This window comes from Tenrec ecaudatus, chromosome 15 (genome assembly GCF_050624435.1).
Source record: "Tenrec ecaudatus isolate mTenEca1 chromosome 15, mTenEca1.hap1, whole genome shotgun sequence".
In the NCBI taxonomy this organism is placed as follows: Eukaryota; Metazoa; Chordata; class Mammalia; order Afrosoricida; family Tenrecidae; genus Tenrec; species Tenrec ecaudatus.
The window spans coordinates 12,419,470-12,491,558 of record NC_134544.1 but is presented as its reverse complement, the minus strand read 5'-3'; positions in this window follow the sequence as shown (position 1 = coordinate 12,491,558).

Sequence of the window (72,089 nt, the reverse complement as noted above, 5' to 3'; positions counted from 1 at the left end):
TCCTAACACCCACCTAAACACTTAATATATTCTACATTATTATCATTGTTGTTGTTTTGGCCATACCTTGCACCATCCATGTGTCCATTAACCTGAAATTCTGATGTTTGTTCCCTCCGAGTGGAGTTATACAGTCATCCCTTGTAGCGCTCTGTTTCCTCTTGCCCCCTTTCCTCCATTCTCCTCCTGTTTCTTCAGCAAGCAAATACATGCAGTCAAGCTGACAGGAAGGAACATGGGCAAAGTAGAGACCCAAAGGCCACCTGTAGGATAATTGGACAGTTCCTCACTGCAGGGACCATCTATCCAGGGTGCAGTAGAGCACTGATGAAACACATAATTATTCTCTAGTTCTTTAAAATTTCCTCCTCTCACTACTGTGGCATTGACTCTGCCACACTAATCTTGCTAGACTTGCGTCCGTCCATTGGTACACAATCAATATGTTTTGATACATGAAATTCAAGGTAGATAAACCCCTTAGAAACCGTAAAGGTAATAATGACTCCCTGAGGATATGGGAAGATCTTTATTTTTAAATGTAATCCAATTTACCTTCTTTCTTTCCTTACCAATGAAGTGTGGAATAGATACCTTTATTTTAGCATAGCATTAATCACTTTCAGAATACATGCTAAATTATTGATGCAACTATAAACCATAAGCAGTAGTTTTATAAACATGCATTCATAACAATTTATTTATATAGATTCTGAATTTCTCTGAACTGAATTTGCCGAATGGTTGTGCAGGCATTGTGCCAGGTGTTCAAGAAGATACACACATACAGTCCTTGACCCCAAGAAATTCTTATTTCCAGACTTCCTCCGAACCTGGGATCTTAATGGAAAGAGTTCATGTGCTTATTAACATTGGAAATGTGACCCTGTGAAGGGAGATGAGAGTTATGCTAACTTGAGTGAATTAACTGAAATCCTAAAAATGGAATCTTTCTGAGAACACATCAATGTTTGTTGCTGTTCACTGTTACTAATTTGTACCCACCCTGACAATATTGAATTCCAGACAGAAGAGAGACTATTAGCTCAGGTAGACCTGAGCTAAATCTTGCTTTTCAATGTCAGTAATTGGGATAAAATGTGTCACATTTAATCCATCCTCATATTTTTGGTTGTAAATGTAATTCCAAAAGAAATGTAATTTAAAATGTGATATCTGCCTAACATTTTACTTTTAAGAAACTAGTGGCTTCTTGTTTGAAAATCCCACAACAAAGTAGTCTCATAATAGAAATTCACCCTATTCTACCCTGATTTAGAAGTGAAGTTGTTTCAAACTCTTCACAACTCATTGACATGTACTTGGAAATTTCTGTGCCAATACCAATTGCTGTAGGTGAGCAAACAATAGGCACCACAGCCTTTGCTTATATAAATTGTTTTTATCTTCAAAGACATGGCTATATATTTTTTACTTCTTATACTTCAGTAGGACTACATAAATGGACGTTGCCACTCAAAACTGTTTTGCTATTATTTTTAGTGAGTAGTTTATATAAGTCCCAATTAATATTGGTTAATATGATCTATTTCATTAGATTACATAAATGGCAATTAAATTATTCCATGAAAAGGGTGATCTCCTAAAAACAGAATTGGAAACAAGACAAGCTTTGTGAAGCCACAGGTGATTTCTGATTCACATGGAGACTGCTATTCAAACATACACATCCAGTTAAACTGCTTTTATCCAAAGTCAGGAAAATGCAAATCTATTCTCATATGCTTGAATCTGGCACAACAAAGATGGATAATGTATTTTTTCCAAAATACAGACTTCGTGTTTGGTGTTGAATGTGAAAATGGTTAATGTGTACTCTCAATGGTAATTAACTCTGCACCTTTTTTCCAAACAAAAGGCCTTGAAATACCCACTGCAATAATAAAGAACAAACAGCTTAATGAGTGCTCCTTAGCAAAACGGCCTGTCACTCCCTCAAGCAGAATGATGCTAAATGTTTAAGCATCAGGAACTGTTTTCTGGATGTTTTCAATACTGTCAGTCCCCTAATTGTGCCCAACATGAGTCTTTGATTGATTGGGTTGTTCTTCTTGGACATTTAAATGTGAAATTTTAGTGATATCGCTTCTTTTTCTCACTCATCCAGCTACTTTAATGAGGAATGTGACACTTTTGAGGAGATTGCATTTGTTCTATTTATTTTTACTGTATATGTGTTAAAATTAGGTTTATTTTAAATTCCATGAGAAATGCAATTTCTTTTGTTATACTGTTTTTCTTTATTTTAAGAAGCATCAAACACATTCACATCCACAATTCACCAAATAATATTGTATGCCAAAATTTCTAAACAAATAAATGAAATGTAATTTTTCCTAGTAATGTGGGCATATAATATCAATCTCAAGTCACCTGCCTGCAAATATAATTTCTTTAGAAAGAATTAAGATCAATAAGAAATTATTTTTCAAAATTGCAATTTCAAGGTTTGGAAAGTTATTTGGGTCATTTTTACTGTCTGTGTTAACTCAAAGTATGCAGTTAAAAATTGTGTTTCTAAAATAGAACTAATATCAAGTGATTTGACTGCACAAAGTGAGTAATATAAATAAAGCATGTGCTATGTCATTCATATGGAGTCATCAGATGCATACATATTAGAATATGTTAATGTAATCGCCAGAAATAAGACTTTCTATATTCCACATCAGATCTTCTTTAGGTTATGTATAATGATAAAACAGGGGACTGTTTTAAAATGAAACTTCAGGGAAGGTTATGCTAAGACTCAAATTCTTCTTATGTAGTTGCAGCCTATCTACAAATAATTTAAAGGTTAGTTTTCAAATATAATTTCAAATAAGTTCCACAGCTAAGAGGCTAAGGCCATCATAACACCATGGAATAGAAAAATATAGCCTCCTAAACTTGACAGGTAAGGGAAAAGAGAAAGAAAACAGGAAATTAGAATCCTATATAGGTATGAATTAAAATATACCAAGTAGTCTTCTTTCTGGTACATCACCAACAAGATTTGTTTTTGATGTCCCACCTGTGTAAAATATCAAAGGATAAAATATCTTAGGGAAAAAACATCAAGGTAAAAATGAGCTGTTGTCCTGAACCGAGGCCAGGAACCCAACCTCCTCGGCAATCTCAGGAACACGGCCTCCGTGTTTCATCTGCGCTGTGTTTTCCTGGGTACCTGACACAAGGCCTGTAAAATCTGGAATTTCATTCCCACGGGATGTTGCAGCCGCATCCATTATAAAAATCTTCTCATAATTAACTAACACAGGGGAAATTTAAAAAACACAAAACAAAAACTTCCGTCCCTTCCATATGATTAGGCACTTAGCTCCTCCTGTCTAGTTCCCTCCTGCATGTTAACCCTGCCACGGAGGGCCACCGCAGCATGCACCAACCACATGAAACCCAAGGTAATTAGTGGAATTCAGCCAGAGGCATCGTCACCTACAGCAGGAAGTTCTACTTCCACAATCAACCTGCAGCTCCAGGAAAACACAAAAAGGGCCTGGCTCAGACAAAATCGGTGGCGTGAACAAAGGGTGCACATCAAGCCAGTTAAGGGACCTGGGTGGCGATCAAAAGGAGGGTCCAAGGAAGGAGTGACTCCCTGGATGGAACAGGAATGGCAGTGTGTTGGAGATTCTTTTGTCCCGGCAGGAAAAGGACACTTGCGTGGACACAGTCAGGGCCCCAAGATGTGCTTCAGAGTCTACAGGCGAAGCCAAAGACCAGAGATGTCATTGGCATGTAAAGGCCACTGTTGTATTTTTTCAAGTAACTGTGTCTGTGTGTGTGTGTATGTGTGTGTGTGTGTGTGTGTGTGTGTGTGTGAAAGATTGGGAAGAAAACAAACTTACCTTTCATCCAGAGTTTAAAAATCTCCAATGTCCTGGGAACCCCACATTTGAAGTCATAGACTGTCTATCACAATGGCTCTTGACCTTCCTAATGCCATACCCCTTTCATACAGTTCCTCATGTTGTGTTGACCTCTCAACCATGACATTATTTTTGTTGCTGCTTCATCACTGTCATTTTACTGCTGTTGTGAATCGGGCAACCCCTGTGAATGGGTCATTTGCCTCCCCAAAGGGTCACGATCCACAGGTTGAGAAGCACTGGTCTATCACAAAACATATGTGGAAATTTATATCTGCCTCAAGAATGATTTCTGCTTTACTACCAATGGGGCTGCTGTATAAGTATTCTAAATAACCGTCTTTAGGAAACCTTCTTTTGCTGTGCATTTTCCTTTTTCTTTCTTCAGGACCCAGTGGGATGGAGGTACTTCTGCTTTATACGATAATGGCCGGATAGGGCTTCATTGGCTTCTTTCTATCTTGCCTGGATGATAGTAGAGTTTATTGCAAAAGCTGCTTCAACTCCACTTGGTCATAATTCCTAATAGCAACTATGCTCTGAAAGTACATGGATCTATTCAAGTCTGTTCTGTGATAGAAAAACATCATCGGAATAGGGAAAGCAGAGGACCGGCCGTAAGAGCTCTGTAAGGGTAAACATGGTGCTAGAGGGTTCCTGCCACAGAAGAGGTGGTTGACATGGGCCGGCCCTGCTCCACCGTTAGAAAACCAAAGACAACGACCCACCCCGGGGCAGCTTGTCAATAAGGGCCCCTTCTAGGCGAGTAAACAGCCTGTCATCCATGTCTCTCTCTGTGGCCTTCCTCTGAAAAACACATGTTTGGTACCGGTGCCCTACAGTACCATATTGGTATATTTCTGAATGGCAAACTGACTCAGGAAAAGAAAAATAAAGGTGAAATATAAACTAAAAATTGGTTAGATAACATCCCATTTCACAGGTTCTCTTTAGAGAGAGGCTATTTAACAGCTGGTGGCACAAGAGTGAAACACTCAACTGCCAGCAGAAAGGCCTTCTGTGTGAACCCAGTAGGGACAATGTAGAAGAAACAAACTCCTGGTGTGGTCCCAGCAAGATGAGAAAACCTTGTGAGGCAGCGCCGTGCTGCCGTATAGGATAGCTATGACTTAAAAAAAAAAGTCCACTCATCAGCACCTAACAACAACACATAGCTTCTATTAATCAATTCTGAATTCTCTCTTTCTTTTGATTTTAAAAACAGATATGGGCCTTCTTAGGTAGGCAAACAATCTACTTCTCTTTACTTTTTCAGTTTTCAATGAGAAACACATAAAAAGTTCACAATAAAAATGATGTATCCGTTTCTTAATCAAATGTAGATTATCTCTTTATTTCCACCTCCTTGCACTCGTGAGTCAAAGTATAAATAATTGGGAAATTATGGGCCCATAAATATAGTTGATGAAAATATGCATCATTATCAGTTTGACTAAATAGCTCGCATTGAAATGAATAACTATAAATTCATGAGCACTAATCTATAATAAAAAGAACAGAGAGGTATAGTAAACTATTTTGGCATAAGCAGGAGTCACTGGTGTCAAAGTGGCTTTGTTTGCGAATATCAGAATTCCCAAACTGCCAGGGCCACAGTGCAGGAGTAACCAATGTAATTAAGCTACGCATCATGTAGCAGTAAACTCTTTTAATAAAATAGTAACTACATGAAAACCTTGGTTGGAGGAAGATTTTCCTCCTGGTGTAGTGGCTCACATGTCTGGGCTGCTAGCTGAAGGAGGGAGATGGGGCTGTGAACCCTGTAAGATGTACAGTTTGAGAAACCCACAGGGGCAGGTTCTACTCTTCCTAAGGGGTCACTCTGAATTGGAATCTACTCAATGGCAATAAGTTGAGTGAGTGTCTTGCATAGATTTGTTTTTCTATTTTAGTCAAATTGTACTTCAATTGGTTGTTATTTCCCATTGAGATGTGTTTAGTATTGTGATTTCTCCCCAATACCCTGAAGCATTTCTGAATGAGTGGTGTAATAGTTATTTCATACAACTCTCATACAAATTCTGCAAGTGGGTGAATTTACAGAAACGGATATGGTCAACCATATCCTCATAGGAAACAAAAGGAAGACTGGTGTAGATCACTAGTGGTTCACTGTATTATAAAAATTAAGTACTTAATAGATATTTCAATATCCAGGAGGATGAAGCCTTTGAAAAAATGAGTGAAGCATGAATCGAAAAGCAGAATACAAAGTGTCTTTGGGGCAAACAGGCAGTGCTCAGGGTTGAATTTTACTGAGTGGGTCTGGAGCATTAAATATGTATCAGATGACTCATTTTAATGACCAGAAATTCACTAGAAGTTTTGAAATGACTAGTGGCCAAATGAAAATGGCAATGCTGATTTGTTCTGAGGGAAGAGATCAAAATGCATGAATGGTCCAGGAAAGAACTAGAAGCAGGGAGAGCATTCCAGTTGTAGAGTTACATGTGAAAAAAGGGTCATTAGATTTCTCTCTAACACTTTATGACATTTAATTTTGACCTGTTAAATTAATGTCTGATTTTGGGGGCTTGATGGAGAAATCTTCCCCAGTGAGTGTACAGATCCTCAAAGGAAGTTCTTTAAGGCCCGGGAGACTCCACGTGCAATAGAAGTCTTCAAATCCTTCTAGCTGCCTCCAAATTTGACCATATAGCGACTACTGCAAATGGCCAGGTTTGCAGACAGTTAATTGGACATTGGTGGGTTCTGGTAAGACAGGAGGAGTTGAGTGTTTGCGAAGCCCCCAAAGCTTTCAAGATATACTAAATCTATTTTCCCAGATTTTCAGTGGAAAGTGGCTACAGTGAGGGACTATAACCAAGCAGGGTTACAGAGCAGAGCCATAATGTAGAACTAGAAGGAAAGTTCCTTTCTGTTCACAAAATTCAACGGGACAAATGGCACTTCAAACCCACCCTGTGCTTGATGGGAGACAAACCTGGTACCTGCTTCCCTAAAGAACTGTAAGACCCAGGAAACTCGATTGGACAGTTCCAGGGTCACCTGGGGTTGCTGCAGGTACGGATTGACCCAGAAGATCTAAAAACAATGACCACACCACATATTGAGTGTACATATTATATTTATATGCATCCAGGTTGAATAAAGTTAGACACTCTAGGTTTTTAATTCATTCCTATTCTTCTTGCCTTATAACCTAATTTATATATATGTATATATATATATCATATATAAGAAGAGGAGTTTGGTTGCAAACATGAATAAAAGTAGCATACAGTAAACCACTCATTATGAGTACCAGTTTCCTATTTTGATACTTGAAATTTCAAGACATTTAGTCTACATGTCATTGCTACTATCAAGACTGGAAAGATGCCATGGTGGTGCAGTGTGTAAGCAACTTGTCACTTATTAAAAGGTCAATGGTTTGACCCTACCCTTTTCAGAGAGGGACAGAGACGTGACCAAATGCTTTTGTAAAGTTTACCGTCTCGGAAACACTATCAGGAACAGATTCAAGGGCCATGGGATCCATTCCCCCTCCCACTAATTTGGATGGAAATTTAAAGTATCATTATATTTTATAAATCATAATTTTTTATTACAGCAGTTTTTCTTCTCTGGCAGCCTCTCACAGCTTCCAACTTTTGCAAGTGGTTTTTCCCTGTAAATAATAGTTTTTTTGTTGTTTTTCAGGAGAGGGACGGGCTTTCTTGGCATCGACTTAATGGCAGTGACCTGGAATTTGAATAATTTTGCTTAACAGTACATGTACAGAGTGGCTATAGGGAAATGATGGCAGCGTGTTTTGAATGTTGGTCCGCTAACCACAAGGTCACTAGTTGGCACCCAGGCTGCTCTGCCTTCATAGACACTTACAGCCCAAGAAACCCAAAGAACTGCTTGACTCTGACTCAGCGGGTCATTGTGAATCAAAATCAACAGGAGGCAGTGCGTGTTGGTTTTGTTTTTTATGTGCTTATGTACTTAATTTTTAAGTGCTTTTTTTATATGTGCTTGTGTATTTAATTAGAAGGCTGGGTGACTTAGAGGTTATGCATAGGGTTGGTAACCTTAGGGTCAGCACTTTGAAATCACCAGTTACTCTGAGAGAAGGACGAGGCTTTCTATTCCTATAAGGATTCGCAGTCTCAGGAACCCCTAGGCGGCAGTCCCACCTTGCCCTTAAATGGTCACCGCTTGAAACTTTTAAAGAGAAGTATTAAATCTATGGCATATGCGATCCCTTAGCAGAATGTGTTGTTAGGAGGCTGCCAGAGAGGAAAAGATACACCTTAAATAACACTAAGAGAAGGAAGATGCCGAATAAAAGAGCCATTAGCTTTTCTGAAATAAAGATTAAAATGTGCAAATGTCAGTCCAAAAGTATTGCTAGGAAATAAACCTTTGCTAAGGAGGACAAAAACATCTATCAGCATGTGATGCTATTGTTTTCAACCTAGGCTGATGTACTTCTATAGATGGTCTTCTCTTCTCTTTAACCCTTCCCTTAAGAATCCTGTGCCCTTTGAATGATCCTTCATCACAATAGCCATTTAGGCACCCTTGAGAGCTTCTGATCGTTTTCCCTTGAACTGTTATTTGAGTTTGGGGAAAATTTTAAATGTCTGAAGGATCCACCGCAGGGCTGGAGGGCGGTGAGGGCAGGTTTCCCCACAGAACATCTGTAGCCACCGCTCACTCACTACCGTCAAAGCATGTGCAGCTCCGTTGTTGCAATGGGAAAACCTTTCTCAGTCCAACTTTCTTTTTCATTTTGGAAGCAAAGTCTTCAAATTTCTTACAACTTCTTCATGATAAGTCCAATGGATTGGTCTGTTCTTTTGAGGAGATCTCTAGATATGACCCTTCTGCAATCCTAGTAAATAATCTATAACCTTTTGAACGGATCTCTCTGCGTTAAACTTCACTGGCCCTGTCGACCACCTTGAAAGTCACTCTTGATTGGACTCTTCTTTTTGGAAGGCACTCTAATGAGCCTATGAGCTACATTACTGATAGAAATTGTCTGTAGCCATCTCCCGTTTGAAGACATGTTTAACACGTATGGTTTGGAGTAAACTCTTGCCTAGATGAATGTGAGTTCTAGTAGCAATACATTTTGACTTATCAACATACATTTATATGAAAATAAACATGTAAAGGAAAGGCAGACATCTTTGTGATGTATTTTCAGACCCTATTCAATTTCCTGCTGAAGAGATCCAAGTCTTTGGGGGGATAATTGATTGCAGGACTGAGTCATGGAGCAAGTGAGGCTGGAATTTCTTAGGCTAAAAAACCAAGAAGTCTTTTAAATTGATAGGACACAGTGAATGAGATGGCTTCCACAATCTAAATGATAAAAAACAAAATCAAGCACCAAGATTATTATTGACAGCTGTGGATGCAAAAATTTTTTTAATAATAAAATTTAAAAAAACACAATATCTTAAAATATAAGTAATTATGGAATGGAATCTTCCATTAACTTTCTTTGCAATTTGCACCTCTAATGACAATGATAACACCATACCACATTTACTTATAATACAGAGAATACAAATTGAAGCTCATTCTTTTAAATATGATAATATATATTTAATGTTATCTAGTCCAATTATGTAAAAACATTATTTCCCTTATAAGAAAAGGAAACAAGCATGGTCTGCATGTCTTGTGTTGGGGTTACCAGTGTGAGTGGAACTATAGCATCGCCACCTGGAGCACTGCATTTTCCTGGTAAGATACATTGGAACTAGCATGCAGGGAACATGAAGACAAAATGCTGAGTTATGTGAACATGCTCCCACCATGTGTTGGAAGAGAGGGGTAAGAAAACCGGGCATTTGGAAGAAAGCTGGGTTAAGGACTTGATATTGCCAATGTGAAACAGCACTTAGATCACAGAGAAGAGAAAGTAACTTCTCAACGTTTAATGTATTTCAAAGAGGAAGAAATGAGGAAGTAGAAAGAAATAATAAAGAAGAAAGAGCAACGTTTTCTTTTTTCCCCTTCACTAAAACTGGTATTTCAGTTGTTTAAGAACATACACACAAACACTGGCCAATTTTCTAAGTCAGTAGGCAGAGTTCAGAAGCACTGAAATGTGAGATATATGGTAAAAAAAAAAGATATGTGCTTTAGAGACAACAATCGTCTGAATTATTCCTGGAAATGGGGATGACCTTCTATTCATAAAACATAGTGAGAATTTTAAGTGAAATTATGGTAGATGAAGATGAATATATCTGACAATATACAATAGCTGAACCAAGTTTCAGAAAGAAAAACGTAAGGTGTGCTTGCCAAAAGGAAAATAGATCAATTTGGTTGAACTGTTTTTTCATTAGATGCCTACAACTTATTTCTGTCTCATGGTGACACAATGTCCAATAGAATAAGATACTATGCACGCTTTCCTAAGCATGCTATTCTTGTCCAGCAAATGGTTTCTTCTGATGACATGTCCAAAGTACCAAAGGGAAAATCTTGCCATTCTTGCTCCCAAGGAGCAGTCTGGATTTTTTTCCCCCAAATCAAATGCTTGTTCTTCATTCAAATAATCCACAATTCAAATGCATCCATTCTCCACTGGTCTTTCTTACTCATTGTCCAACTTCACTTGCATATGAGGCAACTGAAAAGGTTATGGCTTGGCTCAGGAGCACCTCAGTCCTCAAAGTGATTTCCTTGTTCCTCAGCATTTCAAACACCTCTGGGGCAGATATGCTTGCTGCAATACATTGCTTGATTTATTAGCTGTGGCTCCATGAGCATTGACAATGGACTTAAGACAAATTATATCTTTGGCAACCTCAATCTTTTCTCCACTTACATCGTGCTCTCTACTGGTCCAGTTGGGAGGACATTAATTTTATTTGCACTGAGTTCCAATCTGTTTTTAGGTTAAAACATATTTAGAATTTTAATGTTATTGAAATTGGTAAGGATTTTTAATCTATAAATATGTTTTAACCTAATGTGGTGTCATTTTAAGGAGTAAGAGTGTAGGGGTGGAGTCTAGGCTGTCAATCTAGAGATAGCCTATGAGACTTCTGTGTGGGCCTGGCCTTCTCCTGAGAATTCTAGGATATCTGGGACTTCCTTCTTGGAGGCAGAAGACACATCTCTCTCTCTCTGCCACTCCCTAGGAAACAGTACAGAAGGCAAGCCACATGGATGCAGCCAGACCTCTGAAGCTGGAGAAGCTGCAGAGAGACCCCTGCCAGTGCTGAGATGGCTACAATACCACTGGACCCAAAGACTTTCTACCCACTGGCTTTTGATTGTCCTGCATTTGGCTTCATTGCATGTGTTTCTTGAGTCTGAAGAGGAATGTATAGATTGGTATCAGACACATGGGCAAATATCAGCCTTGTGGTCTTGGACTAGACTGCATCGGGATGTTTTCTCAATGTCCAATTCCTCTTGTACATAAAACCCTTTCTTATACGCATATGTGTGTCTGCAGATTTGTTTCTATTGTCTACCCAGACTAACACACTAATGCAAATATTTTCTATTAAGAAATATTTTTATCTTCACTTATAAAATTTTGTGCTTTTCCAGATTCTCAGCTTTTCAGAGGCAACCCCCCCCCCACCATATGTGGTGGTGTTTTATGTAACTTTCTCCTTAAAAGCTCCAAAATAAAATACTTCATGTTTTCTGAAGGAAAATTGATTTCTAAATCATTTAACTGTATGATTTGGAAGCAAAGACACTCACATACATCCTCCTTTTAAAACAGAAAGTAGAAACAAAACAATAATCTGAGGCTTAGTAGATACTGCGCTCTATGCTTTGAAAGGTAGATTTAGTAATATTTCTACTTAATTTAGTTGTGGAGTTGTATTATGACTGACTACAAACAGACTGAATAGACGAGAAAATAAAATTTGCAATTTCTGCAACTGTGCTACTGGTAATCCACTTTGAGATTTAAAATTTTTTCTCCCAGTTGTGTTTGCATCTTGAAGTCACAATATCAGTATCATATTTTCACACATTTTGAGTGTGTTTACCATTAATGTATCACTTATTGCATGCAGATTAGGAGATCTGGGACCAAAATAGACCTTTTTCCAGAGGAGCAGTAGCACAGAGAAAATGGATTGGAAAGAAGTATGAAAGTCACTAAGCAATAGAGAAAAATAAGTATGCGCCACAAACTGTGAAACTTTATTTTTAGATGCCCATAAAACATATATATTTGATAACAATGGGTGTCAAACTAATATTGTATTCTGAGTGTTTTGCTTGATGCTATTTTCATGACGTACTTTGTATATCAAGTTGCCTTCAGTTAAACAATGAAAATGTCAGGATGCAATATTTTCTCTCAGAGATGAAGCACATTAAGCACCGTGAACCTTTCACTTCCTGAAGGTTCACAATGGGGAGGAGCATGTTTACAGTCAAGTCTCGGTGTGAGGGCATGTTGAGTAGAGAAATGAATCTAGTGGCAGTCATCTATGTAGAAGAAAGCACTTTAAATCAGGAAGGCAGCCAAGCCCAGTCGAACTCAACCAATAAGTCTGATTCTAGTCCATAAGTCCCTCTTTAGAGTTATATAGCCTTGTGTTCGTGACACAGATGCAGAAAGGTTGAACTGGGAAGCCGAAACTCCACAGGCAGGTGGGTGCAGAGTAATGTGGATCCCATGTCAGGGTAGAAACCACTCTCAGGGCTGAGATGGCCCCCATGGGGGCCACTCCTGGAGAGAGGCAGTGTTCCAGCAGGGAGGGAGACAGAGGGGCAGAGAGACAGGCATTTCCCAGAGTTTTTCACTGCCATACAAAAGACCACACCCCCAAGGAGGGGTCATCCCGCTACCACTTCATTGCCAGGTTTGACTCTAACCCTAGCCAGACATGCCTAATTGCTCTACCCCCTAAGTGCAGCAGCATCATAACCACTTCTCAATATTGAGTGGGGTTTTGCTCCTGGAATTTGCACTTCCCTTGCCAGTTCTCTGCTCCCCAGCAGCTCAGTGGGAGAAAGATCTGGAAAAAATGTTTCCATATAGGTCACAGTCATGAAAACCCAATGGGACACATCTATTCTGTAACACTCATGACATCATCAGGATTCAGAATCAACTGGAGCAGGGAGCCTTTGCATTCTGCTAATGGGAACTGTGGGGATCAATCACAAAGCAAAATAGTTGTGGATCACTCTCTAGACACCTCTGGCAACCGCTAAGGAAAGATGAGCATCTACTTTGGCAGCGCATTGTCAACATGGTGGACATGTGGCATTATCTGTACCTGAAACATGTCCTTAGGTGGCTGCCAGTCAGGCTTAAGCCCTGTTTGTCCTTTCCGGAGCCACAGAATGGTCTGGAGAGCTGCACGTGAGACCGTTGGGAAGAGTGGAGGTCGGGCTGGAACCCAGCCCTGCTACAACATGCACGTGACTTCAAAGTTCTTTTTCTTCCACAAAACTTAAAATTAATTCCATGGCATCTCCCTGTTGTCATTTCCCCGTGAGACCTTCTGTGAAGAGGTTAATAAGGGAAATTGTGTTTTCTGAGATGATTAGGTTAGCGGAATAGATAGAATAAAAATAAGTGCCCCCGCTGTTCCAAATATAGCAGCTTAACAAAGTTTCTGAAAATGTTAAGGACAATTTGCGCACATTCTGAGGACTCACACCAGAAAACAAATAGAAGTAGGAAAAGGTCACCAGGTAATTTCTAACCATCTTGATTCAATTGTGTCTATATTGGGCAGCTTAGTAAAGAAAACAATTACTGCGGGTGGGCCCCTGTGAAGTGTGGAGCCATGGATACTATCAAAAGAAAGGCATCCCGTATGTTATGAGAATTCTTCATCCTATCTGACAGACAACATCCACCTGACCATCCAGTTGTCTGCCCAGCATTAGCAGAACTGTTCAAGGTCCCTGGGTTTGCAGTTCAGACCTGGGAGAGGGGTCCCAGAACATAGGCTTTGGAGATCTGCTTCAGTAAAGTGTGAGCCTTAGACACCCCAAGGAGCAGCTGTGTTGACTCTGTGACCCAAGGGGTCACCATGAGGTGGAATAGACTCAATGGTAATGATCATGATCGACCACCATATAACAGTGCAGTTCAATCTTAGTCCAAGGACATTACCGCATGTTTGTTCTGCCGCGCTTTGTACAAGGGGAGGTGGTAAACACTCAAAACAGTTGGGTCTTGTGTTCTTTTGTGTTTGCATGCAGGTACTACTTTCCACCCTTCTTCCAAGAGCTCCATGCCCTTTCTCCCTTACTTGCCTTCTCCAAGGAAAGGTCACTATTTTTTTCCCTTTTGGTTCCGAATCCAACGGGGTAGTTTTCCTGGATACAAAGGACAGGCTTTTCTTGAGGGTTTTCTTTGGTTGGATACGCCATTTGATTCTATTCTAAGTCTCTCTTCCTCATGTGTTCTGAAGCAGGTCACTTCAGAGGGACAGAACTCCCCTAACCATTTGTCCCAAATGGAAAGGGACGTGAGAACATGGTTTCGGGTGTTGGGTAAAGCCTTGCTGTACGCCATTTTTCATGAGACTCACATCATTTTCTAGATTTTTCTTGGGCTCATAGAGGGTTAAACAACAAAAGGGAAGCTTTGGCCGTGGTCCTGAGAGGAAGAGACTGAGACATTGTGGTGCTGTGGGCTAAGTGCCATTTAGAATCTGCCACCACTGGGCAGGGGAGAAAAGGTGCTGATGACTTGTCCTGTAAAGAACCTTTCAGAAGCCTCACAGTTGCTCAGTTGTCCTACTGGGCAGCTGTGAGAATGGACCCTGAAGCAGGGAGGAGGGCATTCACCTAGTTTTCACACTCTTCCACTGTAGGGTTTTGGGACAAGCCCTTCGTATTTCCTTGCGTGGTCTTTTCAGGATATTTGTAGTTTTTCTCCTTGAGATTATCACACTTGTGGAGGTCAGGATGTAATCAGGTCCACTGTGAGACAAGACCCATCATCTGTTTTCCTTTATAAAAAAAATGATCTTTGTGTTCTTCCCTCCCACCCCTACCCCAGTTTTGTTAGCATATAATTCACAACACATACAAAGGAGCTCTGGTGGTGTAGTGGTTCTTCATTGGGTAGCTAATCTAGTGAGACTAGCAGTTCAAATCACTAGCCACTCTGTGGGAGAACGATGAGACTTTCCCATAACGATTTACAGTTTAGACACCTACAGGGGCTGTTCTGTCTTGTCCCATAGGATCACTATGAGCTGGGAGCATGTTGATAACAGGGAATTAGAGTTTGGGTTTTTGAAAGGCAAGAAGCATGAGTGTGAGCTAGCATCTAATTTTCTACCTCAAATTATTAAAAATTGGAAGTTACAATGCACATATCTTCGAACAGACGCCAGATTATACATTCATGGTGATGTAATCCCAAATCTGAAACAAAGAAGACCCTGCCCACGTTGACAGACCACTGAGAATACTCTCCACCTCATTGAATGCAGGCTAGCAAGGTAGGGCCATTCGAAGTGAAAAATGATTTGGGGAATTATTAAATGTAAAAGAATTCCACCACACAGTCCCATTGGTGGCTCCAGTTTGAACCTGATTGCATAGTCTCTTTATTTGGAAGACAAAAATTAAGCCAGCAGTTACAGTCAGCACAGAGATCCATTCATTTAATTCACATTGTGGTCCCATGCACACCATGCCAGAAAATAATGATACCATTTGAGAATCATCTCCCTCTCCTGCAACCCTGTAACGAAGTCTGCATTTTTTTTTCTTACTGGCTAGTCTCACTAACAACTCCAAAAGATAGCAAAGCCTGTCTCTCTATGAGAACACATCATCCCTGATCAATATCTCTGTTCTGAGAACCACACAGCAATGCATCTCAGAGCCTAGACTGAAACCTGCTGAGTCAAGCTGCTGCCATGCACAAGGTGGCCCGCAGCCAGCCAGCCACTTAGCCGCCCACCCTGTCTGCACTGCCAGGCTGGGAAGGCATTTTATCCATCTGAACATGGGGCGGCTTTTCTATTTCCCCTCCAGGAAATGTGGATGCCCCTCTAATATCATCACTAAAGAAAGTCACTTAACAACGTTTTCATTTTCCAGTCAGTCAATGAGACCTAGACGGTTATTCAGAATGACGTTTCAAGTCAATTATTATACTCGTAGAAACAGGGATAATTAAAAATCCCCTCTGAGGTAATCTTAAGAGGTCAACATAATCTCTAATGATCACGACGCAGTTCCCTGTCCTTGCTTTGTTCCGGATCGCATGCTGAACCAGGTCCTGTGCACCACATGCTCTGCAATGAAAGGTAAAGCTGAGGTTACAAGGATGAGCTATTGAAAATCGCATTCCCTACAGACCTGAAAGAAAAAATAAGATTGCTCTCAGAATCTCTGGACAGTATGTGGATGGGGAAGACACACTAGAAAGAGGGAAAGAGCATGATTTTGAAAACCAGTTCTGAATGATAAGCCTGCTTGCCTCTGCCCTTCTGACAGTAAGGCAAATGCTCTTACAGGACATTACTTATAACTGCTCAAAATATCACATCTACGTAACTAAACTCATGTATTAAAACAATGGAGGTAATTCACCCAACACCAAGTCTGCCTGAGAATATGAATGCAATTGGCTTTGTGTGTGTAGGCATGTGTGTGCAAAGAAAGATTTCCCTGACTTTTAATATCTAGTCAAAGTCCTAGTGGTATCATTGATTTGGTTAATAACTTCAAGGTCAGAAATTCAAAATCATCAGCTGCCCCAAGGATACAATATTTGAATTTCTACTTTTCTATAGATTTATCATCTCAGAAATCCACTAGGAGAGTTCTTCTCTGCCCTATAGGATCCTAATGGTGACTCAACATCGATGTGTTTTTCATTTGTTTGTTTTGGGGGGATGTTTATGTATGAGGTAATATTCTGACAATGCTTTAAAAGAGAAAATAAGGACACCTCATCATAAAGCATAATATAGTCCTCATTTTAAACGAAATGGAATGTTTTTAAAGTAGCCTCAGCAAATGTCCATCACCTATTGTTAGTGAGAATCATAGATTTTATTTTTATTTAAGATATTTTGACACTATTTAATACAGCGATAGGATTCTCCAAAGCAGGGCTGATGTGTGAATAAAGTCCCATTAGAATTTCAGAAACTATAAATGGGGATTATTTTTGTGGTCATTTGATGTCACTTTCAGTACCATGAACTTAATTTGAGAGAACATCTTATTGTCACAATGAAAGGTAATCTAACCTTAGGTTGAATTCCGTATACTCCAAGTGAACTGTCAACAATGTTTTATTTTCTAAATCTTCTGGAAAAATCCCCATGAAAGTTAGCAACAAGGCTTCCATAGGAACATGTGGGCAGAGTTTAGCCTGTCAATCAGATCATAACTTGATTGGAGAGTGACCGAGATGCATGGCTTTCAGTGTTTGGCCTCCCTCTCTCTTCTCTAGGCAGGACACAATCTTCCTGCTTTCACTTTTCTGTTGAAAAGTCACCTGGAGCCACACTGAGACCTGCGAGAGCCCTGGAGATACTTCCACCACCAATAGATCCCCAAGACTTTGTGCCCACTGGCTTGTGATCTTACCTGCAGTTTGCATCATTGTATTACTCTGTGAGTCTGAAGAGGAATTTATGGACTAGTATCAGGCTTTTGGGCTAATAACTGACTTTGGGGCTTGATTTGGACCAGACTGGGATGTTGACTTAACATACTCTTTGATATAAATCTCTTATACATATACAAGTGTTACTGAATGTGTTTCTCTAGTCAGCCTGGTCTAGCACGGTCTCTAACTGAGTGCTTTGCTGGCATTGGCAAAACCACACCCATTGCCTTCAAGTCCATGTTGACAAAATGTGCAGGTAGAGGCATTGGCAAAACCACACCCATTGCCTTCAAGTCCATGTTGACAAAATGTGCAGGTAGGAGAGTGTCAAGCAGTCCAAAAAGTTTGCAAAGCTGTCAATCTTTGCAGAAGAAGACCTCCACATCTTTATCCTATGGAGTGAGTGGTGGTGGGCTTCAACTGAAAATCCCTTGCTCCGCAGTGCAGAGTTTTAACATCTGTGTTACCAGGGTCCCTTATGCTTTCTTTTAGTTAAGACAAACACCTTTTAAAAACCACTTGGAAGGCACCTAATAACAAAAAAAGTAGACACAATTTTGCTCCTCAAAAATTGTGACAATCAGAAGAAAGAAAGAAAGAAAGAAAGAAAGAAAGAAAGAAAGAAAGAAAGAAAGAAAGAACCCACAGTGACTGGGTCGACTGTGATACATAGAGGGTTTGTCTACACAGGGTTCCCAAGACTGTGAATCTCATTGGAACAAACAGCTTCACCTTTCTCCCACAGAGGGGACTGATGGTATGAAATGCTCTCTTGTAGTTAGCAGCTCACCAAGTAACCACTGTGCCCGCAGACCTCCTAGCCACCACCACCGCCACCGCAGCAGCAGCAGAAGAAGAACTTCACTGCCAATTCCAACTGAGAGCGACCCTGTAGGGCAGAGTAGACCTGCCACTGTGGCCTTCTGAGACTGTAAATCTTTTTTTTAATAGTTTTATTCAGGGCTCATACAACTCTTATCATAATCCATTCATATATCAATTGTGTAAAGCACATTTATACATTCATTGTCCTTATCATTCTCAAAACATTTGCTGTCCACTTAAGCCCTTGGCATCAAGTCCTCATTTTCTGTCTCTTTCCCCGCTCCCCTCTACCACATGAATGCTTGATAATTTATAAATTATTATTTTATAATATCTTGTCCTCTCCGACGTCTCCCTTCACCCACTTTTTTGTTGTCCGTCCCCCAGGGAGGAGGTCACATGTAGGTCCTAGTAATTGGTTCCCCTTTCCAACCCATCTCTCTCCACCCTCCCACTATCGCCACTCACACCACTGGTCCTGAAGGGATCATCTTCCCTGCATTCCCTGTGTTTCCAGTTCTTATCTGTAACAATGTATATCCTCTGGTCTAGCCAGATTTGTAAGGTAGAATTTGGATTATGATAGTGGGGGAGGAAGAAGCATTTAGGAACTAGAGGAAAGTTGTAAGTTTCATCTTTGCTACATTGCACCCGGACTGGCTCATCTCCTCCCTGAGACCCTCCTGTAAGGGGATGTCCAGTGGCCTACAAATGATCTTTGAGTATCCACTCCACAATCCCCCCCCATTCAATATGATAAGATTTTTTGTTCTGATGATGTCTGATACCTGATTCCTTCAACACCTCATGATCACACAGGCAGGTGTGCTTTTTCCATGTGGGCTTTGTTGTTTCTGAGCAAGGTGGCCTCTTGTTTACCTTCAAGCCTTTAAGACCCCAGACGCTATATTTTTTTATAGCTGGGCACCACAGTTGCCTATGCACTCATTTGTCTTCAGCGATTGTATCATGGAGGTGAGCACACAATGGCATGATTGATTTTCTGTTCTTTGATGCCTGATAACGGATCCTTTCAGCACCTCGTGAGCACATAGGTTGGTGTGCTTCCATGTGGGCTTTTGTTGCTTCTGAGCTAGCTGGCCACTTGCTTACCTTCAAGCCTTTAAGATCCCAGACGCTATATCTCATGATAGCCGGTCACCATCAGCTTTCTTCACCACATTTGCTTATTCACCCACTTTGTCTTCAGTGGTTGTGTTGGGAAGGTGAGCATCATAGAATGCCAAATTTAATAGAAGAAAGTATTCTTGCATTAAGGAAGTACTTGAGTGGAAGCCCAATGTCCTTCTGCTACCTTAGTACTAAACCTCTAAATATATCCACATAAATCTATTTCCCCATCCATATATATGTGTTTGCATATGAACATGCTTTTATTTAGACCTTTATAAATACCCTTTGCCTCCTAGCTCTTTCCTCTATTTCCTTGGACTTTTCTCTTGTTCCACTATCATGCTCAGTTTTCATTTAGATTTTAGTAATTCCTCTTGGTTACATTACCCTTGATCAAATCCTACCAGGGCCTCCAACACTTTCCTCACCACCGATTTGGATCACTTGTTTTTCCCTTGTCCCTGGGTTTGTTAGAAACACTACCTTTTCCCCTTCCTTCCCTTCTCCCATTTCCCCCCAGAAGTGTTGGTCCCATTGTTTTCTCCTCCAGATTGTTCACCCAGCTTATCTTATTTACACAGACCTGAGGAAATAATAACATGCACAAAAACAAGACAGAGAAAAACCAAGCAACAATATACAACAAAACATCAACAACAACAAACCATGCATGTTGCATTCACATTTTGGAGCAGTGGATTGAAGTCTGGTCCCTCTTTCTCTGTGGAGCTATAAATAATACCCTCCCCTTGGGTGGATTAATGCCCTGTGCCCCCACTACCTATTATTATTTTTTTCCTTTCCCCAGCTCCTTTTTATTTGGCTATCATATGTATCCCTGTATTTGGTATTTTCCCTGCCATATTACCTGGCCCTCACACCGGAAATATTTGTATATGGTAGTAGCTTTTTCCCTATACCCCTTTTGCATTTAATTTTAAAAGCCTACCTCAGCGGACTCATGTTGTACTTGTCCTTTTGTGCTTTGCTTACTTCACTTAGAATGATTTCCTCCAGTTCTTCACATGCAGCGATGCGCTTTATACATTCATTACTGCTTTTTAGTGATGCTCAGTACTCCACTGTATGTATGTACCACAGCTTTTAATCCACTCATCAGTTGATGGAAATTTGGGTTGTTTCCTACTCTTTGCAATTGTGAACTGTGCAGCAATGAACATTGGAGCACAGATGTCTGGCCTTGGTTTGGTTCTTGCCTCTTCTGGGTATATGCCCAGTAGGGGGATTGCCGGGTGGCAGGGTAACTCGATTTCCATCTATCTTAGATTGATTTCCATAGTGACTGTACATATACAGGTCCACCAGCAAAGGATGAGAGTTCCTATCTCACCACAGCCCCTCCAACACTTGATGCTTTATGATATTTTGAATTGGACTGTTTCTCTGAATTTTCTGCTAATAATGGGTTTCTTCCCTCTCCATATGAAGTTGTTAATCATTTATTCCATTTCTTTGAAGGAAGATGAGGGTAATTGTATCACGATTGCATTAAACTTATATACTGCCTTTGGCAGAACTGTCATCTTGTCCATATTGAGTCTTCCAATCCATGAGCATGGGATATTCTTCCATTTGTTGAGGTCACTCTTGGTTTCTTGTAATAGTGTTCTATAATTTTGTTCTTTTAGTCAAGTATATCTCTAGATATTTTAATTTGTGTTTGTACCACATTTTAAAAATCAATGTCTAGTGCTTAATGAAAATTAAAATACTAATTTAAAAATGACTTTCATCCAGGTAGTGTTGAGGAGCTGGGCAGAGCTGGGTCATCTTTTTGAGGGAAATCACACATCTTAGACAGCTGCAGATACAAAAGGGAGACCGAATAGAGCCCGCTTAAGGACAAAAAACAGTCCCCTTTTCATGAAAGTTGTGGGCTGACAGAACCACTGTCTGGCGGTCGCAGCCAGCTCAGGATCTCCCCAGGCCAGTCCTGAGGGCCAAGGGCCAGTCTGTTGATGGGAAGCCAGACTTTGGTGCGGCAGCGCTGATCTCTGGTCATCCGATCTGGGGGCGGCTGGCAATGGCCCGCAGTGTTGGTCTGTCCAGTGTGTGGCAGGAGCCCTGCTGGCAGTTGGAGTGCAGGGAGGGCTGGACTGGGTCTGCCCAGAAGGTGGCAGCTGGGGTTCTGGGCACAGGCTTGGTGGTGGCAGTGGCGGGGACTGGGACGCTATTTCTGAAACAAAGGCAAGCACTACGCAGGAGGGGCAGCAGGCTGAGAGCGGGGCGGGCAGGTGGGGGCAGAAGGCGCCAGCGGAGGCGGTGGCAGCTCCAGCGGTGCAGGTGCGGGGTACGCAGGGGACCTTCCCCTGCGCCTCACCCTGTGCCCAGGGAGTCCTGACCTAGAAGTCCCAGTCCTCCTCCCAGCCAAAGACCCGCTTTATCTCGGCCAGGAAGTCCCAGTAGTCACAGAGGAGGGTGCTGCCCTTCTTAATGTAGGGGATCACCAACTGCAGGGCGGCCCCTTGAGGTGGGTGATGAGGAACGTCATCTTTGGGGTTGGAGAACATCTTCTCGTCCAGGAACATGTAGGAGCCCCTCTGCACGAGGAATTCCGGGAAACAGTCGGTGTAGCTGTCAAACAGCTCGGGAAAGGGGATCGGGTTTCTCCCCCGATGAGCCTGGGACCTTCGAGGCCAAGCCACAAGATTTTTCATGAATTATACCCCGCCGTCCATTGCACTGCTCTGGCTCTGCCTCGAGTACCACCTTTTTGATCTCCTCTTCTGTGGTCTTATCCAATGTGTATAAATGATCAATGGACTTCTGTCTATTGATCTCGTATTCTGCCACTCTGCCAAACTCCTGTATTGCTTCCAGTACTTCCCTTGTGGACTTTTTGGGTTTTCCATATATAAAATCATATCATCTGCAAATAACGATACTTTCACCTCTTCCTTTTCCAGACCATTAGCAGTGATGTCTTTTCTTTGCCTTATGCTCTTAGCTGAAGCCTCCAGCATGATATTAAATAAGAGTGGGGAGTAGGGGCATCCTTGTCTGGTCCCCTTTTTCAGTAGGAATGTGTTAGTCTTTTCTCCATTGACTACCACTTTGGCTGTTGGTTTTTCATATATAGCTTGTGTTGTCTTGAGGAACTTTCCTTCCATTCCTATCTTCTCAAATGTCTTAAACAGGAATTTGTGTTAGATATTGTCAAATACTTTTTCTGCATCTATCAATATTATAATGTGGTTCTTATAGTTTTTCATGTCAATGTGACGAATCATACTATTGGTCTTTTGTATGTTGAACCATCCCTGCATCCCTGGTATGAATCTCACTTGATCATGGTGAATTATTCATTTTATATACTTTTATATTCTGTTGGCCAGTATTTTGTTAAGGAGTTTTGCATCAATGTTCATTAAGGATATTGGTCTGTAGTTCTCGATTCTTGTGGGATTCTTGCCCAGTTTTGGTGTCAGAGTTATCCTAGCTTCATAGAAGGAGTTCGGGAGTTTTCTGTCTATTTCTATGTTTGGAAGTGTTTGTGTAGGATTGGTGTTGGTTCTTCCCTAAATTCTTGGTAGAATTCTCCAGTGAAGCCATCTGATCTGGTCCAGGGGATTATTTTTTGTTGGTAATCCCTTGATAACCTTGCCTATTTCTTCTATTGCTATGGGTCTGTTGAGATTCTTGATATCCACCGAGGATAGTCTAGGGAGGGATTGTTTTTCCAAGAATCTGCCCGTCTTCTAAATTGTTGAATTCATTGGAGTACAATCCTTCGTAGTACTTTATAATTATCCTTTTGATTTCATTAAAGTTTGTTGTAATGTCCCCTCTTTCTTCCCTTATTCTTGCTATTGAAATTTATCCCCTCCTCTCTTTGGTTAGTTTTCTAGCTGTCTATCAATTCTGTTTATCCTTTCAAAGAACCAACTTTTAGCAGCATTAAGTTTTTCCATAGTTTTCTTATTTTTCCCTCTCCTGAATCTCAGCCCTGGTTTTATTATTTCATTTATTTTGCTATTATTTTGATTTTCCTGCTGACTGTTCTCTAGTTGTTATAAATTTTGTGCCAGCATATCAATCATGAGTCTCTCCTCCTTTCTTAGGTGTACACCTATTGCTATGAAACGTCCTCTGGTAATGGTCTTTGCTGTGTCACATAAGTTTTGGTACATTGTGTGCTCATTCTCATTGGTTTCTAGAAATTTCCTAATTTCATCTGTGGTTGGTGCCAGCCCGCACTCCTTTTGCAGTAAAGAATTATTCATCCTCTAATTCTTTGCTCTTGTTTTCTTCGTCTTCTTTTTCTTGGTTTCCAGTCTTATGTCACAGTGGTCAGAGAGGTATGTAATATATCAATGTGTTTAAATTTATGTAGATTTGCCTTATGCCCCAGCATGTGGTCTATCTTTGAATATGTGCCATGTGGGCTTGAGAAGAATGTGAATCTCTCTGTATTTTGATGAAAAGCTTTCTAAATATCTATCAGGTCAAACTGTCTAATTAGTGTTTAGATCTCTAGCTTCCTTGTTGAGTTTCATTTTCTGTGATATATCTTTCTCAGAGAATGGTGTATTAAAGTCACTCACTATAATTGTTGAGGCTTTGATTTCTTTTTCATCTTTTGGTCTGTTTGGTTTATGTATTCAGTGGGTCTCTCATTCAGAGAATATATGTTTAGTATGTTTGGTGTTTCTTTGCCTACCATACTCAAGCATTGTATAGTATCTCTCTTTATCTCTTTTTATGGTTTGCACTTTGAGATCAATTTTTTCTGAGATTAGGATTGCAATGTCTGCTGCTTTTGAATTATTGTTTGCTTGGTGTGCCTTTCTCCAGCCTTTGATTCTCAGCCTATTTTTGTCCGTAGCCTTGAGATATATCACCCACAGGCAACAGATTGATGGGTTGTGTTTTCTAAGCCAGTCTGCTTGTCTCAGACTTTTCTTGCCCGAGTTCAGGTTATTGATATTCAGGGTTATTATCTCTATCTCTGGACTCTGATGTCATCTTATATCTTTTGTGCTTGGTGTTTTCCTACTTTCCTTTCTCATTAGTGTGTTGTGCGTGTGTGTCTGTGTGTGTGTGTGTCATTCTTGACTTTTTACATCCTTTAGCCAATGCTATCTTGGGGTCTGTTTTCTCTTTGTTGGCCTCTGGATGAGGTTGTTCTATGTGTCAGTCTCATAATTACCACGTGCTAACTGATTGGAGTGGTAGTCTCTTATTTATGCTTTGTGAGTGTTGTTCTGCCAATATTGGGCTGTCAAGGATCTTTTGTCAGGCTAGATTTATTCTAACGTATTCTTTGAGTTTTTACTTTTCTTGGAAGACTCTTACTTCTCCATCTATCTTGATGAATAATTTGGCTGGGTAGAGTATTCATGAATTTGCATAGTTTTCCTTCAAATTTTTGAATATATTACTCCACTCTCTCCTCTTCTTAATAGTTTCTGCTGATAGGTCTGAGCGTATTCTTATTTGGGAACTTTTATGTTTTTGTTTGTTTTTCCCTGCCTGCTCTCATAATTTTCTCATTTCCTCAGTTGGATAGTTTAACAATTATGAACCTTGGTGATTTATTCTTGGGATTTAGACTAGCTGATAGTCTTTCAGCCTCCTGAATGGCTGCCTGGTTTTCATTCATTAAGCTGGGGAAGTTTTCCTCCAAGAATTCTCTCACTATTGTTGTAGATGACTGCTTTGTTGTGTCTTCCGCTGGTAAGCCAATAATTCTAATGTTCTACTTCATAGCATCAGATCTAGCTCTTAGGTTTTCTTCAGCTTCTCTGATCTTACTAGAGTTTTGTTCACAATTGTTAACGTGTGCTTGGCTGTCCTCCAAGTCATTGATGCGGTTCTCTGCTTCCTCCAGTCGATTCTTGAGGTCCGTGTTTCTGCCACTGGTTTTTGTTATCTCCTCCCTAAGTTCATGTATTTTCCTATGGTGCATGGTCTTTATCTCCTCTATTATTATCCTTTCTCTGTATTGTTTCCCTCATGTCCTGTATTATACCAAGCAGCATTCTGAAAATTTCTTTCTGTGGCAGCTCAATGTCTGCTTCTAGGCATGTTGTTATGTTAGGGACATTTTCCATTGCTTTTTGTTTCTCCTGTTTTTTTTCGTTGAGATCGTTGGAGCTGATGGCTTTTTGTGTTGTGTTGTTTTAAATGATCGAGGTGCCATTTTCCTATGGACTCAAAGAGCACTGGCTCTCTCTTGGAAACCTGTAGGAGTGCTTCTTCGAACTGCCTACAGCTAATTTCACTATGGAATTACCCCTCCACTTTATCTTTCTGTGGCTTCCGGAGTGCCCCACAAAGCTTGTGAATTGCCTGCTTTGGTGTTGCGGAGGTTGGGCAGAGGTTCCTGCAATAGCTTGGAATGTTGACGAGTGTTGGCTGAGCTGCCTTATGCCCCAGGTAACAGGCAGGCATTTCCCAGTGAGAAATTGGGCGGAGGTCCCCAGCCGTGGGTTAGCTACAGAGTGTGGAGCTCACCTAGCTGAGTGTGGTGCAGGTGTAAATGCCCTATGCTAAGGGGAGTGGTCTGGAGGTCAGCAGTCAAGTAGACAGAAGAGGAAAGAGACAAAGAGGAGGAAAAATTTTAAAAAGTATGTCCACTGAGAATGTGAGGGGATATAGAGAAGAGAGGGAAACAATGGTAACAACGTAGCTGAGCCCCAATATTTGCACATGGAGCTGCAAGGGTTTAGTCCTTGCCCCAAGAAGGCAGAGGCAAGCTGTGACTGTGTTGAGAAAAAGCCCTGAGCAGTACTTCAAGAGTGTAGAGGTATATAGAGAAGAGAGGAAAACAGAAATAACAATGTAGCTGTACCTTATTCCTGCCCATGGGCAGGCGGTGGCAAACTGTGGCTGTGTTGAGATTAAGCCCCCTTATGGGCTCAAAATTATACAGGCTTGGGTAGAGACAGTGGCGGGGCTAAATTTAAGCCCTAGCCGGCCTCTACTGTGGTAAGGCAAAGCCCCCAACTCCTCAAAACATTCATTGTGCTTACTTATCTTTGTGATGCTCCTCCCATGTTCCAGTCGTGTTGAATTTCCCTCTAAGCAACTCTCCTGGGCTGAATTATGCTTAGTCCCTCTGGTATGTGTTCAAGACTTTAAATCTCGACGGGAGGAGAAAACCTTATGATTTTCAGCCATCTTGTACCCCATTGTGCCACCAGGGTGGTAACATGAAAGGGGAGCCAAACGATAGAGGCTCTGGGGAGGGAACCCACAAAATACAATTGCTTTTGACCTGAGATGGATCCCTGGGGACATCAGCCATTAACTGTCATCAGTAGACACCAGAATTCCTGTAAACAGAGGCATTTCAGAGGGAAACAGAAGAAAGGTCTGTGTTATGGAAAATTAAAACGACTCTTCATACATTTCATCAATAAACCGGGCTTACAACAGCATCTTCCCTGATCTGATTGTTATTGTGCTTGACTGAGCTGTCACTGTTTCTTCCCCTTCTTCACCTAACCATTCACTGAATGTCATGGACATTAAGGCTAAGAGAACAGACTCCTTTTGTTGGTGCTCATATCTGCACATTCAGAAGAAATGAGATTTGCACATGAAGTTTTCACTGGGAGGGTGGGAATAAAAAGAAACATTCTTTTAATTTTCTGCCCACTAAAGTGCTGCCATGCCATTTTCACGTGCAGACCACCAGAGCATGGCAATGTTGTGATTTATCATGGCGGGGTAAATAAAGCAATAGGAGCAAATCTCATCTGAGCAAGCCTCACTGAGCGTGGTGATGCATGCTGCCTTGATAGCTACGCATAACAATGTAACAGAAAGTTAAAGTCCAGCTCTGATGGAAGGGGGAGACTGGCTGACAGGCCATGGAAAGCCTGCTGTGTATTTAGGGGTTTTGCAGCCTTCCTTAAATCCCTGAGACCAGGGGACGGATTATCCATGAGCTTCTCAAACCCCTTTGAAGCTGGGGCTCTTTGAATCGCTTCATTTAGCTGATTCTTCAATCTGATACGATGGATTTGGTATTTATCTCTGCCATTTACTAGCGGGGGGCCAATGGAATAGCTTCTGAATAAGGCTGCGTGTCTTATCCATTCCATCTTCTCTACCTATGGGAATACAGGGCCTGTCAGTCTGATTGAAATTTGTGAGTTTCAGAGAGAGATGAACACAAAGCATGCAGGGCAGTGCCAGGTGGGTACAAACGCTCCGTAAATACATGTGCCATCATTTTTATCTTGCTGTTATCGAATTGATGATAATGTTGTGTGCCTGTGAATTTCTCTGACTCACAGCACTTCTTTGGATGAGGGTAGGGTGTCTCATCGGGTTGCTAAGACTGTAATCTGACAAGAACAGGTTGTGAGGTAATTTCTTTCAAGGACGAGCAGGTACATTCAAACGGAAGACCTCTCCGTCGTTAGCTCGGTGCTTATTTTGTTGGGCCACCAGAGATCGTTGGAAAAATGAGGGCCAGTGTCAGATTAGCCTTAAATTAATCTACTTCCAACAAAATAAAACAATCCTCAAAGAAAGTGGAATGACTAATTTTACACCGAACTCTAAATGGGAGCCATATGTAAGAACACAAGTCCTCCTGGTTGTTCATTTGCTGCATTCCAGGGTGAATGTTTAACATGCAGTGTTCCTCCGAAGGTGCAACTGGGATGGAAACCACAGTTTCACTCTCCATAGGGGCCTTCTTTCTTTGGACAGCCCTGTGAGCTGACTCAAGTGACCAATCTATGATTTTTCTCTTTCATTCCTTCTCTCTTGTAGAATGGTTTTCTTTATAATCTCATGTTTTTTTATAAGCTTTCCTTTGTGACCTGATTTTCTATTCCTGTAAAGGTGGCATTTGACCTCTTCCAACATCTGAGGAGGAGAGGAACCAAGGTCATCAGCATCAGTCTCCCAAGGCTAGTCCTCTGAGCTGGAGTTCTGACATGCTTCCATCCTCCAACTTTTTTTTCCTGCTTATGACACATCTGTCCCTCCCACAGAGCTCTCCACCTGCTGCGGGGTTCAGTCATTCAGTGCAAAGGCCATGAGGAGCTCACAGACTGTCCTTCTGGTAGTGGGTATAGTTGAAACCAAACTCACTTCTATTGGGTCAATTCCTTCTCAGAGTGACCCAGTAGGACAGGTGGAACTCCCTCCCCATAGTGGTTTTCTGAGATTTCACTCTTTATGGAAGTCTCAAGCCTCCTCTTTCTCCCTTGGAGCTACTGGTAGTTTCCAACTGCCGACTTTTCCATCTCCAGCTCAGTGTGTAATCCATTAGGCGACCAAGGATCCTATTTGGGGTTTATGAGGGAAATTAGAAAACCCACCCTAAAAATCACTAACTGCAAACAATGGGCTCAAACATAACAACAATTGTGTGGATGGCATAGGATTGGGCAGCTTTTCATTCTTTTGTATATAGGTTCATGTGTTAGGCCAGGTTGTCTAGAGAAACAAATCCAGAGACACTCATGTGTATTAGGGATAGCTTTCTCCCCCCATTTTTTTTATCAAAGAGCAATTGTACATTAAGAAAACATCCTAGCCCAGTCCAAACCAAGTCCATAAGTCTGATATTAGCGTTCCTCTTGAGACTCGTGCAGCACTTGCAATGGTACCAAATGTAGGAAGATCAAAGGTCAGTAGGTGGAAAGTCTTGTGGAAACTTTGGCGGTGGAAGCATCTCCAGGTTTCTGGCTACCATTGGCATGGAATTATGTGGCTTGTGAACAGGAAGATGAAGCAGAGAGGAGGAAAAGAGGAAACTCCCAGTATTCTCATGGAAAGGCTATGCCCACAAGGAAACATTAATCAGGCTGTGACCTGATTGGCAGGTCCACCTCTAGAACCCATTTATCAAGTTGTCATGAAAGTATGCAACTAGCCCAGTTTACTACGAGTTGGAATTGATTTGACAGCACATAACAACATTCCAAACCCTCTGCCATTGAGTCAATTTTAACTCAGAAGTCCTAGATCTGGTTTCTGAGGGTATACCTCTTTATGGAAGCTTATAGCCCTAACTTTCTGCAGGGGATTGCTAGTGGGTCTAAACCACCAACCTTCCAGTTATCAGTAAAATGTTTATCTAGCAGTGGTTTAGGGCACTTGTATTAGAAAAGTCAAGAGACTACAATGTGGGTTCAGTAATACTCAGGGTACAGTTCTTTGATCAGAGCAACCTCTTTTCTGATTCTGGGCCTATTAGCCCTGTGGCCTCTTGGTCTCATCCCTGGTACCCAAATATAATAGAGCTCCTTTAGCTCTGAAAATTAAGTGACACCCAATTCTGCTAGTAAGCCTCTGACAGAAGGTATCCCCTAGGCCAGGAAGTCCACTGCTCTCTCTTCTGCCGGTGTTGTGGTTCTATTGCTTCTGTGGCTGTCATTTCTCTGCTGTGGCTTCTGGCTGTCTCTGATGCCACCACTTTCTGTCTAGTGGATAAAATTTCCCAGCACAGGGATCCTTGGGCTGTTCTGTTCCTGGTTGTTCTTTCTTCATGATTGTGAGATCCCTCCTTCTGTTTCCGGGATGACTCATGTTAAGCCAATAGTAGGCTGCCAATCCCTATGTTACAGTATCATATGCTTTACATGCAAGATCCTACCATGACAAAGTTGCCACGTCCCTTATTTAAAATGATTAGCCACACCCTTTACTTAAATTATTGGCCAGTTACCCTATCTCCTTAATGGATCACATTGTACCTGAATATTCCACCATGTTGTTGCAATGGGTTAAGCATAAAGAGACTGAGCCCACAAGCTACTCTGCACAAAACATTTAGGCGGATTGCTCTCATACTGATTTCCAGTTTCAGGAATCCTAGGGAGCATTCTTCTAGGGTATCTAGAAGTTTGAATCTATGGTAGCTAGAACCATGGATGGGACCCCGTGGTTTGGTGGCAATTACAAAAAACAAGCCTATAAGAACCCTAGAAAGCAACACTCTGCACCCTTAACTAAATCAGAATCAGACAAAAGGATCACATTTTCTAGCAATAAGTCTGCCTCATTTCTGGGACAATAGGTACACAATCCACATTTGTCTCCATCATGGAAGACTATTTTCTGCACACACGCACTTGTAAATACTAGAAATGCACTTCTCCGCATCAGATGGATGGTGTTGCTTTTGTAGTTATTGTGGGTAATGAGCATCTTAGCAGCAGATTTGGCCTTCTCACATTCTAGAAGTGATTAGTGAACGTGATGAATTTCTGCAGCCAGGGAAACCCATGGCAGGGTGCTACAGTGTGGAAAGTTAAACAGAGAAAGGCGAGATGAACAACAGCTGCCACCATTGATGGGCTCGCCGAGTGCCCAGCCCTGTCTGAGCAGTTTATAGGTTTTAGCAGCTCACTTTCTCTGCCCAGCAGCCCAGGGAGGAATGCTACCACCTGCAGTTTACACCACAGAAGCAGAACTCAAGGCACTGACCCCAGGTCACAGAGCCAGAGTTTGAATCCAGGCTTTGAACTCACATCAAAACAAAACAAAAACAACAAGAATGAGCCAAACCCATTGCTGTGAATCCATTGTAACATCAACCAAACCTTGTTGGACTGCGTAGAACTGCTCCCGGGGGACTCCAAAGCTAGAATCTTTACATACTCCGTTCACCTGTGGAGTCGGGTTTTCATTCTTGTCCTGCAACAGGTGGGTTTGAGCCACCAATCCTTCCACTAGCAGTCATATCCTTCATCACTGTGCTCCCATGGATCTTTGGACACATCTCCACAATGGCTATGTCTCATTATGTTAGTAATATTTCTGAAAAAACAATAATATATAAATATATTATGGTGGTGGGGCTTGCATTGAAAAGAAAACCACTTTTTTATTACTTCATGATTGAATTTTAAATTTTTAAAAATAATTTTATTGGGGGCTCATACAACTCTTATCACAATCCAGACATCCCTCCATTGTGTCAAGCACATTTGTATATTTGTTGGCCTCATCATTCTCAAAACAGTTGCTTTCTACTTGAGCCCTTGGTCTCAGCTCCTCATTCTTTTAAATAGCTTGTCAACTTGTGAGAAGTTTCAGCTCTGTTCAATACCATTCTAGAGATACATGTACACAGACGTTGCTCACAGAGGGTCGCCTCTGCTTCAGTGTTAGATCATCAAAGATTTTGGATACAGACACTTTTCTTGCATCAACATATATGCACTGCATTTGCTGAATTTGATATCAACCATTTAATACCTTGATTTGTAGGTTTCATCTTTAATGTGGCATATGGAGTAGATTAGTAAAAGAAGATTGATAACCAGCTGAAATGCCCAAGGGAAGATGGAGGGAAACACAACATACTGGATAACGTGGGAGGTGGTGATGCCGGCATGACTGTGCAGAAGGTTTTCCCCAAATGAATCTCCCAGCAAATAAAAGGACTGTGAACAACACCAGGCACAATTGTGTATTTGGCAGGATGTGGGTCATCAGACCCACCTCGATGTCAATGTTTTTGGTTGATGTTATTTATTGTGTACCTGCATTCTGCTTTGGTATTAGTACCATTCTATTGTAGGGGAATCCCCCCTATTGACTTATGAGACCTACGGCTGATTTCCTGGGACCATGAACTGAGGGGATGGGATTCAATTTTTCCTCAAAGAATGACCACACGGCTGGCCAAGAAGGGCCTTCCCTTCTGGGTGGGTTGACCAAGACTAGCTACATTTTCCTTAACTTTCTGCCTTTTTCAAAATAATCCTATCATGTCTGTGAGGACTTGGGGGCCAGAGAAAGGAGAGGGTCACTAAACAGGGTTTTTCACAATGACACACAGCCATTTAAATTCAATCAAAGCTGTGACAATTAGAAGTTCAATTAATGGTGTGATCATCTCATCTCATTACCATTCCATATTAGAGGTACCTTATTCCATGTTTTCCTCATGGAACCTTGAAATGGGACAGAGATCACAGGGCAAGCAGAGAGAGGGACATCACATCATCACGAGGAGAAGGAGCCACAGTTACACACCTTGATCCTTAGGAGGCAGATGTAAGCATAATTCTGAAAACATCTGAAAATGTGTATTTTAAGACTCTTCACTATTTGAGCCATTTGACTATGAGCATGAGGCTTGTTCTGTAATGTTTTTTTAAATTTTAAGATCATTATCAATAGCATGAGGTCATATACTAAGAAGCCCTTTTTGCATTTGTACGTTCCTGGGGAGTTTTCAATAGTGCTTTTCTTCTTGTCACCAAGCTTATCTTTCCTATAATTCAGGAATCACAAGGACAAATGCACCCCCAAGGCTTTTTAGGAAACATTCTTGTACTCCAGAAATTCAATAGGACCCAAAATATATAATTTTCTGTGTTTATGTTGTCAAACTGTGTGTATTTGAAAAAAAACATATAATATCTATTTGGATGTTCTGATTTTTAACTTTATATTTTTGTTGATAATATTGACAATTACGTTTTGAAATGTGTGTGAATAAGTGATTGAACAAATGAAAATTCTAAGTTCCTTGATGAAGAGAACATTGAATTTATATTCTTGGAAAAATTCTGGAATTTGAACATATCTCTGAGATTTGACTCTCTCTAAAGTTCTGCAAATTTAGATTCAGTATTTTGTCCAAGGTCACACATCTGGTAAGTATCTGAGTCACGTCTCCAACACAGGCAGTCTAGTTTAGCGCCAGTGTTCTCTCCCTTCTCTATGGTATATCTACCGTGCAGAGTTTCACTGTGTAAAGATGAAATGAGGAGCCCTAGTGGTGTAGTGACTCTCTGTTGGCTTGCTAACTATAAGGTCATCAGTTTGAAACCACCGGCCAACTCTGTGGGAGAGCTGCTTTCAATTCGTGAGAAGTTACAGTCTCAGAAATGTATAGAGGCAGTTCTACCCTCTCCTATGGGATCTCTATGAGTCAGAATTGGCCTGATGGCATTATGTTTGAGTTGTTGAAAGGTTAAATGAAATGATGTCTGAAAATGGTGACAATTTAAAAATTAAGCTAGTAATCATCAATTTTATATAATATAGCTCCTTTCAAAAATAAAACTTAACAAAGTAGAATGTAGTATTAATGGATGTAGTAAATATATTAGTTGGAGCAGGTAATAGGAGACACTGAAGAACACACTCATGGAAATACATTCAAGTTGAAATTAGAGCGGCACCAGATAATAGAGGTTGCTTAAAGTCGAGCTTAACAGTGTTGATTTGATATAGCAATTGATTGATTGAAGAGATAAAACCTGTTCATTTCTGTGCTTTAAGAAAATTTTGTGCTCATGTGTAAAAATGATCAGAGAAGCTAGGCAGAAAAAGGTGAGAGGATAACCAAAAAGATTCACAAAATCTGAACTAAGGAAAGAGATATGTTCATAAATTTTTGGCAATGGAAAAAAAAGGTGAATAACAGTGTCCAAATAGAGGGAAAAATTATAGTGACTCAAGATTTAGGAGCAGGGTTAAAATTCATTGAGGCCCCTTCCATTCAAAATCCTGCTTATGAAACTCTATATTCAATTAATTGTCCAGATTTTTAAGACGTTTATAAGATAAATCCTCCAAATTTTACAATTGAGATAACTAAAGTTCCAAAACGTTAAATAAGCTTAGATGATACAACGAATAAGAAGCAAAAAATAGGTTTAAAAGGTAGACACTTTCATCCAGAACTCAAGGTCTTTCTACTATCTTGATCTGCATGATCCACATTAAAAAATGAAAAATGGGTAGGAAATGTCAAACTTATTTAATGGAGAGGGTGGTGTCGTTGCTAACAGAAGTACGAGATATAGGATTTAGAGGAGCATATTTGGATGAGGCAGTGATAAATCTTTCCTTGAAATTTTGAATTTTAATTATAGAGATGAGTGAAGCACTTAGAAAATTCTGTTGCATAAGGCTTTTACTTACTATTTTTTCCATGTTACGCTGTGTAATATGCCATGATTAATGATTATCATCATAATTCTAGATCTAAGACATTGAAGATATGTCATATATCACTATGTGTAGTAGGCATGTGACAAAAAAGGCGACATGTGCTTCAATTTGGGTCCTAAAACAAAACCCTGCCTGAATCTTGTTTCCTTTGAAAAATGTAAGATTCGATGAACCGTTTTTCCTCCTTTGTGCCTTCTACCAATAGTTTTTGAGTGTGAATATCTGAATCATGCTAGCTTCCATCAAACCACATGATTGGTTGCTGAAACCTAAAAACACTGAATCATCTTTGAGAAGTGCAACAGTGTGGATAGAAGACAACACAAAGCGAGTTTTAAAGCAATTGTTTTGTTTTTGGAAAGGGAAGCATATCATTGCAATCTTTAAATTTCTATCATTTGTTCTAGTTCTTATGTGCCTCCTAATATGTCATAAGGTAAAAAAAATTAAGAAGCAGTTGAGAAGTGTTTGTTGGTTTTTGAATTTGTTTTTATTGAGGGCACTTGCTAAATTTATTTTGCTTGATTATATTATTTATTTTAGTATAAGAATAAAAGCAAGCTCAATGCAATCTTTAAAATGATAGAATTTAATTTAATCTCATGAAAATAACAAACTTAATTGAAAAATATGGCAGCAGTTGCATGGCATACAATATTATTAATATGTGGTGTCAATTGAACACTTTTTTTTTAATGTAAGGATTTCCAGAGACTGGAATGAAACTAAAAAAGAAATCGACCCATAGCAGATGTTAGCAAGATTTTTCCCCCTACTTAGAGCATAATAAACATATGGAATGTCCTATCAGGCACAATTGCTGAGGCAAAACACAAGGATCATTCAAGAAACAATTAGATTCTGTACTAAAGAAATGGAATACTTAAAAAGGATGGGTCCTGATGGGCCTATACTCCTGATGAGCAAAAAGCTCCAGCTAAATTCTTTATGAACCTATCTTCATTTGAATGTAAATATCATTACAATCAGGATGTGGGAGAACTGTGGAGATTTTTCTCCACTGCAGGAGAGGGAAGGATGCTGGTAATATTGCATGTCTCCATTTTAAAATACCCACACATGCTATTTTTGTGTTGAAAGAAAGGTAGATATTTCTTATTATCTAAATGGCTCCTCTTCTTCTTTCTTATTTTATGTGTAATAGAACGGAAAGGCTACAGTTTTAGAGTGAAGTAATCCAACAAACCCAAACTCACTGCCACGGAGTCAATACTGGCTCATCCAAACCAAACCAGACTGAACCCACTGCTAGCTATCCAGTTGATTCGGACTCTGAGCAACCCTAAAGGACAGCGAAGCACTGCCCCTGTGGCTTTCTGATGAAAATAAATTATAGGCATATCCAAATGCCCACAATCTGCAATATACGAGGAAGTAAGCTTAAACTATTATTAGGTAAGTAAAGAAACATTTATGAACAAACAAGCAGAAAGAAACATTACAACATATTTAAAAGTTGAAGGGTAAAAGAACGTTTTGATTATGATGCCACCATTAATGTGATTTCTTTCTGAACAGCTAACTTGGATGCAGCATGATTGAGCATGCCCCCACAAATTAATTTTATTTAATATTTTTGAAAAATAATGGTCTAAATACTACAATCACCCCCCTTTTACTACATTCTGTTTAGAAACATAATTTGACTCTATACTAGGATATAGAAAGTGTTCAACCTTTCTTGTATGAGTCTATTTTTGCATGACACCACCAGTCATGAAGACTCGGGTGAGTTATATTTTGAATACAGTATATATTATGAAAATGAATAGTTTTGTGGTTTTCTAAAATTAAAAGCTATTAATTTGAATTTAATTTTCAGACTGCATATGAAAATACTGTCTAAAGATTCTGCTCTACTTTGAAGGAACTATTAATTACTCCACACCCTTTAGAGTTAAGGAGACATTTTTCTAACTCTCAATAGTCACCATGAATCATTAACTACAGAGCAGACATATTATTGGGGCTGACGGAAAGGCAATATACAGTAAAGGGGAGATCCAAACAATATGATCAATGATGGTGAAAATCAGTAAGAGGAACTGCCCCGGTGGGTTTCCAAAGCTGTAACCCTTGGCTGGAGTAAAAGGCCTCGTCTTTCTCTCTTGTAGCAGCTGCTGGCTTCAAACTGCTGATCTTTTGGCTAGCAGCCCAACACACGACCACTAAGCCACCAGGGCTTCAATGGGTTCAAAAATATAACAATTATGATTATGGAACAGGACTGGCATCTTTTTGTTCTGTTGTACAGAATTGCTCTAAGTTGGAACTGGTTTGATGGCATCTAATGACTTTATCCAAAATTATATCACTTTTTTTCAGGTTCTTGCTTCTCCTGACGACATGTCCAAATCACATAAGATAAAGTCTAGCCATTCTTATTTCTAAGGAGCATTCTGGCTGTATTTTTCCAAGGCAAATTTGAAAGTTCCTCTGGCAGTCTAATTTACAATATTCTTCCTCAACATAATCATTAAAATATATCAATTATTTGGCAGTCTTTTTATTTGTTCTCTAAATTTCAAATTCATATGAGTCTTTGGAAAATGCCATTGCCTCAGACAGGTACACTAGTCCTTAAAAGGTATATTTTCTCTTAAAAACTGTACTGAGGTCTGATGCAGTTGATTTGTCCTGTGCATTATGACATTTGATATTTTGACTGCTGTTTCCCTGAGCAATGTTCACTAATTCAAGAAAGACTAATCCGTGGGAGTTTCAATCTTTTCTCGGTCTGCCGCGATGTTACCTATTGGCGCAGTTGTGAAGATTTTAGTTTTCTTTACATTGAATTTTAATCCATAGTGAAAGCTGAAATCCTGATCTTCATCAGCAAGTGCTAAAAGCAATGTTGTGTCCTCTTCAGATGGCAGGCTGTTAATAAACCTTTCTCCAATGCTGGTGCTACATTTCTTATCATATCTGCCGGCTTTGCTGATGATTTTCCTGGCACAGAGATTGAACCACCCAGATGCACACCTTTCCTGATTTTGAACCTACAGTATCCCCTTGTTCTTCTTGCACAACTACTTCTTGATCCCTGAACAAATTCCTCATGAGCACAATGAAATATTTCTGAATTTTTCCATTCTTCTCAAGGATAGCCATAGCATGTCATAATCCACACAATTAAATGCCTTTACCAAGTCCCTTCCTCAGGGATGTGTCTCAACTGACAACGTGTCCAAAATAGAGGGGCTCACGTCTTACTCATCTTTGCGTGTGAGGAGCATTCTGGCTTTACTTCTTTCAAGACAGATTTGATTGGCAGTCCGTAACACTTTTAATGTCTTTGCCATCACCACACACAAATGCATAGGTTATTCTTTAAAATTTCTTATTCAATGTCCAACGTTCCTATACACGTGAAAACATCATGGCTTGAGTCAGGTGCTCCTTAATCCTCATAGTAACATCCTTACTTTTCAGCACTTTCAAGGAGTATTGTGCAGTATATTGACCCAGCTCAATGCATCTTTTTATCTCTTGATGGCTGCTTCCGTGAGCCTTGATTGTGGATGCAAGTGAAATAAAATTTTTAACAGCATCAATCTTTCCTCTGTTTATTGTGATGTTGTATATTACTTTCAGTTTACTGTAATCTATACATAAGTCTGTAGTCTATGATTATCATCTTCAAGTTCTCCACGTTTTCCTCTCTCTCAGCAAGGAAATTTGTGTCGCCTGCATATCACAGCTTATTAATAAGCCTCCTTAGTTCCTGATGTGGCTTTCTGCTTCACATAGTCCAGCTTCTTTGCTCAGTGTGCATATTGAATAACTATGGAAAAAGAACACAATCCGTATGCACACCCTAGAAAGATGGAAACACTGCCATGAGAAGTTCATAGACCTACATGGAGAGTTGTTGTGGAATAACAGTTTCACATTTTATATTTCCCATTAATAAAAGTTTCTAGGATTTTGTAACTATATTATTTGCTTATGTTTGTGTGTGTGTTCTGGAAAAGAGAGAATACAAATGAGGCCACACTAAGAGAGACAAAACAGACAAGCAAACATTGAAGTTTAATGCTTCCTTAGAATAAAGAACTTCAATATTTTTAAACGTTACTTTGAAGGGTAATGATCACTGAATGGTTATACTTATCATATATATATATTATTGAATGCCAAGAAAATATTTTATTGAATTCTTCAAAATACTACAATATTTTTATTCAAATAATTTTATGTCTGACTTTTTGAAAATAACAAAATGGACAAAATTAGATGATTTTCAGAGTTCCTCTTGCGAAATTAAAACATTTTCAACCTAATGAAACCAAACAGAAATAAAATTTGCTGCTGACAGCCAAAAGATTTTCAGAAGGTATGACCACCATTTTTATGGTTTTCTGTGTGGGTAATTAACATTTAGTTTGCATAATTTAAGTGTAATACTACCCTCAACATGGTGTATAATGTGACTTTATAGGTTATAATTTTTCATGATAAGAAACTCAAAATTTTTATTCAGTATTTTTGTTATAATGAACATTTTTAGAGCACTGCATTTTTCATAGCATTAATGAACTCAATATTAGGTACATATTTCATATAGCACCATATGTGTTTAATATTAAAACACCTTAAGAAGAATTGACTCCTATTGCACTTTCATCTTTATTAACCTTTCCTTCTGAGTAGTTTCATACTGATTAGTAGGGTATATAAAGTTGCTCATAAATATTTTTAGTCATCTGTGATGATATATCCACAGATAACAAGCAACATGACATCGTGGATGCAAATCACACAAGAAAGTATAACAAAGGATGTTGTGACAAATTACAGCTGTGACTTTCAAAAATAAAAGGTAAAGGAGAAGTAAGAAATGTGTCCTTGAAAACTGGTATCATAACTTTTTATTGTATAACCGCTTTATGTTTAATGAGAATAAGGCATATTTTCTTCTAGGTTAGGGGAAAATAATAGCTTTAGACATTGTCTTTGACCCTCAAACTGCAGAGAGGGGATGAATAATGATGAACCAAGTGGTCGAGAGCATTTAAAAATAGTCTACTGTGCCTCAAGTGGAAGCATTCCACTATTAGTGCTAAGAATATCTTCCTGTAACTTTGAAATGTCTAGTAAAGGTCATTTCAAAAAATAACAGAATGCTTTCTACTCACAAAATATGTTTTAAAGTTTAATATTAAACTTTAAATGAACCTTGGAGCAAGCAAGCCCAAGCACGTTTTGGAGAGAAGGCACGCAGGTCTAGAAATATGACATGCCGCTTCCCAGTTCTCAGAATACAGACAGATCCACATGGAAGACCTCAGACTTCCTCCTACTGGGTCCCCACCTTTCCACTTCACTGAATCCTCTTCTCATCTCTCTCTGAATGAAGCCGCCAGGGTAGAACATTTTGTTTTATATCTGCTCATTCATCTATACAACCATGGGAAGGAAAATTTTGTACAACTGAAAAGCCATAGTCCTGCAGTCCTTTGAACAGAGGTCACCTAATCGATACTGAGTCGCGTTCTTGGCGGTTTGAGTGAGGGTTGCCCTACTGAATTACAGCATCGGATCTATCACCCAAAGCAAATGTTTAGCCTCGAAACACACTCAGCTTTAAGTGAATAAACCAACCCCTCAAGGGAGTCCGAGGTTAAACTGGAAGCAGTCTTCTGAAGTTCAGATGATGGATGACTTCGGGGACTCAACTGCTTCTGTTCATGCAGCTCCTGAGTGCAGGCTGCTCACTGTTTTAAGGCAACGATTAATATAAATTACCGTGGACTGTTTTCATACAGAATATTTTATTAAGATGCATGAAATTTGGCACACAGTTTTCCCTTAAAAAAATAAAGCTCAGAATTCCCTTGTCAAACATTTATGCAAAAATTAAGTCGAAGGTGGTGGCGCTATTATGAAGGCAACTGGAAAATGTCCTGTCAAGTTTCTGGTTGGATCAGTTATCACGTGGTTATTGAGCGAGCAGCATGACTGACTGTGACCACTCATGGTGGGTCTATAAAATTCAGCTCTACTTCTGTTTTCATTCGTTCACCCTGTTTTTTAATTCATATCTGGGAAGTTCATCTGTAGTATCTGAATTCTAATGCAACCTGTGGGTTAGTTTAAGTCGTTTATATCATTTCCATTTGGCATGTTGGGAAACTAAACATGTACTGAAAATTCGCCTAACGATTTCACAAGGGAATTTCACACCGAATGCTTTCTTGCTGCATTCTCTTGCGACTCACAATTCCTTCCATGGATGAAAATGACGAGTGTTTGCTGATGACTTACATTTAGCTACGACTCTAAATGGAAACGTAATTGCAGCGTGAATTTTTAAATAACACCACAATAATCAACTAAATGCCGTATTATCTTTCTATCTAAAAGTAAAAGTGAATGTGTAAGAACAAAATAAATGTATGTATATTTACTATAAAATTAAAGAAAAAAAATTAAAGAAAACAAATGATGAATCCCAATCTATTGCTATGCTCTAGGCAAACAATTGTAGTTATCAGTTTAATTTTGAATATTCTTTATTTTCCTTTAAATTGCCTGTGACTGCTTCCAGAATAAGAAAGCCAAACCAAACCCACAAACTCATTGGGATGCCACAAGCAGAGTAGGGTTTCTAAGGTCATCCATCTTTATAGAAGCACATTGCTTCATGTGGAGCCATGTGTGGGCTTTAACTCCGACCGTCCAGGTAGCAGCCCAGTGCTTAACCCACTGTGCCACCAAAGTTCCTTCTAACTCTCTGCCATGGAGTCAATGCAGACTCCCAGCGACCCTATAGGACCGGGTAGGGATGCCCCTGTGAGTGTCTGAGATTGTAACTCTTCAAAGGAGCAGAAAGCCCACTCTTTCTCCCACAGAGTAGCTGGAGATAGAGCTCAATGCATGACCACTTTGCCACTGGGAGACTCGACCATAGTTAAATATAAATAGAAGTACCACTTTGATAACTAAACATTGATGATAGAAGTAGGCAATGCAACAAATACCTACATGATACTTAGTAACGTACTACACAAAATAAGTACTAAAATGGTACTACTGCAGCAATAACAATAAACATTTTCAAAACTACTTATTCCTGTTTGTCTTGAACTTGATGACTCTGTGGTAGACACTCACTTGCTCAGTGACCTCTGAGAGTGCCGGGAAACTTCGTTCCTCTCAGCTTCTTCAATTATTTCTTTGTCACATGCAAACTTGAGTGTGTGGTCTTCAGTGTGTTCTCTTAAGCCAACTTAAAAGTAAGTACCGATTTCTGACATATTTCAGTTGAAAATAAATATCTTTTCAAAAATTCTAAAGGCCAGTAATTATATTGCAAACCTCACCTTCACCCTAAAAGGAATGTTAACGCAGGGAAGGGGTGCTCTGGTTGTATCTTCTTCTGGTATCCTGAAGTCAGGTGGTTCTTTTTCATTTGTTGGTGAACAATTCTTTGGAAATTGGCTTACTTGTCCAATCTTTACTAAGCTATACATACAGCCATGAGCAGAAATAAAACAGGCTGAGATAAAGCAAAAAAGTATCCTCATTAGTGCTTTTGGTTGAGCTTCAGGCTATTTACTAACGACAAGATCAGCACTTTATACCTACCAGGAGATCAGCAGACAAAACAGGAGGCTTTTGCTCCCCTAAAGTTTTAGCCTCTGAAACCTTCCCTGAGTCTCTAGGGGCAGTAATCAACTCAGTGGCACTGGTTTTGTTTATTTATTTATTTGATGGTTTTGATAGAAAGCAACACAGACTTATTTCATCTACTTTGTTTCTCCTTTCATGTGCCCCAAAGTATGAACACTGAAACTATGCCTTGCATATTAAATGACTTATCTTAGTCTGAAATAAATGAATGTCAGAAAAGAAATTTTCCACTGAACTAAACGTTCTGATTCATCCCACTGAAAGTTATAACTGATAAATGTTTTGAGGTTAACTGGACTGTCTAATATGTTCACACCTTAAAATATTCAAGTTGTAAAATTGTTGATTCTAGATGAGATATACTATCTTCTTAAACATATTCATAGAATTTATCTCAAGTACACATAGGTATTTCTAGTCAATTAGACAGCCTTTCATTACAAAAATTTATAAAGACAAAAATGACATCTTCAGTAACATACACAGTGATGAATAAGTGCAGTGCTCCCAGGATCACTTAACTCATCCTAAAAAGAGGCAGTGCATTTAGGGCTGTGAAGTTGACTTGCTTTGAAAATAAGCTTTATATATAACATTTTTGCATTTTGATAATTGTTTACTTTAAGAATTATCTTAACAAATATAAATGTCTTTAATCTTATTGGATTTATGAAGATACGTCTTTTTAGAAAATATTATTTGTTGTTTTGTATATTTAGTGATGTATTTCCACATAAAATTACATAACCTGAAATGGTCAGCTAAAAATATCTTTATTTCTTTTAAGTTGCTCCCCAATCCTTTACAGACTAACAGAAATATAAATAATAATTTAATAACTCCACAACGATGAACAGAAAACAGAGTGAGAAATCTTGCAACAAAAAAATCATTGTTTAAAAAAGTCAGTAAAAAATACTTTTCAAAATTAAGTTCTATAATATATCAATTATAAGTGTCCTTAAACACACTTACTGTCTCTAATTTATAAGTAAGCAGACGTGTCAAAGGTACACACACTGAAAGGAATCACCGTTGAAAGTAAAATGCCTCATATTTTTTGGCCTCCCGATGGCATGCAGATGCAGATGCATGAAACTCATATTGAATTGCAAAAAGATAATTGACATGTTTTGGATTTGACCACGAAAGAAAACGCTTTCTGTGGTATACTCTCAGAAGAATATGGGCCAGTGCTATCAAACTCTGTATATATCGACACATCTCATTGTATGAAGACCAGTTTGATTACAGAGTGGTCTTTGACTTTAACCTCTCACTAGTCGCCTTTTGGGCTGATGTTCTGCTTAGTGGAAGTGTTGACTGCTTTGCTATAAAGTTCACAGAGAACTGCTACTGAAAAGTGTTACCATCACTACTGGCCATGTGGTGAACTGGCACAGCCTCACAGAATATCCCATAATACACCAGCATATCACAGCATATCTCAAAAGTATGGTATACTGAGGAAGAGGAGAGGAAATATGACATTTATGCTTTTACATTTTATAGTGGCTTCAGGGACATCGGAGAGATTTTCTGGAATTAAGATTTTTTTTACATTACATAAATCAACCCCTTTGCTATCTCTCCTTTTAGTGAAATATAAAGCATCTCACAACCACACTGATTAGCCGACAAATACCTTCTGTTTCTACAGATGCTAAGTACTTATTGATTCAGTTTTACCTGGTAGTGGTCATTAAGGCCTGCAAAAAACATGGCCACAACACCATCAATCATTATCCTACTGAAACATTGATTAAGTACCTGTGGGTACATGAAGGCATTTGGTGCAAGCAAGGAAGGCAAATGATATACAAAATATGAACATTTGGAGGATGCGAGGTTGAAAGAAATAATATGATGCAGATATAGATTGAAGCTCCCCAGTGCTGTTAGAAAGCTGCTTTGCAGAATAATTGAAGACTACTGGGAGAAGTGGAAGTATGACCAGTACCTCAATGTGAACCATAGTTTGGCTTTTAATTTATCCAGACATGCTGTCAAACTGGCTGCATCAAAAAAATAGGTCTATCATCCATATTCAGTGGACTTGCACAAAATACATCAGAAGTATATATTTTTTATATGTTTTGTGCAGGTGTTCTAAATATTGAGCATAGATCTATATTTTTGTTGAGCGAAAATGAAACTTTGTGGACAAAGGTAATACAAAGGTATGGTATTTTCAATCATCTCATATTTATGGGAAACTGGACAATGATGAAGGAGAACTGCTAAAGAATGGATGCACTTGAATCGGGGTTCTGGCAAAGACTGTGGAAAGCAACATGGAGCGCCAGAACAAAGAAACATGCAACGGAAGAAGTGCTGTCAGAATGCTCCGCACAAGCAAGACAAGAATTCCCCTCGCGTGCTTTGGGAGTTGTCAAGAGAGACCATGCCGGGAAAGGGACACCGTTCTTGGTGAAGGATGGGTCAATCAGAAAGAGGAACGCCCATGATGAGATACATTCGCACAGCAGTTGCAACAATGGGCTCAACCAACGATCGTGGGGCTGGCACCGTCTTGCGTTCGGTTGCCAGAAGGTCCTCTGGGGTTAGAGACCACTCTGGAAACTCACAACAGCTTTAGTATTGATTGTGGGATTTTATAGTCTTTGTTTTATGAAATTCCATTTTTATTTTTAATTAGCTGGCACGTTTTACAGTGTAAAGGTGATGCATTTGTGGTTGTTATTTGCTTTGTGTTTTAATCTTTAAGAGGACTGTTTTTGTTTTTTTAAAAATGTTATGGCTTTCATCTCTTCATAAACAGGAAGAGAGTCCTACATGGACGACAGCCATTTATCAGTTAGAATAACTCAAGTAATCCGCCCGTCTCTATTAACTTTTTAAAAGGCTGTTAACATAACTTTCAAACAGGAAAAATAACAAAATACCTTACCAGCGCTATTCTTGACAGGTTTTCCCTTAACAACCTAAGCAAGGAAGAAAAACTGCATGCTTTAAAAGAATCTACAGCTTGGCCCTAATCTTCAAAAGAGCCAGAGAGTGCTCACCAGGGCAAGTATTTTTCTTCCCACTCTGCACTGTCATGGGCAAGTGCAAGACCACACACCTCAGAGCTGATTGAAGAATAACAAAGCAAACCACTTTCTTTGAGATTCAGACTCTGGCTTTAGGGTACAGCTCAGAACAGATGTGGCCATTGCTAAGCAGGAAGTTAAACAGATGCAATCCTCTATGACCACCAAGAAGACAACACCAATGCAGGGGAAAGAAAGCAAGAGGGGAAAAAAGGAGAGGGAGAGAGAGAGAGAAATGAATCTAAGGGCAGGCCGACATTCAAGCAACTGCACAGACACTGAACTCATAAACTAAATGAAGCATTCACAGGTTATGCAATTTCAATTTGAGTTTGGGGATGAGTGAAACACCTTGCGCTAAAGATGTAAGGAAATGTGCACACCAACTGAAAATGAAAGTCAAACCTCTACCAGCTACTGTGTTTACTGGTTTCAGAAATGAGTAAAAAATTGACCATCAATAACAAGCAGTTAAGTATACCATGGGAAGATTACAGAAAGGAAGAGTTCACATTTATTAAAAATCTCGAACTCAACTCACAATTAGAACAATGTAGTATCTTCAGGACTCCAGGACATATTATGAGGCCTTCCCTAAATTCAATACTCCCCTGCCTTATACATTCTTTAAAGACAAAAGGTTTAACAAATGTCTGTATTACACCAAGGTCTGTAGTAGGTTCTCAGTGGGCAAAAGGATAAAAATCTTGCATCTGAACTACAAATCTCATGGTCGTAGAAAAATTCCAAAACAAAACCAATAAGCAAATTCACTACCATTGAGTCTATTTTGACTCATAATCAATCGTCTCTATATGAGGGGGTACACCCCAAAAAGTGGGTTTGTTTTCCAAAGCTATGTATTTAATTAAAAAAAACTTTTTTAACAAAAAACTTAATCAACTTCAAAATATTCTTCATTAAACTTAATATATTTGTTAAATCTGCTATTCCATTCTTGAAATATTTTCAAATTCCTCAGTTTGGATGGCTGAAAGCACTTCCCTAATTTATTTTCTTCACATCGTATGCTTTGTCAAACTGCTGTCCTTGGGGAAAAACTGAATGTTGCTTATTGCCCAAAACTGGTGCACTGTGATCATTGCATAAGCAGGTGCGTTGTCATGGTGGGAAAACCAGTCCCCAGTCTGGACCAAATCAGGTCTTTTCTAGCCACACATTGTCATTGTTACACTATCTTTTCAGAATCTCTAAATAGAAAGCTTGATTAGTGGTCTGACCACGTGGAACGAATTCCAAATGCACTACCCCCCTCACATCAAATTCATTTTATTGGTGGGGGGGCATGCTATATCCGTACAGGAGAGGAAGACCTCCTCTTTCCCCTTGAGAACTTCGGTGGGTTAAAATAGCCGGCCTTGCAATTCAGAGCTCAACATGAAACCCACAAGGTCACCAGGAGCTTTGCAGGGTTAAAGAAACATATTTAAAATAAACCAGCAGTAGCAGAGGATAATTGTGATGGCAGGGACATTTTATTTATCCTCCAGAATGTTGTAGTAATTGCCAGATCTCTGAAGCAAGCCTGTTAGGAAAGCAGCAACAATAACAAAACATTCAAGTGAGGGAGTGGGGGAAATCCATGTCTGCTTTAAACTACACACACAACGAATGTAGCATTCAACGAGTCCGGAGCACTCTCTCTCCTGCTAAGAACTAATGCTGATCTTTTGAAAAACACAAAACTTACATTATCTTGAGACATCTCTCCTTGGGATTTCCTTCTTTGACTAGGGGATGTGACTGTAGAACCAGAGGAGCCAAGGAACGCTTTACTTGGTTAGGAAGCAACAGCTAAGACTCTTCTTTTACATGAAAGCTTGTGAGATCTTCTGACATTGTTTAAGAGGTAGCAAGACTAAGATATGAAGTTGTCTCCTTGCTGAATAACAGATACCAAGGTAGATTTTAAGGAACTAGTGAAAAGTTATTAATGGCAAGAGGCTGAAACAGTGGACTCAATTATAGCAATGATTGTGAGGATGGTAAAGGACAAGGCAGCGGTCTGTTTTGTTATGTACAGTGTCATTGTGAGTCCAAACTGATTCAACAGCCACTCACAGTCACAGGCCCAACAACAGGGAAGAGAGTGTGAGTCACCAGGATAATGAGTCAAGCCAAATAAGATCTAGAGCAGGGGTTCTCAACCTGTGGGCCAAGACCCCTTTGGGGGTCAAACGGCCCTTTTACAGGGGTTGCCTAAGATCATCGGAAAACACATAAATGTTTCACAATACATAATTACATATTGTTTTGTGATTATCACTTTGCTTTATATTCAATTTGTAATGATGAAAATACATCCTGCCTATCAGATATTTACATTATGATTCATAACAGTAGGAAAAATGACAGTTGTGAAGTAGCAACAAAAATAATTTCATGTTGGGGGATCACCACCACATGAGGAACTGTGTTAAAGGGCCGCGGCATGAGGAAGACAGAACCACTTCTCTAGAGGGTTATGCATTAGGCTGCTCAACACAAGGTCAACAGCTCCAAATCACCAACTATTCCCCAGGAGAAAGATGAGACTTTCTACTTCTCTGAAACCCATGGTCCAGCTGTGTGAGAGCAACCAAGAGACGAAGAGGAAGAGGAGCGGGAGAAAATCAGAGACCCAAACCCCAAATCATCCAGACCGGCAGCCAGAGTCCATGCTGATCCGCTAACGCTGAACCAGACTCAGATGAAACAGTACTTCAGACCATCCTTTGATTGTGTGAAGGTCTTTCTGGTCACAGCTTTGGAAGAGGCAGCCCTCTTCACCATTGTGGCAGAAAATCCCAGTCCGTGTTGCTCAGAGGAGAACCAAGGCTTGGCCTCCTTGTTCCAAAGCTGCCCAGCACCCCTGGGATGTCCTGGGTCCATCACTGAGTTTGTGGTGAGCGCACAAGTACAATTGGGCACGCCTTTGAGAAAACCAATAACAATAGTAGTCTGGACTTGTCCTTTTCTGGTAGGTAGGCCTTGTGCCAAGGGCAGGTTGACCAGGGGGCCCACAGGCTATGAACTCAACAGCTGATGCTGTGTGTGGAGCTGGGAGTGCTTCCTTTCCCACCCACCCCACTTGCCCTCCTTGTCCTGGTTCATGTCCATGCATTTCTTGATCTTAGAGAAGTTCAGAATTCACCTTTGTAGGTGCGTAGAGCTATTCCGCGGTGATTTCCATCCTCTGAAGAGCCACGGCTCTCCTTCTCCACAGCTCCCTGTTCTTTGTTGGCTCGCTTTTTTGTCATTAGCCCCAGATCAAATTCACTCAGCACCCTAACTTGAGCTTTGCAAGAGAGGCTTGAGTCTGAAAAGTCTAAGTAGAATTTAGCCGACAAAATCCAGAGAGCAGCAATTTCACTGCCAGCATTCTGTCGGTGAGAACATGTAGTTTCGGCATTTGGGGTTAGACCTGGGTTCCATCTGTTCCTCTCACGTGGTTGTTAATGCCCATAAATTATCATCAAATATCCTGCTGGGGACTGCTGGGTAGGGTCATCTTCTTTCTTTTTGCCCCTACAGAAGCATCAAAATAAACTTATAAAAAAAATGAAGAATCAGGAAAGTAAGTCAAAAAGTATTGTTACTAGTTCCCATTCACACATGAACAGGTTTATTTCGAACAAAACACCTGTGACCGTGTCTCTGCTGTCAGTGGATGGCTGCAGGCAAATTCTCTTAACAATACATTGGTCGCAGATGCATTAGAGTGCTTTCCGTAAAACGAAAGAAAAGAAAAATGGTATTTTGTGCTAGGGAAAAGAGCAGTTTTAAGGTCAGGAGAATCGATGTATTTAAATTATGGTGCTGGAGAAGAATATTGAAAGTATTGTAGACTGCCAAAAGAACAATCAAACCTGTCTTGGAAGGACACACAGTCAGACCGCTCCTTAGGTACAAGAATGACAAGACTTTGTCTCATATACTTTGGACATGTCATCAGGAGACAGACATTAGGCTTGGTAAGGTAGAGGGGCAGCAGAAAGGAAGGAGGCTGTTTTGTTAGTGCAAGTTGACTAGAGAAACAAATATAGAGACACCTATATGTGTATAATAGCTTATATAAAAGAACAATTGTATATTGAGAAAATATCCCAGCCCAGTTCAGATCAAGTCCATAAATTCAATATTAGCCCATATGTCCAATACTAGTCCATAAATTCCTCATTAGACTCATGCAGCACATGCAATGATGCCAAAAGCAGGATGATCACAGGTCCTTGGGTGAAAAGTCTTCCAGATCCAATGGCAATGGAAGCATCTACAGGGCTTTGGCTGCCATCCCTGTGGCTCCATGTGAGACTTGTCAACATGAGCATGTAGCAAAGAGTTTTGCCAGAATCCTCCTGTGAAGGCAATACCCACAAGGAGACAGTTATCAGGCTGTGACCTGATTGACTGGATAGACTCCATCCCTTCATTCTTTTATCAAGGTGACATGAAATTGTGTCACTACCACAGACCACCCCTTGTCAACTTGACACCTTTACACAACCCTTTAACGATACGGAATTTATAAACAGAATAATAATAAAATCATATCTGTGCCTAACAGGATCAAACTAAAATGCATACAATTCAAAATGTGCAGCCTCATTTAAACCTAATATTCTATAAGTGAGCAAAACAACAATATATTATGCTTAACAATTGCAGTTATGTAAAAACCTAGACCATATCCTATAATGCTATCAATATATTCCCTCACCTATGAAATTATGTAAGCCTTTTGACCATGGGCCCCATCACAAATTCTCAACAATCCTAGCCCTCTGTGCTAAGACATGAACTTCAGCCCAGTCAACCCATTGTCATCTTCTCCTGTACTTCCTGTGAACAGTTCATGGGTGTCAGTGGCCAGACTCAACCCACCTCTTTATTGGGGCATTTCTCCCACTTTCAAACACAAAAAAATGTTCCAGGTGGTCATCTGGAAAGCATTTCAGGCTGCCTGCAGGCTCATTTCATTCTTTAGTCCTAGAGAGGACAGTATCTTCATGGGTCCAAAATTTTCCAGCTACACACATACACCACTAGTTCAAAGGTCAAAAAGGCAAAGGGATAGTTTTCTTCAGTCTATCAACAGCACCCCAGGCAAATATCTTTGAATGCAAATGTCCTGAGCACTGGATGGGATTATCCTTTCAGAGCCTTTTTTTTACAGGCATGTCCTACACCCAGTTAAAGATCCAATTTAATTTGGAAGGCAAGTGGCTTACAAGCTCTCTATTTTTACTTCCTAATAAGCTTTTTCATTAATCACTATACCAATAACAACATGCAGAAGAAAACAGTGTAAACCTAGTACAGCCAGATCCTAAACTCAATTCTTAAAACAGTCAAATTCAATGCTTATCTATCTTATCTTAACCATTATCTTATCTAAACCATCCCAATCATAACCAATATGGCCTAAGGCCTCTAGCTGCATAGCCTCCAGTGAAGGTCAGGCCTTTTCTCAGTCAGCCATTTTGACAAAGCAGCATGGTCTCAGAGAAGTTCAAGGGGTGGTTTCGTCTCCTGAGCGCAACACTTATATTTATCTCATCACATTTCAGAAAGGAATACCCAAAACAACATCTGTGAATCTAAACTCTAAGTTCTTATGTTCTTTCCAGAAAACAACCGAGTACAGAGTACGGCCTAGCCAAAGTAAAACTATCATAAGGCAGAGGTCAAACAAGCATCCACTCCCCATCTTCATGATTTGTTTTTCCAGTACCCTGCTCTCTACATACCATAAAGTGTTAGGCCAGATTGACTAGAGAAACATACCCAGAGAAGACATCCTAGCCCAGTCCAGATCAAGTCCATAAGTCCGATATTAGCCTACATGTCTGTTAAATTCCACTTTTGATCCACACAACACATACAATGATGCCAAATACAGGAAGATCACAGGCCAGTGGGTGAAAAGTCTTCCAGATCCAATGGTAGTGGAAGCCCCTCCAGGGCTCTGGCTGCCATCAGCATGGCTCTAGTGACTTGTCCATTAGAATGTGTAGCAGAGAGAGAGTGTTCCCAGAATTCTCATGAGAAGGCCACACCCACAAGGAGACAGCAATCATGGTGTGACCTGATGGACAGGCTAGACTCCACCCCTTCATTCTTTTATTAAGTTGACATGAAATTGTGTAATTACCACAGCTGTCAACAAGATGGAATGAATCAGAGGCTGCAACATAAGAACAAATGTGTATGACTGGGCAGCATCTCATTCTGTGATACATAATGTTGCTATTCGTGGGAAGTGCCTTAATAGTATCTGGCAACAACAAGGTCAAGACTAATAAAAATGTTTATCAGAACCCCAGCGGATGTCTTCCCAAATTCTCAAATCTCTTCACTAAGTTTACAGGCATGGTGCTTCACATGATGTAATCATTTTTCTATGGATCAGGCATTTTAAGAAATGGTGTGAAGACTTCAAAGATGAGCCAAGGGTATGGGGGTAGGGGGAGAGACTATCAACATTGACAAATGAGGAATTGTGCCTGAAGACCAGAAACTGAAAGAAAACCTTAGAATTCCCATGGGTGAGATCATTGTTGAAAGCAGAATCTCACAGGATTCAACTTTTCTAATTTTGAGCAAATCTGTCCACCTCAGCAAGGTTTTTGATCCATAAATATAAAAAACGTCACATGAAGATGAGTGGGCACAACGTTAGAAACTTTTCATCACTCTTTTAAGCAAGATCAAAGCTAATGAAGATTATTTTATGCAACAAATTGTAACTGGTGTATAGAGCAAAAACCAATCCAAACAAGGACTTCTAGGGGGACTTGATGGGTCAATTAAATTCATGGCAGTGGTCAGCTCAAAGGTTATAGAGACAGCTTCGGGAATGTTGAAGGTTTAATGATAGATTTTGTTTCAGGTTGATCATAGGTCCTTCATAGGAGTTTTAAGAAAATCAAAACTTCATTGCGATGGTAAGGACAGGAAAGCTGTGCAGATGGAGTGTTTTCCATCACGATAATGCATCGTTCATTCTTTAAAGGTGAAGAGGGCAGAACTTTTTGTTGGAAAACTTAACTCCATCACTCAAATTCCCTTCATACTTTGACTACCTCCAAATTCAAAGAACATTTGAAAGGAACTCAATTTGAGACTCTCAATGATGCTAAAACTCATACTTTTGCCTAGATGTCACTCAAAGAAAGGGGATCCTTGGGGAATTGCTAGAGAGTTGGAAAAGATTTCCTGTTCAATAGCATATATACCTACTTAGAAGATATTTGAGAAAGAGTACATTCACTTTTTTTAATTCAAGAAAGATTTTCATGATTTCGTAGCAATTTTTTACTTAAGCTCATAAAAGAATGTGAAAAAGTTTACAGACACAAATATTGCATTAGAATTAGCCAGAGTTCCAGAGCAGATTAATAATATCTACTAATGGAGACATTTTTCTTTATTTTGCCACCAAAAATAGATTTGAACACAAAACACTAATTGGGTTTAAGTTACAAGAACCTCAGATTTAAACCTTCTTTTGCATTTTCCTTTTAACTGTCTTTACTGGTGTGATATATGCAAATTTGTAGAAATTTTTTTTTGTATTTTAGCCTCAAATCCATGCTTCATGATGTATTTTAGCCACAAATCCATGCTTCATGTAGCCCAACAACATCTCGTATCCAAATATTTTATAGTTACCACATGAAACTGTGCTGACAAAGAAATAAGAAATGCATTGGCTAGATCTCATTATACACACCATGATATAGCAAGTGTCCAATTTTTTTAAAAAAGCTTTTGAAAGAATAAGAAATGACAAGCAAATCAACCAAAATACAGGGCACTGGCTCCTCAAATTAAATGGGGGAGATTGGCAAACACGCTGAGATACTTAATTGGAAACGTTTTATATTTAACTGCTTCGTATCCCCGATGCTCTAGAACAAACCTGAAAGCAAACAATCTGCAGGTGCCTTCACCAGTGGAGAGAAGTAGCTGCGTAGGTAATAGAGCATCATAGCCAATTAGCTCACTCATCTCAGGGGGTAGAACTTCAGAGTGGCAGTGGGGTAGTCAGTGACTCTTCTCCCACAGAGGTTTGATGCCTAACCAAATATGCCTGGACGGGACCCTCAGGACCACAACCATGTATTCAATTGAATCTGAGCAGTGATGATGGATTCACAAATATCTATCTACACAGAGGTAAGCTCATGAGAACTCTTTCCTAATGACATTGATATTGATACTAATGACACTGATTTAAAGGTGTTGATGTGAGTGTTTGCTATGGGAGGTGAATTTATTATGTATTTTGGAATGAATGGCAGAGTGAGTTGTGCTCCTGGCTTGGGTATCTTTGTAACATGTCTGTGGTTGCTGTCAGTTGTCCTTGAGTTGTGTCTGACATTTAGCCACCTTAGATATAAGAAATGAAATGTCCCCTGATCCTCTGTCCTCATGACGGTTGTGGCCAATTGCAGCAGTCGCTTCCTCACATACATCCTTGGATTTTTCCGGCACTCCACTTTCTCAAACATGAGGTTAGTTTCTAGGGATTGTTCTGTCTGGATGGTTTGTCCAAGCGGAGCCTGATGGAATGTTTCTATCTTTATAAGAAGCTTTCTCATTTAACTCCTTGTCACACTGATTTATTCTTTCCTCCAGCACTCCTGGTTCTACCTCATGCTCTTCACCAACACTGCAATTCAAATATGCCAAACACTTCGCTTTTCTTTCTTTTTTGGCCACTTTTGTAATGTCCTGGGACAAATTGATGAAAGTCTTTCTCTCTCTCTCTCTCTCTTCAAAATTATAAAGCTACTTGTACCCAAATGGGTTTAAAGCTCAAATTCAAATGTAATAAATCAGTCAAAACAGATCTTCAGTTGTGAACAGGGTCATAGAAAGAAGCATAGAAATAGAAATCAGGCAAATCAAAGCTTAAATACGCAATCTCTCAAACTCTCAGCTCACTGCCATCGATCGAGTGGATTCCAACTCATAGTGATCCTCTAGGACAGAGTAGAACTGCCCATGTGCGTTTTGGAGACTGTAAATCTTTGAGGGGGGAGGAAACCTCACCGTTTGCCTGCCGCAAAGACAGTGAAGTGTTTAAGGTGGCTCATCTATCCAAGGTCTGTGAATCTACCACCAACTGACTTTTCTCTCGGCAAGTCTGGTAAGAAGGTTGGGAAGACAGTGATAGGATTCACCGGGATTAAATGTGAGCATGTCATCCTGTTGGGCGTAAAGTAACCCTCTGGAAGGAAGACTGGATGGACAGAATCTCCCTACAGTGACAACTCGGAGTGGACCAACACCTGTGCGCCCTGAGATCCCTGCACAGTGGTCCTCCTTGCTGAAGAAGGAAGCTGTGAGAGCTCAGGAGTGGAAGACGAGCAGCAGCAGTAACAGAACATGGAGGCAGCATGAGAGATCTTCCAAGCCCACAGACCACAACTTGTCTTTCTCCTGCAGAGTGGTGGGTGCTTCCAAACTGTTGACCTTGAACTTAGCAGCCCAATTTGTCACCTACGGCACCACCAGGACTCTGAACTCCGAACAAAATCTCTGCCATGGAGTAGTCAGTTCCAACGCATAGTGACCCTACAAGGCAGGGTGAAACTGACCCTGGGGAGTTCTGAGACTGTCACTCTTTCCAGGAATCAAAAGCCTCATCTTTCCACCAAAGAGTGGTTGGTGATTCCAAATAGCTGACTTCAGGGTGAGCAGGTCAGCAAGTAACTATCCTATCACCAGGCCTCCACCAGGGCTCTAGGGCTCCTAGAATAAAACATTTAGGGCAGGCTGATCTGTAGGAGCAGGGACAGCTATGGAAATGACTTAGATGTAGGCCAGAGTATATGTTTACTAAAATGTGTTAAGGAAGGATCAGAGTGTATCCTCCAGAAATATCTTTAATAATGTTTTATGATAAAGACATGAGAATCGATAAAACATTCCAAAGGAGAAACACATAAATCAGAGAGAAAACATAAGTGGATCTAAGCTTGAGCTCCTGCATTCCAATTTACATTCTTGTTCTAGCAAACACCTAAAAAATTCTCAATAAATGTTTACAGAATGCACAAATAAATGAATGAGCTCAGAAGTAAGCATAAGGTGAAATTACCTTTGATTTTCTGTTTTAAGAAATATTTGAGAATACCAGAACTTAACAAAAGCAGAGTGAAGATTAGAAAACTATTGCAGAAAATAAAAAAAAAATTATTAGTATTCCCTATCTCTAGAATAACAAGTGTATATTGAAAATTCATATTGTACTACTGCGGGTTGTTTAAAATAAAATCCCTGATGGGTTATGTGTTAGGTTGCTAACCTCAAGGTCAATAGTTCTAAACCACCAGCTTCTTGTTGGGAGAAAGATGAGTCAGTCTACTCCCTTTGAGAGTCACATTTTAGGAAATCCATAGGAACAGTTCTACTCTGTCCTATAGGGTCGCTAGGAGTTGGAATCGACTCAATGACAGTGAGTTTGAGTTGTTAAGATGGAGTCTCGGTGACTCCATGGTTAAAGTACATGGCTATAAACCAAACTGTATGGTTTTCAAAACCAATAGACTACAAATGTGCCAATCAGATTCCTTAATGATAGACAGTATTTGAAACCATGTAGGGTAGCTCTGTTCTGTCTTTTATGATCACGATGAGTCAGTCAACTGACGGAAAGTGGACGTACAGTTGTTAAAGAATTTGGAGACAATAAGGGATAATGATAGCAATAAAGTGGCATATCCCTGCTCTATAGTACAACCTAATAGATGACAGAAGATGCAAACTAGAAGATCTCTAGTAAGCAGAGGCAGGAATCATTAGCTGTTTTTCCCTTTTAATAGTGTCATCTTTCAATGTACAATCTATGATGAGTACCTTCACCTGTCTTTATCAGAACGTAGTATTCTTCAGTTACTCCCGTGGATATTTCTGAAAGCCCCAATGGTACTGTCTCCTCATATCCTATTACCCCAATCAGAACACCCTCCACTCAGATGCCTGTGGCTCTTTGGAGACGTCCCTCCACTAGCACAGTCTGCAACTGCCAGGGACTTCTAGTGGTGCTACTGTCTTCTCGCCTCTCCATCCAGTACAAAAGTCAGAAGAATCTAAGTCTCTAAGTTTTGCAATGCTAGAGATAACTTTAAATAATTAAATAACAACAACAAATAGGCAAGTAAATAAATATTTTGAATGATAGTTGTAATGCTAGTGATAACTTTAAGTAATTAAGGATCTTCAAAAGAGAAAACGTCAGAAGCATGACAAATGTCAGCAGGTATGGGTGCTTTAGAGCTTAGCCTTTCTAGTCTGTGGAAAAACAGTAGATTGACTTGTTTTGTCCTCTTTGAAAGAAAAGGAGATGAGCAGTGTATTGCAGCTTCTGACACTTTCCACAAGCATAGTAAATGTCATCCCACTGTGGACGTGATCCTCACTGTTAGAGGAACCAATAACTGTAACTAATATTAAGTACTATTAGTTACCATCAGGCTTAATTAGACTCTAAAATATCCTTTAATTCCTGTCTATTCACACAAAACATGTATTGTCACGTAAGTTGCAGCATTATTCATAATAAGCAAAGAACAGAAGTAGCCCAAATTCCCTTCAACTAATAAGTGGCTAAATATTGCATGCTGTTTCTATATGATGGGATAGTTTTTAGCCATGAAAAAGAAGGAAATACTAACTCATCCTTCACATAGATGAATTTTGTAAACAAGATACTAATACAACAGATAGGAAGACCACATACTGTATGATTCTATTAATATGGAAGGGCAGCTAGAATAGGTAAATCCATAGAGATATATGGTCAGGTGAGTCCAAAGATGAAGAGAGTGGAGCTAGAAAGGGGTACCGGGGATTTGAAAGCACAGAGTTCCTTTTAAGAGTGATAGGAATGTTATGAAAACTGATGGTGACTATCGTTGCAGACAACGTTTTGCACATGATGATGGAAACATGTACAAAGTGCTTGACACAATGGATGAATGTATAGAGTGTGATAAGAACTGTAAGAGCCCACAATAAAATGATTTAAAATGATATATATATATATATATATGTCACATAGACATATTACTATTAAAGGAAATTTTATATTTGGCATAAAACAGAAAATATAATTAAGATTCATATTAAACTGTGATAACATAAATAAAACTTAGGACTGACAACTATTTAAAACTGGAAAAAGAAAATTGTGACTCTACTGAACATCAATGAAATATGTATGACATAAAATAGCTAAAGTGGTGAATTTAGTGCTAGGCAAATTAAATATCAGTAAAAAATGTTTCTACCTATCAATTATATGAGATGACTCTCACTAACAGAAACACTGTAGGACAGAGGACCCATTGGGTCTCCTAGCTTGAAGCCTTTTTGTGAGCTGAGCGCCAAGACTTTTCTTCTGTGAAGTGTCCTGTGGGCTCCAAATCCTGACCTTATGTTAGGAACTGACTGTTAACCATGACACCACCAATGCCCTTCAATGTAAATAGAAGTGGATGAATATGATTTAATCCAATATTCATTATACAAGGGCGCATGCCTGTTTTAAAATGCGAACGCCTGACATCTGATAAATTAGCTAATTTATTATTGGACCCTCTCCCAGGCAATGGAAGACCTGATTGGTTCCCTTTCAGTTCCTTTGTCACACAACACTTCATGACAACAATTGTAAACAATTGCCCAGTGCCTTGTGTCAATAACAGGCAATTACACAAACCTGGAAGGTTTTCCTCTTGTATCTCCCATCAATGTTTTCATATTCCAAATTTATCTAGCATTGCTAACGCGTTCCTTCACACTCACTCTCATCATATTTGCATCATTTTTTCATGTTCCTAACAACAGGCCTTGCGAGTAGTCTTCTTTATATTTCCCAGAGTGAATATTTGAGACATACTGCATATTTCTCAAATGAGATGATGTTACTCTTTGTTGAGATATATTATTGTGTTTTAAGAGTCCTTGAATCATTTGCTTTCATAAATTCTCGGTAAGTGATTTGCTTTTAAAATATTTTGGCTTTGTTTATAGTAATCAAATATGCCACAATGTTTAACACATTAGCGTTTTAATTCCAGAAACTTTTTGTAAATATAAACTACTTGCATTATCAAAAATGTGTGTGTTTTAATGGAGTTATTTTTTTCCCAGTTAAAGACTTTTCCCCCTCATGACTTTTTTTTCCTTCTGACTTCCAGATTTGGAACATTCACTTGACCTTGTAAATGACTTCTTTCTCCTCTTAGTAGAACAGGGTACCATTGAGTTCCTAGGTAGCAATGGTAATGTCAAAAATTACAGCCTCATAAAAGCTTTAATTCTCGCCATAAAAATAATATATAAGGTAGAAAACGATGAGGGTGCCTCACATATTGCAGTGCTAGGTTTAGGGGCACTAGTATAAAATTTATAATACCTATCCATTTGGTAGTGGAAATAATGTAAGAAAGTGTTGCTTAAATATAGCCAAGTCATAAACAAGAGAATGCATAGGGGAGGAAGACTGAGTTGCATTTTGTGGTTCAAATGAGTGTGAAAGACCTGTCTAAATGCCTGCTTCCTTGAGTTGCATCTCTAAAATTTAAGATTTTTAGTCAAGACATGGTGAGATAACATTACAAACCATGGCATGCTTCATGGGTATGTGGAGTGGTGGAGAGCTGTAATTAAATGAAGACAATCAAACAAAAGCCTGATAAATGAGTCCACCACAGAGTCAGCTGGAATGGCATAAACAGGCGTCAACAGAGGAAAAACAACATCTGGAGACTCCATGTGCAATGCGCCAACCATGGCAGGATGGCTCTGCTCGGCCATTGAAATGTCTTAAGTCCCTGGTTTTTCAGCTGCACCCTGATCCACCAGGATCCCTCTGAAAGCATCTAAACTCTGGCTGCAATGCACATCTCCTTAAGAGTCTCTGAACTGGTACAGCAGAGCGCCAGGGCCTGGAAGTGGAAGACATCAGAATAGGCAGGTAGGATTCTTCTTGGTGAATTAACACAAGTTAATCTGCCTTTGGAAAATCGTTCATGGGTAACCCTGTGGATCAGAGTTCTCCGCTGACAAACCAAAGGGTTAGGATAGATGCAATGGAAAAGATTGCTCTCCTCCACAAGTATTCAGGGAACAGCTAACTTTCTGTCATGCTTTATATTTAAATGAGGGAGCCCTCAATAGTGCAAAAATTACCATGGCCACTCTGAACTAAAGGTTGGAAGTTCTAGTCCACTAGAGTCATCTGGGCAGTGAAACCTGGTGGTAGGAAATTGCTTTACTCTGACACGCACAGGGTCCCATGAATCAGGGTGAAACCAATGGCACCTGATTTGGTGCTATTTAGGGGGGGGGTGTTTCCACATTTTATTTAGACTAAACTAGACATATGTGTCGTTGAAAAAATATGTTTTGCCAGGTCAATGAATTATGAAGTCTACAGGTTTTCTTTCATAATTTGATTTATCGATGATGACTGGCAATTGGAATACAAAAATGCAAAGGGGAGTGCTCAGTAGTTTAGAATTATAGCCTAGTGATAAAAAAATGAAGATGAACATGCCATGATAGAAATTTTAGAGATCAATTACTTCCTCATTATGAATACAGTTTTTCAACAAAATGAATGGTAACTATCTACCTTTACTTTGCCAGGAAAAATGCACAGAAATCAAATTGACTACTTCTGTGGGGAGAGAAGATTAAGTAGCTCAATATTATCACCCACACAAAGCCCACTTCCATCTGTGGAATAGATCATCAATTGCTCATATGAAATTTCAGAATAAAGCTGAGGAACATGATAACAAGTCCATGAGAACCAAAGCCGTGCCTTGAGTGAGCCCTACCTGAATGTAGAGAGGATCTTAAGAGCAGGTTTGATGCAATGACTACTAATGATGAACGACCTAGTTATTTGTTTCATGAGATGAGGAATGCATACGGAAGAAAGCAAAAGTTCTTTTAAAACACAAGAGAAAAGAAACCCCCTAAGTGGGTGTCAGCAAAGGCTCCGAAACTTGCTGTTGAATGTGCCGTAGTTAAGCCAATGGAAGAAATGATGAAGTAAAAAAAGAAACAGAAATTTTCAAAGGGTAACTTGAAAACAGAGTACTATCCAAAGGATATTTACTTGTGTATTATTTGCTCTCCAAAGGAAATAAACTGTGTGGATCATTAAAACCAACCGACTAGGGATAACATTGAGAAGATTGGGAAGTCCTGAAAGCTTCGGTCTGCTCATGTGGAATCCATCTGTCCTTTGAACAGAATAAGACTGAACATTCAGAAAGGTGTGCATCAGGGTGGTATCCTTTCACCAGAGGTATTCAGTATGTGTACTGAGCAAACTATCTGAAAAGGAACACAACAGTCAAAATGGACTCATTAACAAGATACGATATGCAGAAATACAACCTTATTTGCAGGATTTGAAGCATTTGCTGATGAATGCCTGCCTTCTAAAATATAGATGGCCATTCAATGTAAAGGAACCAAAATTATGGCAACTGGACCAATAGAGAGCCTTATGAAAAACTGAGGAAAGATGGACGTTGTCAATGATTTCACTTTATTTGGATCTAAATCAATGTTCATGGAAGCAGCAGTCAAAAAATGAAATGTTTTATTTATTGCCTTGAGAAAAATCTGCTGCAAAAGGTCTCTGTGAGGTATCACCGAACAAAGATGTCACTATGAAAGCTAAAGTGTCTCTGACTGGGCCATAGTAAGTCAGTCCTTGGGCATGCATGCAGAATCTGGAAAATGGATAAAGGAGACCGTGGAAGAATTGGTGCCTTTGAATTACAGCGTTGTCTATGAGTATTGAGAGTCCTGCTGGAAGAATCAGCAAATCTGGTTTAGAAGAAGTGTCGTCAGTCAGAAAACCCCCTACAAGTGAGGATGGTGGAGCTCTGGAGGTGTTATCCTCAGATTCCAGTCCCTGGAAAAGAAGGTCGTGGTTGATAAAATAGTCATAGAAAAGACATCACGATGATGTGGAGAAGGTAACAGGAACTGGACATGGTTCACTCATTCTGTTGCAGGTAGTGTCTGCACAAGTCAGAACTAGCAACATGTTGGCCTTACTGAGTCTCTGTTACTTGGGAGAGCTTTGCCTTTACATCCATATCCTGTTGCTTTCTTTAATTAAAGCCCTTACTAAGAGGGGTCATTTGACCCACACATATCCTCTATTTTAGCTGAAATTTTGATTATGGCTTTTATTCAGATAGCTGTCCACAACCTCAGCCATCATCCAGGTTCAGCAGTTGCTCATGTGTATCAGCAGACTGGGTATCTCTTCTGTCCTTTATCTCATAAGTAGACATCAAACAGGGTGGGGTGGAGGAGGGGGTCAAAAACACACTTCCTTCACTTTAGGTTTGCTAGGAAATCATCTCTAACCCACTGATTCTGGTCAAAGGAACTTGTGGAACCTTCGTGGATAGTTCTGACAAAGTCCTTCCTCATTCTTCCTGCTCCTTTGGTCCACCAACAAGAGCACGTGCAATGCAGGCCTCTTCTAGTCACCAGCCAACAGTCAGTGTGGAGACCAGATTAAAATGAAGTCAACAGTCTAGATGCGAAGCAGAAATGACACAGTGAATTTAAGCCCCTGGTGACAGCATTGAGCCACCAAGTCATTGAAGCCTACAGTCCACTGTCAAGCTATATATTCTGTTAAATGAGGTTTTCCACCCCTATTTTTAAAGATCATTTGGTTCTTACTTTAAATTTGAATCAGTAAAAAATTACCTACCTATCAGAATATTATCTGATAGGCACATGTTCCGTTTACCTTTTATGCTAACCATTGCCAAATCTTTTACTGGAAAAATGGTTGTAACATTGCACGTAGTCGTCTGCACTTCAGTTTTGGAGAATGCATTTGCTTTTCGGTCTCCAGGAGCTCTCACTAATTATGTGCTCTCATGTTAGAGACCCTACCGAGGAGCCAGCTGCTTCTCTTCTGCGTGTTGTGTCCCAAAAAGGATGCTACAAAGCTTGCCAATCATCCTTATCATGTTCCCATAGATTTAATGTTTAACATCACAGACATCATACAGTATAGCATATTGCTGGGCTTACTGCACATATTCAACTTAGTTCATTAACTTCCACGAGCTCCCAGTCCAAAAAAGTCGTTTTAACTTTTGCATGGTTTTATGGTATTATCAGGTGGCTTGTTCATCCCTAGGACACCCCGGAAAGAGAAAACGATGGAAAGCTAAAGGCAGTGCAGCCTCCATTAACATAAGCAAAGACCATTTATTAAACACCCCATGCTCTTCAGAGAGTCAAGTGAAATGATGGCTTTCTGTCAACTTCAAGCACAAACAGTGAGAGCCTCTTCTGTCGGACTGAGAGATGGCAGATGAGTGCCATTTATATTACAGATATGGGCAACTAGAGTCAAACCCTGCTCAAACTCACCCGCTGCTCTGACAGAGAACTAGGTGTCAATTAACTCCCAGAAAGATTTGCATTTCTCTGTTCTGTGGGGTCACCATGAGTCTCATCTGGTTTGATTTCCTTTATCCTCCCTGTGCACCTGGGTGTGAGTTTGCTGTGCTGCTGAGTTCTTATTTTGCACAGGAAAACAGTCATGGAACACATGCCAGAGCGAACACCTGCTCTCCAGCCATATGAATATTTTTGAACACTGCAAAAATAGGCAGCGAGTAGGTGCAGATACAATTATTGCTGCAGATTTGTAATTTTCAAAGGAAAATTGCAGCTTTCATTACTGGTGTCTAAATTTAGATGAATGAGAGCAGAATCAGCAAAGTACATTTTTGATGTTTTACATGTATATATTATGAGTTTCCTACAGAACCTACGTAAGTTGGTTTTCTGCCATTCTGTTTTTTTAAAACGAATTTTCCAGAAGATTGTGATAAGTGAGTAAGCTCTAAAATGACACCAACTTGTGTTTGTACATTTGTTTTTTGACTGGTGTAGTTGACTTCATTGTTTTCTGAATGAGGAGGGAAGGTAATAGTGAGCCATGGAAGAAAGACTGCTGTGATAACCTCTTATCTAAGTGAAGCCTTTATTACATGATATTTAAGAAGCAATTGTGGGACCTGGGACCTCTCCTCAGAAAGGTAAACATGAAAAGAAACTATTTAATATAATATTATAATTATAATATAAAATTATAATAAAATATTTAATATAATATCACAACAATCTAATTTAATATAATATTATAAAGTCTACTATAATATTATAATCTTATAGACTCTTTGGATTTATTTAATATCCTGGTTTTATTTAAACTAATAATCTTATTGTCCAAATATAAGAAACATTAAAGACTTTAAAATGATCCAATAAAAATTGAGGGAGAAATATCTTGATAGTATATTTTAGCAAATAAAACATTCCTCCTGTTGTTAGTGGGAATCAAGTTGAGTTGCCTCTACCTCATGACAGCCTTGTTGGAAAGAGCAAAGCACTGCTCTTTCCTGTGTCTTCTCCATGATGGGAGTCCACAGTGGTCCTTGTACTCACCCACCTCTTTGTGAGGACTCTTTTTTTTTTCACTGGCCTTTACCAATCAGAATGTCCCTTTCTCATGATAAGTCAGTCATGCCTGCTTATGTGTCCAGCGTATAGAACTCTCACTTGCTTCTAAGAAACATTTTATTTGTAGTTCATCTAAGACCGACTTGTTCACTCTTGTGGCATTGTATTCACTTACTGCCATGAAGTCAACGCTGATACAAGGTGACCCCGTAGGACAGAACAGAACTGCCCCTCTGGGTTTCTGAGACTGTAACTCTTTACTGGAGTAGAAAGCCTCCTCTTTCTCCCAAGGAGATGGCTGGTGGTTTCAAATTGCTGACCTTCTCATTAGCAGTTCAACTCATGACCACGATGCCACCAGGGCTTTTGGAACCTTATTGAATACCCTCATTGTGCCAGGCTGGGGTCTGGAGAGAGCCCTACACTACACCTAGAGTGATGCTAGTATGTGAATGTAGAGAGAAAGAGATTTATAACAAGAAATGGTTCAAGAAGTTGTAAAAGTAGGCAAGTCCAGTCTAGTTCAAGTCCATGGGCCAGAGTTAAGGTGAAGGCTTCCGCTGACTCTGGGAGCTATGAAAGCTAAAGAAGCAGGAATACCTGTGATATATCGAGCTGAATGGACATGAGGTAGGTTTTCTACTGGTATCTCTCAGGATTGGCTGGTCCATAAAACAGATGCAGGACTCAGATCCAGTGGTAGGAGCCCACTAGCTTCCACACACTGTTAATTTATACTAAGAGTAAGCCATACCCTGAATGAAACCTCCCTGAATCATTCAAGGCTAGGACCAGATCAAGGGGTCTATCCTCCTCTTACTGCTTGGCTGCTTCACAGAAGATACTATCATGGAATTGACCACACCATATTAGATCACATCATGGGAGAATCCTGGCCCACCAAAGATGACATAAAATCCAACCATCACATTCACCAACACCACAATTACAATGTATTAATTCTGAGAAGTTTCATTATCATTGTACTTTTACAAAGCTACATTATCATTGTAGCTTTCTCATGCACATGGTAGAATTGTAAAGACAATGGCTTGAGCCACATACACCTTAGTGACACCTTTGCCTTTTAAACCTATACATATATTTTTGAAGCCAATTTTCCTATGTAGTCTGTGGCTTAGTACCATGACTGCTGCCTCTATGGACAATCTATTCTTTATGAATATAAATTTTTCTTTGTGCCTAATTAAGCCCTTTAATTGTATCCAAGTTATTTAATTATACTCAAGTTTTTAGTTTATTTTTGGGAAAAACAGCAAATCAACTCTTATTTATAAACTTTAATAAATACTGAATCTTTAGAATATTTTAAAATATTAACTATTTAGAATACTGTATATTTTTTAAGTTATTGTATGTGTTTGTGTGTGTACAGTAGAAATTATACTTAATGTGGCAGTGATATTTTTGGTACTAAGAATATATTTGGAAGAGGAAATTGATTATTCCTACTTTATTGGTCTCTGTTTAGTTGTATGTCACAGGGGCCCAAAAACAGTGGTTTAATGGAAATTATTATTTTCCCTACTTCTCTTCCATGAAATTAATTGTGGAAATCCAGGGAGTCAGCGGGCACTTCAGAGTTTTTTTTGTCTGCTTAACTATCTTTGGTATGTGTCTCTCATCCTCACTGCTGTCTTAAGTTCATGAAATATATGTGATCTTTAGTCCGCACTGAATCCAGGGGGAAGGACAGGAGATTAACAAAAATCTGACCCTATGGAAAACACATTTCTTGTATGTCTTACCAGCCAGAGCATGCTAGTATGCAAGCTGCAAGGGGGAAACCATCCTTTGATGGTAAGCATGCTGATGCCCAGGTAGACCCAGCTAGTGACGATGGAGTAGGGATGGCCGCCAGCAGTTTCCATGGCACTCACAGCGTTGTTCCTTCATCTTTGTATGCCTTCACTTTTTAGATGTCCACTTTGAGCCACGCTCTATATCCTCACAGAACTAAGTGAATTTGTTTCCTAAGTCATTCATTTAGACATTCATGTTATGAAGAAAATAAAAAGAAGATGTATCTATTACAGGGGAAGTGGGAGAGAACTAATTTAGAACATCTCATCTAAGTGGCTTTGGTCACAGAGAGGAGGATCTGAGTTTTCCTGGAGGTTGTAAAGAGATCTATATTTATTGTGTGCTAACCATTTGCAGGCCATGGTAGGTACGTGCTTTATATGTATTTCTCGATGTAGCTGTCAAAGCAATTCTACAGAGCAAGGAATCCTCTCAATAAAAATCATCTTCTCAACAATATTCAGGTCTTAATAGGTTTCCCTAGCATTGTAGCCCAATTATCTACTTAACAAGAAATTGCCTGTAGGCAAAAATGTGGATACTTAAAAACTACTTTTTATATGTGAGATATTACAAGTAAGCCCAGGTGGCTAAAGAACAAGTTGATGCAGAAATTCTCAAGAGTGATCTTTGGAGAGATTGTCTGATGCAAGCCACTTGTTAACGTTACCGAGGAGAAGCCATTGGAGGATCCATGGAGGTCTGCGACACAGAGCAGGAAGCCCTGGTCGTGCTGGTCAGCAGGGAGTTCTCACTCACCAGTCACTTGTGAGAAAGATGAACTTCTCGGCTCCCTTAATGATGCACAGACTCATAAACTCTATGTGGGCTTAACATGAATCCCAATCAACTCCATGGCAATGCGTCGGGGAGTTTCCGGTGGACGTCATGGAGCAGCACTTCTCAAACTCCAATGGACATTCAAATCATCCAAGAACAGCTTTGAAATTCAGATGTGGATTCAGATGTTCTAGAATAGTTCCAGGACTCTACATTTCTAAAACACTCCAATGCTATATACACTGATATCATTGTCGGGGGAGCGACAACATGGAGCACTCTGAATGTCCTGGGGGGTGGATTTAGAAGACTTATGGGAAGGTCAAAACATTTTCTGACAGAATGAGTCAAGTCTAGAGTTGGGAATATCTGTTAATAAAGTGATGTAAATGCATTGCCTGGTAGTGTGATGAGAAAGGAAGAAATCAATTACAGAAACAGCAATGCATATAAATATAACTTGCAGACTAGAACGATACAAGAGACTTTGACTCTGTAGGGGAAATTCGGAAAAAAAGAAGCACACGAATTGTACTTTCTTGGCTAGCAATTGTTTCCCACGTACTAATGTCAAAGCTTTAAAGAAATCAAAGTGGAAGAGTCAATCCCCTTTATTTCATATGACGTTTTGTTTCTCTGGAAGATGATGAGGATGGTTTATAATGCCCATTACAAACAAAATACTTTTTATTTATAAGTTTACCTATGTCCCCTTTATGTACTAGCTCGCTACCTAATATTCTGCCTTTACGACAAGAATGACAGGTCTGCTCTCCAGAGTATGTCGTACCAGAACCACAGACATCTGGTAGTAATCATGGCCAAGGGGCAAGAGGAGAGTAAGGCTTGCTATGATGGTTAAGATGATTTGTTTGTTAACTTGGCTGTGTCCTGGTTTTAAGTGGCTTGGCGGTTATGCCATGATCGAATCTGGCAGTGATATAATGCTGTAGCCATTTTTCTTTGGGGGGTTTGATGTGGCCCTCATCCATTTTTAAATCTCACTGATGTTCACCTAATGATCTGGCCTTTGGGACCTAACTATGGAGATAAGTGAGTCTTAAGGCTGGTATCTTTTCTACATTTATCATGAAATTACCAGTATTTGCACTATTGTTCAGAGTAGACCACTACAACAGCCATAAGGACAATGTTAAGATGAAAGTTTTAGGCAGGTGATGATGCATCTCATAGTTAGTGGGCACGGACTGTGCACAATTCTGACAGGGCATCTAAAACAGCATTCATTGTAAACTAGCTTAGTGAGGTGCTTAATTGGATAATGGTAGAACAAATGGGAATATAGGAAACAAATCCACTGGTAAAATAATTTTTATTTTGTGTATGGTATTGCAGGTAAAATAAAACATGAAAACAAGAACAGAACTGTCTCCTGGCCAAATTGTGTAATGTGACTCTTTTCTGCTAATGCCAAAACTTAGAATTTAATGAAGATGGAAAGAATAGAAATGGCTCAAGCAGTGCAATTTGGCTTCAATGCGCTCATAACTCCTCGTAATTGTAATACAAGCAGGCCTAAAGCAAAATTTTCCTTTCCAACAACATCCACCCATTCATTCATTCACTCAGAAAATAGTTATGGAATGTATAGTAGTCTAAGGGGTTCTTAAAGGGGCCGTGCATGCAGCAACAGATAAGGCTGAGCCATTCTTTACTCATGATACTGGCAAAAAAGTGTGTTGGATACAAATTTTCTTTAGCAGTGAAAGTGAACAGAAAGATGATTTCAGATAACAGTCCTGACGTATAATAGGAAAATATGATAGAATATAATTGAGGAAGGATCTCCTTTATATTTTGTGGTACAACAAGACTTCTTTTTCTACTGTGCAGTTTTGGCATGCCTAGCAGACAACTAAAAAGACCAGAGCTTCAATTAGGCTCACCATATTCATCAAAGAGATGACATCACTTTAAAAAATGTCTTTTGTACCACTTTTGGTTGTAGCCATGCACCCTTTCATTCCTTCACTACTTCTTATGTGGAGGTTGATGGATAATCTGAGCGGAATAAATTAATTGACAATGCCAATCTATTTTCAGTTACCATGATGCAATTTATTGGTCTACTTTTTATAGCATATGTTGGGCCAAATAGATTGAACACTATTATTCTGTCCTGGAGCCTACCTAGAATCTTACATTTCATGCCAAGTCCTTTCTCTATGGCCTAAGCACAGACATCTAAGACTGTCAATATTTAAATTGGAAATTATACTGAAGGTTTAGTACTCTACTACAACACACTGAGGCATTGGTCAGGGAACAAAGGGCTCATTTGGGTAACATAAAGGAGTCATCTCTGATTTTATTTATCCATTGAGGAACTATTTGGAAGATGAGCTCTTCAAAAAAAAAGAAACAAAACAACAACAACAAATTTTAAAGAGCTAGTATACATTCCAAATATATAGGAATATATTTTTGTTCTGCTTATCTCATTATACATACAAACTGTAAGCATACTTTCCCATTCTGTTTCATAGAAAGCTTTGCAAATGGGCTTCATATAATCTTAAAGATTTATACACTTAGGAACCCTATAGAGCAATTCTGCTCAGCCCTACCTATAGAACCATAGTAAAAAAAAAACTCATCAAAAAAAAAATCTTACCATAGTGAATGTAGGGGGAAGTACAGAGTGGAGACCCAAAGCCCATTTGTCGGCCACTGGGGATCCCCTCACAGAGGGGCCTAGGGGAGGAGATGAGTCAGTCAGAGTGCGATGTAGCACCGATGAAGAATACAGATTTCTCCCAGTTCCTAAATGCTTCCTCCCTCCCCCCCCCACCCCAACTACCATGATCCGAATTCTACCTTGCAAGTCTGGATAAAGCAGAGGTTGCACATTGGTGCATATAGGAGCTGGAGGCACAGGGAATCCAGGGTAGATGATACCTTCAGGACCAGGTGTGTGAGGGGTAATACTGGGAGAGTAGAGGGTGAAGTGGTTGGAAAGGGGGAACAGATTACAAAGGATCTACATGTGACCTCCTCCCTGGGGGACAGACAACAGAAAAGGGGGTGAAGGGAGATGCCGGATAGGGCAAGATATGACAAAATAATAATTTATAAATTATCAAGGGTTCCTGAAGGAGGGGGGAGTGGGGGGGGAGAGGACGTGATGCAAAGGGCCTAAGTGAAGAGCAAATGCTTTGAGAATGATTAGGGCAAAGAATGTACAGATGTGCTTTATACAATTGATGTATGTATATGTGTGGATTGTGATAAGAACTGTATGAGCCCCTAATAAAATATTTTTTAAATAACTCACTAGCAGTGGGGGTTTCAAAACATACCAATTACTATAAAGGACATATATTGATACTGGTCTTCAGAACATTTAAATTTTCTTTCATTCTTTTTTTATAAGATAATATTGGCAGAGTACATTTTTGCTAACCATATGATTGCACAGGGTTGGCAAAACAGAGCTCCTATTTCTTTCAATAATCCATTTTGTGCTTCTGTTTGCCAAAGGGTCATTTAAAAATTTAAATACAGGACTCAGATTACGTATGTTTTGCCAGCAGTCTACTTGTTATTGCGCCCATATTTGAGATGTTTCGCTAGCTCCCAGTTATCCTATTTGCAGGAAGTGCATTCTGCTTCGAATGTTTAATGCCGAACTCCTGTGACTCACAGCATGTGATCTGTGGGTGGCAAAGCGTCAGAATAGACTGACTTTAGGAGAGCTCTTACCATTTTCTATGGCAGTAAATGACATAAAGTTTCCGTGGGTGGATATTTCATTGAGTGTTACATTACTAAAAGTGACCAGGTTGGCGTTCCAGTCTGTGGCAGTGAGGGAAAATCTGTTTTGTTTTGGGTTTTTTTTTTGTAGTTGCCCCTGCGCTCCTTATGACATAATTTAAATTGCTAACCCTTGAGGAGAGTAATTTTAATGTTTCATGTTATTGTGATTAAGAACTGGTACTCAAAACTAGATATTAGAATTGCAGGTGAAATCAATGCTCCATGAAGCTTAAGAGCATCCTTTGGTTTCAGTACACATTGTGTACACCCAGTTGTCCTCCACTGTTGAGAAGAAGGCTCTTTATTGTGTCCAGAAGAGTGGTCCCACTGAAGCTCAAATCCGTGTGAAGAAAAAAAATAAGGATAAACTTGAAGAAATAAGAAAATAATTTTGAAGATTTTAATGTATGCTGTTTTTGGTTAATTTATTATAACACATACATATGTAGGAATGAAGGTATGTCATAAATAAATTATTAGAAGAATTATTCACATATTTTGAATATATTAGAAATTGGTAGAATATTTGCTCATTAGGAATGGCTGGAGTTAATGAATGAATATTTTAGAAGTTTGATAAATAAGTACTTAGTGGATATTATGGGCCAGGCGTTGTTCCAAAGTTATGGGTGATGTCAAGCTATACAGACAACACCTCTTGTCAAGGAATGAAAATATAGGAAGTCTGCAGAAACTACAATAAAAACCATAAAGTCCGCCAAGTCATAAAGTGCTTTACAAGAGCAGTACAAATAAACTACACAATAAAATGCTACCACAATACAGAGATGAGCGTGATCCCTCTGGCTAAAGGTATCTGCAAGTAAACGACCAGAGTGCAGGCCTGAGCCTGCGAGGATCAGAGGCACCTGAAGAAAAAAAGTTCTCCCTGTGTCACTTTGTCTGCTGGAGTGTGCAGAAGGAAGTGCGCAGTACAGAGCATTGTTTGAAGAGGTAAACCTGCAAACACAGGCTGGGAATAGATGGGGAGAGACAGTTTTGTGAGGTAATAAATAAAGAACAACATCCTTTAGGCAATAGGATTTTATTAGCCAGTGTTGAGTGGAACCATAGAACAGTTTCAGTGCTTTGGTCACATTAATGGTCAGAGGGTAGAAGGAGTTTCCAGGGTGATAAAAATCTCGCTGCTCTGGAGTCCCTGACTACGCAAAGTGACCCTATAGGACAGAGTAGGACTTCCCCTGTGACTATCCGAAACGGTAACTTTTTATGGGAGTAGAAACCTCATTTTCCTCCTGTGGAGCATCTGGTTTAGGGTGACTGACCTTGTCCCACAGCTCAACCCATAGCCTTTGCAGGGTGCAAATCCAGTGGGAGGAAGAAGACTGGATACCAGTCTTTGTACATGGTTTGTGTTGAACGGAATGAGGGCCTGGCCTAGTTCAGTAGTTGAAAGAAGTGAACTAAGACTAATATTTCTCGGATGACACCTAAAGTTAGTTATTCTATATATTTGTTATTATAGCCACCGTTTTTAAAATGAGAAAACTGGCTGTCATAAATTAAACAAAGTTTCAATATTGCAAAACTATCAAATATTCCATCAGCCTTAAATTAATATTTCATAATGAAATATGCCATTTAACCCTTTGAAATAAATATAAGTATGTATTAGAGATAAATATATCAATATCTATGTGAAGGATCAATATTTTAATGTAGCAAGATAGACTGTAGTGATACCCATCGAGGCCAATGTTATTTTCTATCAAATTAGACATATAAAATGACTATAGATAAGACTACACCCATAGTCAAAAACCCTCACAGATGTTCATCTTTCCTAGCCTCAAATCCTGTCAGTCATCAACACATATCATATGCCTAACCCACCCCCCTTTTCTTTATCCTCATTAACAATGCTTAATTTGAAGCCTATAGTTCTTAAGTGAGGGTTTTTAATTATATAGGCTAAGCACTCTGCTTCCAAGCTTCTACCTTGCATTAATATCACACAGTAGTCTGAATATGCTGATCAGAAATAAGGTCCATAGGGGTAGGTTTTTTAGCTGCTCATAGTCTGTACTGATTCCCTAGCACCTAAGAAAAGAAATAGTGTGGCCTTAAAAAAATGTGCTCATTAACTTTGAATAA